Below are 60,948 nucleotides of genomic sequence, written 5' to 3' on the forward strand. Positions count from 1 at the left end.
AATTTTCCTTTCACAGGCAGACAAATAGGGAAACTGAGGCTTGGTGCACCTGCCTTGCCGTGGCCTGATGCAGGCGGGGGCTGCCCCACAACACACCCTTGAGCTTCTCTTGGTTAAGCTAAACAGATGGAGCTCCGTGAGTCTATCACAACAAGGCAGGTTTCTATCCTTTCATCTTTCCTGTGGCTCTTCTCTGAGCCCTCTCCAATTTATCCACATCCTTCCTGAATTGCAGGCTCAGAACTAGACGCAGCGTTACAGCAGCGGTCGCACCCGTGCCAGATACAGAGGTAAGATCACCTCTCTGCTCCTACCCGAGAGTCCCCTGTTCGTGCAGCCCAGGATCCCATTATCCCTTTGACCTCAGCATCGCACGGGCAGCTCCTGCTCCACTGATTACCCACCACAACCCCAAATCTTTTTCAGAGTTGCTGCTTCCCAGGAGAGAGTCCCCCGTCCTGTAAGTCCAGCCTGCGGTCTTTGTTCCTAGACGTACACCTCTATGCTTGGCCCTATTAAAACGCACACAGTTTGCTTGTGCTCAGTTTACCAAGTGATTCAGATCGCTCTGTGTTGGTGATGTGTCCTCTGCATTATTTACCACTCCCCCGATCTTTGTGTTTGCAGGTATGATTTTTGTTTTCTTCCATAAAAATGTCAAATAGAGCCCAGAACCAATCCCTGAGGGCCCCCACTAGAAACACACCTGATGAAGAGTCCCCGTTTTGAGACCTATCAGTTAGCCAATTTTTAATCCATTTAATTTGTACCGTGTTAATTTTGTGTCATTCTAGCTTTTTAATCAAAATGTCGTTGCGGTACCAAGTCAAACGCCATACAGATGTCTACAAATAGCACATCCACACTGTTACCTTTATCAACCAAATGTGTAATCTTGTCTAAAAGAGATACCCAGTTAGTTTGACAGGATCTATTTGCCATAAACCCATGCGGGTTGGCATTCATTGTATTACATTCCTTTAACTCTTTATTGACAGACTCCTCTACCAGCTGGTCCACCACTATGGCCAGGGTTGATCTCAGGCTGACAGGCCTATAATTACCCGGCTCCTCCTCTTTCCCCTTTTTAAAGCTGGGCCCAACAGGAACTGTCTGCCAGTCTCTGGAACTTCCCCGGAGGTTCCAGAGTTATTAAGAATCCACATCAACCATCCAGGAAGCTCCTGGCACAGCTGGGTGTGGGGAGCTTGGGGCCAGGGTAGCAGGGCCACGCGATAGCTCCTGAAGCAAAGCCCCTTCCTCAGTCGCTCATTCTGAGCTTCCCTCTGCGAATGGCGCGGCTGCTTTAGACTAGATCCCATTAATGCCACATGTCCTAGGAATGGCCCCCCAGGGTCCAGGAAGGGGCAGCTAGAAATGAGCGAGCACAGAACAATCCCAGCAGGCTCAGGTACACTTTGAGGGCCTGCTGGTGACTACAAACATCCAGTGCCCCTGAGCTCAAGAGACGGGAATAAGCACAGCTCCTGACCCCAGAGAGACGCAGGACTGAACCCCCGGAGTAAAGACATCCCCTCGGGGAGAAAGAGACTCCATCTTTCTCCTTCACCTCAGCAGACAAGGGAAACCAGCACCTCCTACTTCTGACAGAGACAGTCAGCGGGGCTGGGCAAGGAATAATTGGTGGGAGAAACCATCTTAAACAAGGACTGCACCTGGCTAGAGTCCATTTTAGATTTTCCGATACCTGTTTTCACTTCTCTTTGCTTGTCGCCATCTCTGCCTTCATCTTCACTTGGCATTGCTTAGCCATGTCCTGTTGTTAATCAACTTGTTTTATTTTAGTCTAACGCAGCCCCGTGCTGGGTTTGAACTGAAGTGATTGTTAAATCCAGTTAACATGGCAAGCTGCTGGGTATTGACTCTTTTAAAGGAGCAAACAGACCTTGTTGTGTCTCTGAGAGGTCCAGGAGACTTCAGGACAGATGGTTTGGGGGAAATTCAGGACGGGGGGTGTGCTGAAGTCCCCTGACACAGCTCTGACTAGCTGAATCCAGTCCACATGGAGATCTGTACATGTTCTCCCAGACTCCATCAAGTTCTTCCACCTTCTCACTGGCCCACCGTGGCTGCCACATTGCAGCTGAGAAGGCTATCGGTCTGTGGTCCTTTGATCACATACACTCTGACTGCAAAGCGTTTGTCTCTGTACGTTGTTTCTGTGGGGAACCGGCCCATGCCATTCAGAAGCATCCCCGACAGACACGCACTTCCGGACGTTCTAAGTTACATTGGGGTGCCTGGCCCACGTATCTAAAGGACACTAAAGAAGTGACAAAAGACTACTTCGCAGTGCGTGGGCAATTGAGTCAAATGGACGCATGATTAAAGGGGATTGCTTCGTAATTCCAAATGGAATGAGAGGAGAAATCCTAAACCTCATGCATGAAGGACATCAAGGATCAACGAAATGCCACGAATGGGCCAACCAGTCAGTGTGGGGGCCGGGCGTCAGCAAGGACGTAAAGAATAAAGTATTGAGAGTATTGCAGAACTGACAGACCAACACAACGCAAAGAACCTTTCACAACAGCACCTCAGCCAGCCAGACCTCGGCAGAGACGAGCTGCAGATTTATGTGAATTCAGAGAACATCACGACCTGGTTCTTGTGGACTATTTCCCTAGAAATATTGAAATAATGTACTTGAAAGACACAACATAGTGCAGTGTTACTGAGAAACTGAAGTGCACTTTTGCACACTTTGGTATTCCAGGGCAACGAGTGACGGACGATGGATCTCAATTCACTGCAGCAGAATTTAAGTCATTCCAAATGAAATATGACTTTGATCATATTCCTAACAGCCCACATTACCCAGAAGCGAATGGGGAGGCTGAGAGAGCTGTACAGACAGCCAAGAAAATCCTACAGCAGGAAGACCCATTTCTTGCTCTTCCAGGATACAGATCATCACTAAAACAGCTACTGGATACAGTCCAGCACAGCTCCTTATGAGAAGACAACTCAGAGCGGCTGTTCCGACTTCTACTCTCCAAAGTGGCCAGACATCCCTTAGGGCAGGTCTACACTACAGACTTACATCAGTATAACTACGTCTCCTGGGGGGTGAAAAATCCACCCCGAGTGACTTCGCTGTACCAGCTTCACCCCCCGACCCCCACCCCCCGGCAGTGCTATGTCGGCAGGAGAGCTTCTCCCATCGGCAGGGCTGCTGTCTCTCAGGGAGTTGGGAGAGCTTCTCCCGTCAGTGCAGAGCATCTCCGTTAAAGCGCTAAGTGTAGACCTGCCCTCGGAGAGAGAACATCTGCAGCTTGTTCCTCAGGAAGAACAATCAACGGAGCAAACTCTGCAGGTGGCCGATGCTGGACAAGAAGACGAAGGCGCAAAGATTCCAAACCGACCACAGCAGGTAATGGGCAGCCAGGTGGCCAAGTTGTCACGTGTTTGGGTCGTGTGATTAGAAAACCAGGACGACTCCGAGACACGGAACAGATGGTTACGGGCTGAACTTCGCAGACCGCGTGACGGTGTGAATCCGGTGAACTGGAAGGGGGAGACCTAAGGGAATGTTAAACCGTATTACACAGTTCAGCCCCTAGGTGGCGCCATGCAACCCACATCTTGTCTACACAGCTCTACCTGGCCAGGCACTAGAGGAGCTTGTGGAAACGCACCTGGTGTGTATGTCCCTGGGGAGGGTGCTCTGGAGCCAGCCCATCTCTGGTACAACTTACAAGAGCCTGACGTGCTGGCAGCAGCCCTGCCACCCACCGTGTACAGAGCCAGTCTCGTGCTCTGACTGCTTGGGTTGCGGCCACGCCCGGGTGCCCCCCCCGGAGGGAGGTGCTCGGTGCTGTACCTATGTGGAATGAGAACCAGGCCCTGCCCTGAAGAGACGACAAGGCAAAAGGTGGGGAAAGGCCGGCGTCTTCGTCCCATTTTACAGATGGGGAATTGAGGCTCATCAGAGTGTGATACAGTGACTGTAAGACACCGAGTCCGTCGGGTGTCGGAGATCAGGGGACTGTATGGCACCCGGTCCATCAGGTGTCAGAGACTTAGGGACTGTACGGCACTGGGTCCGTCGGGTGTCGGAGATCAGGCAGACATGGGGACTGCACCACACCCGGTCCATCAGGTGTCAGAGACCTGGGGACTGTATGGCAGCAGGTCCGCTGGGTGTTGGAGATCAGGGGACTGCACCGCACCCGGTCCATCGGGTGTCAGAGACCTGGGGACTGTACGGCACTGGGTCCGTCGGGTGTCGGAGATCAGGCAGACATGGGGACTGCACCACACCCAGTCCATCAGGTGTCAGAGACCTGGGGACTGTATGGCACCCGGTCCATCGGGTGTCAGAGATCTGGGGACTGTACGGCAGCAGGTCCGCTGGGTGTTGGAGATCAGGGAGACGCGGTGACTGCACTACACCCGGTTTGTCGGGTGTCAGAGATCAGGGGACTGTATGGCAGCAGGTCCATCGGGTGTCAGAGATCTGGGGACTGTACGGCAGCAGGTCCATCGGGTGTCAGAGATCTGGGGACTGTACGGCAGCAGGTCCGCTGGGTGTTGGAGATCAGGGAGACGCAGTGACTGCACCACAGCCGGTCCGTCGGGTGTTGGAGGTCAGTGTCCATGTCCCCCTGCATATAACACATTGGGGCCAAACATTTCACGTTTGGTTGCCCACAGTCAGCCCCCTCCGGCTGTCTGTAGGTGCATGGTGAGGGGCCTGCGGGTCAGGGTGCTGATTGCCAGGCTGCCCTGCAGGGGCTCAGGAGCATGAGGACCAACCTCAGGCAGCCTGTTTGGACCCAGGGCACAAAGCCCACGCTGGCCAGGAGTTCTGTACTTCGATTTCACCGTCTCGCCGCCCAGCTGAGCCTGCCTGTGTGACAGATGGTCCCTTACTTACACCAAGAATCACAGCACTAGTCAGATTACTCCCAGTCCCAAATGACCAGTCACTTACCCCAGGTCCGTTGCACCTTAGATCTCATACCAGAGACGACGCTTGTAGACAGTCCTACAATAAACTATCTACAGGTGTATTAACTAGGGAAAGGAAACGAGCGATATTTACAAGGTTAAAGCAGGTAAACATAGATACACAAACACGTTCCCATGCTAAGTTTCAAAAGGTAACAGAAGCTTCTGTGGTGAGCAAGCTCTGCATGTCCTTTAGGGAAAAGCAGCTGGGGTCCCTGGCTCCTGCCCAGACACCTCACCCCCCAGAGCAGCACAGCAATCCCGTTCCTACTGGTGAGGCGTTTTTATTCCCTTCCCTCACCTCCCGTGTGCTCCAAGCTGCAACTCAGCTGACAGAAGGAATCCACTTGGCATGACTCCTCTTCACGGGGGTGGGGGAACGGCAGAGCAGCACATCAAAGTCTTTGTCCTCTTTAATGTCCCACAATAGTCTGTCTGCTGTCGATGGGCCTGCCCTGTTGCGAGGAGTAACGTCTTCTGTTGGAGACCAGAAGTTCACACAGTTACTGTCTCTCTCCTGTCTGGTGATTTACAATGTCAGAGAGGCTCACAGTACAAAGGCTTCAATATTACCTTACAAGATGAGATACAGATGGGATAAGTGAGATTAATGCCTGCAGCAACTCACCAGCATGCCATAAAGTCTGAACGCTAACCACATTCTTATTATCCTCGTACAGTAGAAGCTTTGTTATCCAGTGTGTTGGGGGAATAGGGGGTGCCAGTTAATCAAAAATTCTGGTTAACTAAGAGTTATACTTACCAACGGCATACCAAGTTTCAAAGAATGCGAATACAATAAAATAAATAAAGTATAAAATAGTTTATGGGTCCTCCCCAATCCAGTAGTAGTCCTGCACTGCAGAGTGGCTGGTTTCTTGAAGCACTGAGGTGTATGCAGGTAAAGTTTTCTACACAGTAGGTTACCTAATGACACTACATATCACGCTGGGCAGTGCACCGTACACACGGGCACACCCAGCTCCCTACACTACACTGAACAGAACTGGGTCTTTCTTTGTGATTCAGAACCCTCCAGGGCCTTGCAGGGCCTCGGGATCCACGTCAATTATCATCGCAGATGTAGCAGGTGGAGGAGATTGGGCTGAATCTGTACTGACCCGATGACACACCCTGGGAGCTGCTTTTTTCAATAAATCCCTGATACCAGCTTCCTGACTTGTCTTCCGCCTCTTTGGCGTAAAAGCAGCGTACAGAATGTGCAATTGCACGACCTCCTGGGCAGCGGGCCGGTCCCGGGCACTAGACTGAAGATTTGTATTGGGAGAGGCCAGAAATACCAGGTAATAGAGTTTTCGGGTTGATACCGTGCCGGATAACACAGCTTTTAGTGTACCTAGTTTAACCACCCCAGCACCCAGGGGAGCCAGGCTGCTCCCAGCATGTTGGGCAGTGGGACCTTGGCATGACCTGGCACCCGGCCTGCCAGCGTCATGCTGCTCACCCGCACAATGTGGCCATTTGCCCTTGGGAAAGGCTGGGGGAGGGGGATCTCAGAAAGGCCCCACAGGTTCCATCAAACCCCTATTGTAATGGTGTCAGATCCCCAGGTCCCGTTGTTCTTGATGCTGCGAAAGGTGTGGGTGTGTGCGGGGTGGGGGGGTGATGTACACCCCCCCTTCCCAGGAACGTGCAGATGCCAGCTGGTGCTGTCCACCCCTCTGCAAGCCAAGAGCTCTTGGCCCTGCCCGCCTGGTGCCGGATGCACAGCGGCTCCACTCGGGGCCCCGGCGCGGGGTCAGCACTCTGGCAGGGCGGCTACTGATCCTCTGTCGCCCCTGGACAGACACGGCCACCGATCATAGAATCATAGAATAGCAGGGTTGGAAGGGACCTCAGGAGGTCATCTAGTCCAACCCCCTGCTCAAAGCAGGACCAATCCCCAATCAAATCATCCCAGCCAGGGCATTGTCAAGCTTCACCTTAAAAACTTCTAAGGAAGGAGATTCACCACCTCCCTAGGTAACGCATTCCAGTGTTTCACCACCCTCCTAGTGAAAAAGTTTTCCTAATATCCAACTTAAACCTCCCCCACTGCAACTTGAGACCATTACTCCTCGTTCTGTCATCTGCTACCACTGAGAACAGTCTAGAGCCATCCTCTCTGGAACCCCCTCTCAGGTAGTTGAAAGCAGCTATCAAATCCCCCCTCACTCTTCTCTTCTGCAGACTAAACATCCCTAGTTCCCTCAGCCTCTCCTCATAACTCATGTGTTTCAGTCCCCTAATCATTTTTGTTGCCCTCCGCTGGACTCTCTCCAATTTCTCCACATCCTTCTTGTAGTGTGGGGCCCAAAACTGGACACAGTACTCCAGATGAGGCCTCACCAATGTCGAATAGAGGGGAACGATCACGTCCCTCGATCTGCTGGCAATGCCCCTACTTATACACCCCAAAACGCCATTGGCCTTCTTGGCAACAAGGGCACACTGCTGACTCATATCCAGCTTCTCGTCCACTGTAACCCCTAGGTCCTTTTCTGCAGAACTGCTGCCGAGCCATTCGGTCCCTAGTCTGTAGCAGCGCATGGGATTCTCCCGTCCTAAGTGCAGGACTCTGCACTTGTCCTTGTTGAACCTCATCAGATTTCTTTTGGCCCAATCCTCTAATTTGTCTAGGGCCCTCTGTATCCTATCCCTACCCTCCAGTGTATCTACCTCTCCTCCCAGTTTAGTGTTATCCGCGAACTTGCTGAGGGTGCAATCCACACCATCCTCCAGATCATTTATGAAGATATTGAACAAAACCGGCCCCAGGACCAACCCCTGGGGCACTCCACTTGATACCGGCTGCCAACTAGAAATGGAGCCATTGATCACTACCCGTTGAGCCCGACAAGCTAGCCAGCTTTCTATCCACCTTATAGTCCATTCGTCCAGCCCATATTTCTTTAACTTACTGGCAAGAATACTGTGGGAGACCGTGTCAAAAGCTTTGCTAAAGTCAAGGAACAACATGTCCACTGCTTTCCCCTCATCCACAGAGCCAGTTATCTCGTCATAGAAGGCAATTAGATTAGTCAGGCCTGACTTGCCCTTGGTGAATCCAGGCTGACTGTTCCTGATCACTTTCCTCTCCTCTAAGTGCTTCAGAATTGATTCCCTGGGGACCGATGCGGCTCCGGGGCCTGTGCAGAAGAGAGCTGAAGTGGCGGCGGGTTTGGGCAGGAGCCATGTGGCCATCGGGCTGCCACCGGTGTTTGCCTTGGAAAGGAGCCCGCAGCCTCAGCTGTGCCTTGCGGCTCCACAGCCGTGGGGAACTGGGGCCTGGCCAAAGGAACCAGCAGCCTTGCTCACATGGGTCCTGCAGGGGCTAAGGGGGCCGGGGCCAAGCTGTGGGGCAGCCCCGACAGCCAGGGCAGTGCCAGCATGCCAGGCAGGGGGCCACGACCTGGGTGGTTTAGCGTGAGGCTGGTCTCGGTTCAGTGGCAAAGCAGCCAGCAGATGGGGGTGCTGTGGATGGGAACCCCCGCGCTCCATGGGCCAGAGGGGAGCTCCATACCTGGCGGGGGGGCTGTGCCCTCCACCCCCGCCCCGGAGAGCCCCAAGAAGGGCACAGAGAGTGGCCAAGGGGGGAGGAGCTTGGGGGGCCCTGCTGCTGCTCTGCCGGTGACAGCCCTTAGATATTCCACAGCCTCCCTCCTCTGCCCTGCGCCCCACACATGGGCTGCCCCTCCTGTCCGGGATGGCACCACCTCCTGCCTTCTTCCAAACCAAGGACACTGGCCAAGCCTGATGGGATAACCCCCACCCCCGATCTGAGCGCCGGTGTCCACGGGGCAATCTCCCCTTGCTGCCATTTCCCCACGGACACTGGCCTGTCTCCCTCGGGGGCTGCGAGGGCTCTCTACATGCCAAGGGCTAGAGGAGTACTTTCCAGGGGGCAGCTGCAGCCAGCAGGAATATACAAAGCACTGGCTAGTGGGTATGTGTGTGTATCCCACACAGCTCCTGGGTTACATGTGCACCTCTGGCCAGGATATAATAAGAATTGGTCAGCTGTGTATCAAAGGCCCTATACTGTTAACAGCTGGTGGGGATTCTCCTTTAGCTCAAATGCAGGGCCCTGGGCTTTAGAAGGAAGAATTAGGTGCTGTCCCTGCTGCCGCTGAGAAGTTCATGCCCTGTGGTGCAGCCGAGTGCCGGCTGTGGCATCCGGGGAGGCCAGAGATTAATGGAAGAGCCGCAAGCCACAGCCTGGCTCTCCACACGTCAGGCCTCAGCGTCTTCGCCAGGTTTAATCCAGACCCAGCAAGTTCGGACACAGCAGCCCCTTGGAAGGAGCAACCCCCACGGCAGCGTCCTGGAACCCAGCGCTGCACCGACGGGGGTTGCTGCCCAGCAGCGGAAGGAACCCCGCCGCTGCTCCTTTAAGGACAATTCCCTGCCCTGCTGGCTGCGGGAAGGGGCGCGGGAAGTGGCTCAAGCTGCACAGATACGGCCTGAGCTTGAATCTCTTCCCAGCGCTTTGGGGTGATGAATAAAAGCTCTGGCCGTGCTGAGTCAGGATCAGCCAAACCACCGGAGCCCCAGAGCCGCGTGCGCTGGCCTCGGACGCTGCCCTAGGGAGCCACGGCCTGAGCCAACAGCCCCCACCAGCCCTGACTCCAGCTTGGCTCCACCAACAGCCAAGAGCCCTCGAGCTCCCCCACTCCTCTGCTCCAGGGTGAACAGTGGCTGGAGCGAGGCTAGCCAGCAAAGCCACGCCAATCCCCTGGCCTGACCTCATCCACCTTAGCCTTGTTCTCACCCGCTGGGAAACTGCCCCTGCCGTTCCTGGCACGCCAGGAGAGCCCAGGCTGAGCCGTGAGGATTAGCAAACCAGAGAGAACAAAATCTGCTATCAGCCGGGAAGTTAAAGGGACACCTTCAAAGGCTCCTTTGCCAGCCCTCTCCAGTCTACAAACTCGGCCAGCCATCTCCCAAGACTGAGCACTTGCTCAGGATTTCTAGCCTCCCTTGTGCCAACCGGAGTGGTGATAACCACCAGACTTTGGCCTCTGGTTGGGGGAGTTTCCCCTGGAGTCCTCTAGATGTTGCTAGAGCTGACTGGCTGGTGTTTCTGTGCCCCACTGCCCTCTACTGGGTGGAAAGGGGGCTGCCCAACTGTGTGGCCTAGCACCCATACTGTAATCATTAGAGATTCTCCCTATCCCAGGCAGTTGGGGCAAGCAAAGCAGGATGCCCTGAATGCTGCTGCTGGTATTTTCAGTAGCCAACCTGAGTCATCTTGGGGCATGTCTGAAAGGCTCCCTCCGGGCTGGGCTGCTCCACAGACTCCTGCCCCTGGGGAGACGCCCCCCAGGGACTGAGCACACGCACCCTGCACAGCTCGCGGGGAGGAGCTGCCCAAGCCCGGCTCCCCCGCCTGGGCGAGCGGCTCTCCCAGCTCCACAGTGGGAACGGCGCCCAGGGCGAGAGAGGAGGTACGCTCAGTACTCTCTGCCTCCCGTCTCCCTGAGCCGTGCAGGACCTCCCTGCCACATTGGCACAGACCCTCCTCTGCTCTCCTGGGTTCTGGGCTCAGCCTCTCTGGAGAGGGGCAGAGACACTCAGCCCAAAAGACCCCTCCCTCCTCCCTGAGTCCAGGCGTAAGCCCCAGCTCTGGGTACCTGGGTACCTCCCTGAAACAGCTCCGGGGAGAGAACTCCTATAACTGAGAGGGCGAGGGCTAGTGTGTGCATGTGTGTGTGTATGTACGTCATCACCATCAGCTGGAGGGAATCAGAACTGTTTGGCTGTGTGTCATGAACCCCATACTGCTAACCTTGGACGGAGATTCTCCTGTAGCTCAGTCTCTGGGGCCTGTGCTTTCGCAGCAGGAGCAAGTGCGCTCTGCCCCTGCCAAGCTCCCAGTGCCTGTGGGCTTCAGCCAGCGCCCGGGCAGTATGTCAGTCACGTGGCAGCCAGTGAAGGACAGGCACCTGCGCTGGCCAGTAGGATTGTGTCTGACAATGCGAGCGTGTGACACCCGCACACCCAGGGGATAATGCTGTCTAGGGGGAGGGGGCGTGCTGCTGTGGGCCCCCACCCATGCCGTTGATGTGTACGTGGTTGGGGCCAGCCGGGGCTCTGCAGGGTAGAACTGGAAAGTGAGGGCTCTGTGAGACCCCTTGCATAGGCTGGAAGGCCAGAAAGGGCATTGGATCATCTGTCTGACCTCCCGCATGACTGGCCAGAGAATCCAACCAGCTACCCCTGCGTGGAGCCTAGGAACTCACGTCTGCCTAGGGCAAACTGTCTGGAGCCGGGGGGGGTTCAGGGTCTCAGCCATGTCAGCCCCAGCTGGTTGTGACCCTTCTCCACCCTGTGGGCCCTGCTGGGAATAAAGGGAGTGCTCAGAGTGGCTCCCACTGCTCTCGTGAGGCGCAGGCGAGCCCCCGGGGCTGGTAAATGCAGCCCTGTCTCCTGCGTGTCAATTCCAGCTTGCAAGGGTCTCGCGTGGCCTGGGGCGGTGCACGGCCTGAGGGCGCCTGCTCCACTCAGGTGTCTGGAGCCTCTCAGGCTTTGGCCTGGAGCTGTTCTGCCTGCCCCAGGGCTGCTCTCATCCCCCAGAACTGAGGGCTGGAATACAGAGCCCTGCGGGCCTCAGCCCCCCACGCCCACGATTTGCCAAACCTTTGAGCTCGGGGCTGTATCGTGCATTAAAATGCAGGCAAAGGGCTGGTTAAAAGCTGCTGTCCCTGCTGGACCCAGCTGCCCCGGCTCAGGAGCAGGGCTTGCATTTCCTGTCCCCTCTGCTTTGCTCTCTAACGGAGAGCCTCGTGGCTGGCTGGGGCTGGGTCACTTATGTGTGCAGCGCCCAGCACCAAAGGCCCCGCCCCTGCCATGTCAATCAAGACTAACAACACGGGAATGACGTTCAATCACTAACCGCTCAGGCGGGATTCAAACCCGTGACCCAGCCATGAACAGCTTCATCCCCCACCAGGGAACTTTGAACGGGTCCTACTTGCACACCCTGGGAGTCCCGCTTCCTTCTAACAGGGTGTCCGAGAGCACTGCTTCGGCAGCTGGTGCCACGCTGCGCACGCCGCAGATGCTGCTCCTTGCTTACATCCGTGCTCTCAGATCCTCTCCTTTCCGGGAAATAGAGCGCCATATGCACGGAGCCACCTTGGACTTCAGGGTCCGGCCGTCCTCGCTGTGCGTGCTCAGAACGCCACAGTACAAAGGGGCTCAGCTACAGCTCGGATCCTTCTCTTCCAAAAGCACAGGACCTTACTAACTGAGGGAATCTTCATTAATGATTAGCCATACAGAGCATATGACACACAGATTAGCAGTTCTGATTCTGACCAACAGAGGGAAACAGAGTGTCACACATATATGCTAGCAAGTTCCCATTCTGGATGGCTTTCCCCCAGCCTCTTGGCCCTCATTGTCTGTGCAGGGACTAGGAAACACCTAACAAAAACGAAATCATTGAAATAAAATGAAAATTGAACTCGCAAGGGCCTATTGCGGGGGCGGGGGTGGGGGTGCTGAGGTCATCCTAGGCTAGTCGGAGCTCCAGGAACAGAATTGCTAGGATATTTCTGAGGCGCTCTGCTGGGGTTCAGTATTTCAAGTGACAAAGCCAGTGTTCAAGGAGCCAAAGGCAGTCTCCATTGCCATCCCGTGGAAAGGGAAAACCAGAGCAATTCTGGAGGGGTTAAGGCACGTGCAAGAGGTGGGAAATCTGGAGCGCAGTTACATAAGGAGTGTGTGTGTTTTTGCTGCAAAGGGGAGGAAAGAAAACAGGAAAAGCCCATGGAGAGAAATTCCTGCGTTTCTTATCCAGTCATTGGCTTGGGGAGATGGATCTGTAACACCTTCCTGCCCAAACATATCGCGCCTGCCTTCAGACAAGGGCTCGAAGAACTTTCCCGGTGTGAATGAGGCTGTTAGCCGATGGCCAGGGATGTTTGGTGAGGTGGCAGCTATGCCCGTTTTATACCATCCGTGACTTAAACTGCTAGAGCTCAGAGCTCCTTCGCAGCGGGCAGTCAGGATTGACTGACAGGTGCCCCAAGAGTTTGCCCCGTGGAGGCGGCACAACTCAACGCTAGGCTCTTAGTACTCTCACCTAATGGCCAGGCTTTATAGCCAAAACGGCTGAGGTTCTTTAATTGTGTTGGCTGCTTTACAGTAAACCAGAGAAACAAGTCAGGCTTATGCACAAATGGTTACCAAAATTTATTAAACTAGATTCTAATCATGTGGTTACAAAATTGCTAGTGCCTACTTATTTAAATGTAGAGATGTTACACACACAAACAAGTTACAAAACTGAAGCCACAATCCCAAAGAAAGAAAACAAAGTATAGAGCTCTATTTCAAAATATGTGTACACTAAAGATAGGAGATCAGGTGTGGGTGCTTCTTACCCTCCTTGCATCTCTCGATTCCGGCGGTGCCAAGCCAGGATCGGTCACTCAATTCCGCGGAAAGACGAATAAGGGACAAGGTTTAGGGACCCTCTTTGCTGCAGAAGCCTTGGGAGGCTGTCATTTATCTGACCAGCAGATAGATAGTGAAAAGCACTCAAAAATCATGGTGCTGTAGGTCCCCTACTTATACCTCTGTACTCCTTTATTCTTTCTCCTTTCTATGCCAAATTGGGGCTGGTCTGTCAGGGTGACGCCAGCTCTCGCAAGAGTAGTTCACACTTGCAAGGGAGAAACAATAAGTTTCGACTACTGGACACTTCTTTTATCAGGGTAAATATTTTCCCATCTAGGATGTTGGTGTGTGTGCATCATGCTGTTTTAGTAGGGGCTAAGAGCCATGTCTGTCACAGCTTCTCTGTCTGCTGTGAGCCTAATCGTTGTATATGTTCCCAGAGGCACATTGTCACAGCACACCTGTGCTTCTCACAGCTTCAAAGGCTGTGCTGGAATTTATGTTGAGTGCCCTGTTGTTTTGGCTCCCGTGTGTTCCCAGCAATGCTGGTCTGAGGGGGGGGGTGGGGGGGGGCTGGCTGTCTGGCTACATTCCACCCCCTGATGCACCACACTACATCCCAGATTGCAAGGTGGCGGTGATGCCAGCACCTCTTGCCCTCCTTGGGGAAATCTAGAAATACCCAACAACCAAATTAGAGGATGAGGGTTCGCGGAATTGGTTAGGATCCCTTTTTAGCTCTAGGTATCTGATTTGTGTGGAGGAAAGAGCAGTTTGAATCAAACGCTTCATAATACATAAAGTTACACAAAAAACAATTACAATAATTAAAATGGTTAAAACAGTATTTACAACTGAATGTAAAAACGGGGAGAGGGAAAATCCCAAGTGTATCCCATTACATATTCCACAGGCCGTCCCCAAACAGTGCGATGCCATTGTCCCACCCCCCCCGAGTCAATGCGAGGGTTGGTGGTGTACCATGCTGGTGGTCCCCACCGAAAGATGTCGCTTTTGTTCCACCAATCATTTAGGCTGAGTGGTACAAATTCAATTCCCAGTCCATTGGTTGAATTTAGCAAGGTGCACATCCAGCAATTTGTAGCACCAGCAGCTGAGGCGATGGTTTGGATTGCTCCCCGAAGAGGATGTTCTGGTATTGCCAAGGTAACTGGAGCCAACAGAAGGATCATGAGGGCTTGCAGGAACATATCTCTGGTGGGTCGTGTTCTAGCTAAAAAAACTTATTTTAAAACCAAAAGCAAAAATTACACCTGCTATTATAAGTAATGGCAAATATATCAACAGTCCATAGTAGTCTCTAGTGATCAAACAGATCTGCTGCATGGTCCATTTTGCTGACAGGTTAGCTGGCAGGTTGCTCGGAACCATGGGACCATTCCTGCAATAAATCACATGGTCAGCCGGTCTTGGATGCGATCCAAGCCTCTGTAATGGTTATTAGCCTTTTATCAGCATTTAAGGCACTCCATACACCTTTCTCTTTATAGGCGTGCAAAACGCAGGTAAAGGTTCCCAGGGCTGGGTGTTTAATCACAATAGTGTCTCCGGGAGCATACTTGGAACTGTGCAGTGGTGTTCTGGCAGGGGAGATAGCTTTCCCTGTAGGGAAGAATCCCCTGCTGATTGGACTTCCTGTAGGAGTCTGTCTGTTGTTTAATCTCAGCACCACTTCGTCCAGTCTGTCTCCCCATGTGCCATCAGTAGGCTTCAAGTGATTCTTTAGCAACCCATTCCAGCGCTCGACCATGCCATTAGATTGAGGTCGATATGGAAGGTGGAAGGTCCATTGGACTCCATGGTTAAGGGTCCATTCCCTTATAAGTTTATTCTTAAAATGCGAACCATTATCTGATTGGATTTCTTGAGGCATTGGGACAATTGCTGTTAAGCGGTTTAGTCCCATAATTGTGGACAACCCTGTTGCCAATCGGGTTGGATATGCAAAACCAATCCCTGAAACAATTTCTACCCCAGTCAAGATGTATTTCCACCTCTGCCTTGTAGTGGGCAGTGGTCCGACATAATCGACCTGCCAGGTTGCCCATAGTGTTTTTCCATCTCTTAGCCTGGCAAACCTTTGTCCTTCTGCTATATGTTTTCTAGTCTCAGCACAAATAGCGCAGGCTTGCACCAGGTCTCTAGCCTGTCTGTGGGTGATAGGCCACCCCCTGATATGAGCTTGCCGCACTAACTCATCACTTCCTGTGTGTCCTAAATTATCATGTAACCACGAATATAAGCGTTCCCATTCTACTTGGGTGGTAAAGAGCTGGGCAGCTGCATCGGCTAAATTGTTTAACTGTGCAGCTGGGGTATTATTCCTCTGATGAGCTGAGACATGTCCTATAGACAGGGGTTGTTGCAGGGCATGCTGATATAACCACTTCCAGTATTCCAGTCCCCATACTGGTTTACCTCCTATTTCCCAGTGGTTATTTTTCCAGTTAGTGATCCACTGAGTGGCACCTGCCCATACCGCATAGGAGTCCGTCTATACTGCGGTGGCTCCTGCTTCACAGGCCAGTTTAATTGCAGCCAATTCTGCAAGTTGTGCTGACCCATCAATTTCAGCAGTTAGGGGTGCTGCAGAGGTGTCTGCAGGCACTGCTGCAGCTTTTCCCTTCCATTTTTCCTTTAACCAGCCTGGCACTGCCATCAGTGAACCATACTCCCTCAGGCTTAGAAGGGTCAAATGGGGCAGCATCCTTAATGGGAGATTGCTGTGGAGGTAGGCTGTATTCATCAGGCATTCCTACTTTCCATAGGGATTCCTGAATCATAGTGGGGTTTTGTGCAGTGTCTGCACTACCTACCCTGTGGTGTATGTAAAGTGCCCATCTTTGGACAGTCATTTTTTGTGCTACACCAGGTGGTAACTCTTTCCCTTCCAATATAGGTTTAATGATTGGAAGAGGAGTGTGAATTGTGATGTCCTTATCCTGAGTTAATTCCTCAGTTTCTCTCAAGGCTGTGTAAGCTGCCAGAAGCACCTTCTCATGAGGCGTGTAGTTAGCCTGTGACCCTTGCCATGACTTGGAACCAAACTGAATTGGTCGTCTGGGAGCAGTGTCACTTTCTTGCCAGAGAGCATAAGACATTCCAGTGGCTCCCACAGTTAGGTACAAATGGAATGGGGCTTCAGGATGTATGGGACCCAGAGCCTGATAGGTGTGTATCTCCCCTATCAGTTGCCTGAGGGCTTCCTCATGGGCAGGAGCCCATTCCCAGGCAGCACTTTTCTTTAACAAATTGTACAATGGTCTGGCTATAATGGCAAAGCCAGGTACATGTTTTCTCCAAAACCCCAGGGTTCCCAAAATCTGTCTCAACTGATCTTTACTTTCAGGGGAGGGTGCCTGATTTAGCTCTTGCACAGTGTCATTAGGCACAGACCTCCTACCTCCCATCCACACAGTACCTAAGAATTTTATCTCTTGGGAGGGACCTTGGCATTTCTCAGCTGGTAACTCTAAATTAAGGGCTTCTAGTGCTTCTTTGATTTGATTCATAGCCTCCTGTACCTCTTCTGAGGTTTTCCCACCTATTAAGATGTCATCAATGTATTGCACAGTTTGTATATTGGGTGGCAGTATAAGGTCATCTAGGACCTTTGCCAGTGCCCCATGGCAAATAGTGGGTGAGTGTTTAAACCCTTGTGGCATTCGGGTAAAAGTGTATTGTACACCTTTCCAAGTAAAAGCAAATCTTTCCTGGTCAGCTGGTTGCAAAGGGACCATGAAGAACATGTCCTTTACATCTAATACTGCTAGCCAGGGTTTATCCCAGGTTTGTATGGTGTTTACAATATCTGTTATGCTAGGGACTGCTGCAGTTAATGGTCCAGTGTTACTGTTTAGCTTCCTATAGTCTATAGTGAGTCTCCATTTGCCATTTGGTTTCTTGATGGGCCACACAGGAGAATTAAAGTGAGAGTGGGTACAAATTAAAATTCCTCGCTGTTCCAAATCTTTGATCAGGTCAGTAACAGGGCTTATGGCCTCAGCTGGGACATTATACTGCTTTATGTTTGTTACTGTTGAGGGCGGGAGAGCAGGCGCGCTGCTAAGTAAGTTTACAGAATAGTGGGGAGGGCTTTCCTCTTCCAGGTGGGTGGCATGAGGAACAGAACTGACTCCAAAAGCCCATCTTTCCCCATTAATCCTTCCCTTCTTTCCTCTTAAAACGTCCATGCCCAGTATGTTGGCATTGCCCAAAATCACCTCATATTTTCGGGGCTGATGGTGGGGTTGCAATGGGATATCCAGTTTTATCTTAACTAATGGGTAAGTTATGGTACTGCCATTTTCTCCTGTAACAAGTACCTGCTTTCGGCCAGTAGGTGGCGAGCCCTGAAAACTTTCTCGCTTAATCATGGACATTTGAGCCCCTGTGTCCATTAAGAAAGGAACAATGTGTTTGTCATTTACAGTTACATGTATCCGGGGGTCTTTTGCTGTTGTTTTCTCCTCTTTGGATTTAAGCTGGTTTATTAGGAGAGGAGATTGACCCCCGCAAGCTAGTTTCCCTGCTCTGGTAACTCTTGCCGTTGCTGCAGCAATGGAGTATACCGGGTGTCTGCAGCTGGGGAAGGAGGAGAGAGCTGCAGAGGTGCACTGGGAGTAGCATTAGTTGTCTCCCAGTCAGCTCCTTTAAAGGTGGTGAATAATTTTAGCCGCTCTGTGGGCAGTCCATTTATCACATCTCTGGGATACCCTAAAGCCAGACATTGTCTCCACAACTTGGCTCTAAGCTCCTTTTCCTCCTGGGTTGGCTCTCGCTTGTTTTTATGTCCTTTAGATGGTGCCCCCTTGTTTCCCTGAAAGGAACGCATCTTAGCTTTGCCTGTCAGTGCTCTGATGTCTCCGAATTCTCTAAAGTATGACACCAGAAGGTTTAGCAGTGCCCGAAAGGCACTGTTATGTGCTGCAGCTTCTGATCTAAAAGACAGTGCCACAGCCCTATGGTTACTCGGAGCTCCCGTAAGCAGGGGTCTGAGATCATCTACCTTTACCTGACCCTCCCATGGACTTTCATAGGCTAACTCTTGAGGGTTTTGGCCAAGCATGCTAATGACAGCCACAGTTAATAGAACTGCTTTTACCTCATCTATGTTGGTCCAGTGCATTACTGTGGGTTCATCTCGGTCTGCTGGGTAAATTCCTCTTGCCCATCGACAAGCCAGAGACCAGAGTGTTTTAGGGGTGTTCCCCTCTGAGTGTTCCAGGAATATTCCTGCACCTAAGTTAAGGCGCTCAGTTTCTTGGGCTGTCAGGCGTATATATCCACCCCCAGTGTCCCAGAGGCGGACCAGCCACTCTATTATACCTTCCTCAGGCTTTTTAGCAAAATCTCCCTGGATTGTTTTTAATTCCATGGGAGTATATTGGCGGGTGGTAATTTTGGTAAAGTGTGTTGGAGCTTTACTCCCTTTTCCCTTTTTACCTCCCTTCTTTGTTTTTGAAGAGGTGGATGGATCATTGTCATCCCCTTCTTCATCCAGCTCTGCCCCATTCAAATTTCCCTCATGTTCTTCTGATTTGTGATGTGTGATAGCTGGTCTTAATTTTACAGAGGGACCTTCCTCCTCAGAGGAGGGGGACTCATCTGCTGAATCCCAAATGTCTCCATCCCATTCCTCAGGGTCTAGCCAGAGAGCAGTCTCAACTTTAGCCCGGTTGATTCTGCGTGTTTTAGTCTCCAGCTTTTCCCTTCGTTCTATCCCTTCTTTCTCAATTAAGGGAAGTAATCTTTTCTGAAGATGTTCCATATCCCTATTCAGTGTTCTTACTCTGGTATCTAAATTCTGGCATTCCTTGCGCCGTGTGTCCCTTTCCTGTTGTAGCCTATTAAATTCTATTGCCAGACTATGATAATCTTTACAGGCAGCTTGCCAAATGTTAGTAAGCAGCCATATACAAGCACCTTTTCCTTTCCCTTTCTTCATCTTGCAGGCAGTTCTCCAGTTACAGAAATGCTGCCAGATCTCTGCTGGTTTTCCCCAATATTTCTCCAGCAGTTCTTTGCTCCACAGAGGATTTTCCCATCCCTCTTGGGTCAAACTTTTCTCTAGCTCAGGGAATTCTGTGGTGTTTATCATGACTGGTTTCATTGTGTTACTGTAGTGCAGCCTATATCACAATCCTGTTCGTGACGCCAAATCTGTTAGCCGATGGCCAGGGATGTTTGGTGAGGTGGCAGCTATGCCCGTTTTATACCATCCGTGACTTAAACTGCTAGAGCTCAGAGCTCCTTCGCAGCGGGCAGTCAGGATTGACTGACAGGTGCCCCAAGAGTTTGCCCCGTGGAGGCGGCACAACTCAACGCTAGGCTCTTAGTACTCTCACCTAATGGCCAGGCTTTATAGCCAAAACGGCTGAGGTTCTTTAATTGTGTTGGCTGCTTTACAGTAAACCAGAGAAACAAGTCAGGCTTATGCACAAATGGTTACCAAAATTTATTAAACTAGATTCTAATCATGTGGTTACAAAATTGCTAGTGCCTACTTATTTAAATGTAGAGATGTTACACACACAAACAAGTTACAAAACTGAAGCCACAATCCCAAAGAAAGAAAACAAAGTATAGAGCTCTATTTCAAAATATGTGTACACTAAAGATAGGAGATCAGGTGTGGGTGCTTCTTACCCTCCTTGCATCTCTCGATTCCGGCGGTGCCAAGCCAGGATCGGTCACTCAATTCCGCGGAAAGACGAATAAGGGACAAGGCTTAGGGACCCTCTTTGCTGCAGAAGCCTTGGGAGGCTGTCACTTATCTGACCAGCAGATAGATAGTGAAAAGCACTCAAAAATCATGGTGCTGTAGGTCCCCTACTTATACCTCTGTACTCCTTTATTCTTTCTCCTTTCTATGCCAAATTGGGGCTGGTCTGTCAGGGTGACGCCAGCTCTCGCAAGAGTAGTTCACACTTGCAAGGGAGAAACAATAAGTTTCGACTACTGGACACTTCTTTTATCAGGGTAAATATTTTCCCATCTAGGATGTTGGTGTGTGTGCATCATGCTGTTTTAGTAGGGGCTAAGAGCCATGTCTGTCACAGCTTCTCTGTCTGCTGTGAGCCTAATCGTTGTATATGTTCCCAGAGGCACATTGTCACAGCACACCTGTGCTTCTCACAGCTTCAAAGGCTGTGCTGGAATTTATGTTGAGTGCCCTGTTGTTTTGGCTCCCGTGTGTTCCCAGCAATGCTGGTCTGAGGGGGGGGGGTGGGGGGGGCTGGCTGTCTGGCTACAGAGGCCTCTTGGCTTCGCTGCCTGAGGCACAGGCCTTGCTAGCTTCGCTTGCTAGCCCTGCGAGCTCAACCGCCGCACGCTCAGAGGTGCTGAGCACCCCTGGCGCCAGCTGGAGTTCTGGGTGCTCAGCAGGTTGAAATACAGAGGGAGAGGAGGGGTTGAGGTGAAGGGACCGGGGGGGACCTGGACATCTGCCTTCAATCCCTCTGTACCGCCGACCCTCTGTGCCTTAGCTCCCCGCCTGTACAATGGGTGCAACGACCATCCGGGGCCATCGCTTTAGACCGTGAGGTCTCTGGGGCAGGGGCTGCCCTCAGTGTGCATGCCTGCAGGGCCCTGCCCGTGAATCGTGACTCCCACCAGCCGGGAGGGGCAGGGCTGGATTCACAGCTCTTGGGTCTAGTGTCCTTAAGGCGTTCTGGACGCTGGCAAGGAGGGAGTGGGCTGAGCTCTGGGACTGCTGGGGGTTCTGGGTAGGTGGATCCAGGCTTTTGGAGAGACCTTCCCGAACGTGCGCGATCGTTTCAGGGCGGTCGGATGATCGCTCTGCACAGCACTTGGTGCTCGGTGCTGATGCAGGTTGTAGACACGCAGGATTGAAGAAGGGTTCACCACCCTGGCTAGCTCCTCGGGGCAGGACACGTCCACTTCAGTGGAGGCTGCTAGGCAGGTTCTCTTGGCCTGTAATCCAGCCTCAGCGTAGGCTTGGCAGCATCCATTAGGTTTCATCCTGTGTTTAGCAGTCGTCATTTTCTGCCATCGGCGCTCGAGTTTCTAGCCCCTTTCTCCATCTGGCTCTGGGAGTTGGGAACCTCGGAGATGTGGGCGATGGGGAGGGAGGGGCTGTTGGGGCCAGCGTGCACACAGGAGAAGCTAGCGTGCAGTGATGGTGATTCACCAAATTCTCGACTCCTCGTCCTGTGGTGAGGGGAGGTGCTGTCCCACGGTCTCTCGTTGCAGCTGGGAGAGCTCCAGCCATGCCTTAGTGAGGGGATGGTGAGCACAGGGCAGTGGCTGGGCAGTGATGTCCTCAACACTGACAGCTGGACCGCAGAGCAGGGCCCAGGTGTGACTGGCTGGGTGGGCTGGACCAGAGACGACCTGCAAGAGTCCACAGGAGGGGAGCGAGGAGACGAGTTCTGGGGCTGAGTGTTGAAATCTCCGAGGATGGCCAGTCTGGGGTGTTTCCCAGCCATCCCTTCTATCCCTTCCCCTCCAGCCTGTCCCTGCCCTGCCTATTCCCCAGCCCAGGCTCCTCATCCCAGTCCCAGTCTCCCCTCCTGGGGTGTCTTTTGGGGTCCTATGATCCTGTCTGGCCCAGGAGTGTCGTGAGGTTATTCCCATCTCCCAGCCACTGCCGCGTTGTCAGTCATAGATACGAGCGCTTTGGGGGAGACCACCACGGACGTGTCTGCTCCGCTCTTCTCTGAACCCGCCCCAGTTTATCAACATCCTTCTTGATCACACCAGGGCCAAATACAGCAGGAAAATCACCTCTCGACTCCTACTCGAGATTCTTCCAGGTCATTGATAAACATGTTAAATAGCCTAGGGTCAAGAACCGATTCCTGGGGGACCCCACTGGAAATATAACACCGCCACACCATCACAATTCCCCATTTACTGTTACATTTTGAGACCTATCATAGAATCATAGAATATCAGAGTTGGAAGGGCCCTCGGTCAGCCAGCTTTTAGTCCATTTCATGTGTGCCATGGTAATTTTATATTGGTCTCGGTTTTTACTCAAAATGCCGTATGGTACCAAGTCAAACGCCTTACAACAGTCTAAGTGTATTACGCCAGTGCTGTTACCTTTATCAGCCAAACTCGGTACCTTTTTTTGATGCGATTACAAGTTAGTTTGACAGCATCTATTTTTCATAAACCCATGTTGACTGGCATTAACTCCATTACCCTCCTTTAATTCTTTATTAATCAAGTCCCATATCAGCTGCTCCATTATTTTGCCCAGAATCATTGTCAGGCTGACAGGCCTATAATTACTCTGGTCATCCCTTGTACGCTTTTTAAAAATTGGCATAACATTAGCTTTCATCCAGTCTTCTGAAACTTCCCCAGTGCTCCAAGACTTGATGAAAAGCAACATTAATGGTCCAGCAAGGTCCTCAGCCAGCTCTTTTAAAACTCTTGGACTTGTTGGTTTAACATGTCAGAATTTAGCAGCTGCTGTTTAATGTCCTCCAGAGATACTAGTGGAATAGAAAGAGTATTAACACCATATGATGAGACTGCCTCATCTGTTTTTTCCCCAAATACAGAACAGAAATATTTCTTGAGTACTTCTCCCTTTTCTGCATTAATGTTGATAGTTCTGCCATTTCCATCTAGTAATAGACCAATACCATTGTCAGGATTCTTTTTGTTCTTAATATATTTAAAGAACTTATTGTCCTTAACTCTGCTGGTCACAGATTTCTCCTTGTGTCCCTTGGCTTCCCTTATCAATGTTCTTCAGTTCCTAACTTCTGATTTATATTCATTACTATCAACTTTCCCTTTCTTCCACTAGTTTTATATATATATATTGCACTTCCCCTCTAAACCAGGCTGGCTTTTTAACCAGTTTTGATTTTGGCTTTTGGGGCATCCAGTAAGGTGTTCTTAAAAGATTGCCAATTTTCATTCACATTTTTCTGGAACCGAGACAGAGCCTGCCAGGCTGATTTCTGTCCTCAGTCACACTGGTGCAGGCTCCACTGAAGGTCCCATATTAATAGTGATACTTCACTGTCAGTGTTGCACAGCCTCAGAGGTGTGCCTGGGGCTTTGAGACACGTGCACCCCGTGGGGTTGAGGGCATATTGAGAGCCAGCAGGGTCCCCTCCCGCAGGACTTTCGTTCCAACACTGGTTTAGCACCTTCCATCCCAGAAGCCGAAAGCGCCTCCCAAGCACTAGCTGATTAACCCCCTCCTAGGACTAGGAGGCAGAGGAGGAAGGTTGCCCAGGGGCTTGGGCACAGGCCTGGGTGTCCCTGGTTCCTCTGCTACCGCCCCCTGGCGCGGCCTTGGGCAAGTCACATAGACTCAGGTCCTTAGGAGTATTGAGGGGCGTAAAGCCCATTGATCCAAAGTCTGTCTGGCCTCCGTTCCCGTCTGTCCAGTGCGGATAACAGCCCTGCCCTGCTGCCAGGCTCTGAGGAGGAGAAACGCTTTAATGAGTCGCTGTGGCAAGAGGGATCTTTGCGGAGGGGGAAGCCCCATTTTACAGACGAGGAAACTGAGGCTCAGAGCTGTGAAATGACTGGCCCAAAGCCATGGCGGGGGGCGGGGGCTGGCAGGGCCAGGTGGCAGGACTAGAAGGCAGGTCCCCTGGCATCTTTTCAGGGGGGGCAGCAAAGGCCCGTAGACTCCTGGCCAGAGCCAGCGCCTGATGCCAGTGGCCTAGGAATGGCTGTGGGGCCGGTCTCTGGCCTGTGCCATCCAGGGGGTCAGCCGCCGCCCCCGCCCCTCTCCAGCCGGGAGCCAGGCGCTTTTGGCGGGCCCCGCTACTCCGCGCAATGCGGTAGCTGTGTGGCGCCCGCCCGGGGGGCCGGGGGAGGGACCAGCCGCGGGGCGGGCAGAGCGCACGGAGCCGGAGCAGCGCGCCCCGCGCCCCTGTCCGCTGCGCCCCGCCTGGCCCCTGCGCCCCTCGCCATGCTGGCGCTGCCCCTGCTGCTCCTCCTGGCCCTCGCCCCCGCAGCCCGCCTGCCCGGCGCGCTCGGGGCCCCTGGCCCCGCCACCCTCCGGCCGGGCGGCGAGCGGGAGGTGACGGCGGCCCCCGCAGCGCCGAGCACCCCGGGGCAGCTGGAGGAGCCCGTCTCCAAGGGCGAGGGCAAGAGGCTGCGGCTGGCAGAGGAGAAGGCAGCGGGTGGTGAAGGTAGGGGCTGCAGCCCCCTGGCGCCGGGGGCTGGGCGCTTGGGGGAGGGGGATCAGAGGTGGGTCGGGTCCTTTCTGGTGTTTCCTCTTCCACGCTCCAGCCTTCTGCTGGGTGTGGTTGTGTCTCCCGTGGCCGTGTGGGGTCCGTGCACTGTGCGGTGCCCGTTCTCTGCTCTGGGGGTGGTGCGGGGGTCTGCGCTGCTGCGGTGCTTTGGGGGTCCTTGGCAGAGGTGCGCTCCGCTTGGCGTGGCTTCCCCGAGGGGCTCTCGGTGGCCGTGTTGGGGCATGGTGCGCCCTGGGGGCTCTGCTCGGTCCTGGCTTGCAGTGTGTTTTCTTTTCCCCGGGCGGGCGTCCTGTCCTGGGGGGTGCCAGGCATTCCTGATCGCAGAGCCTTCTGCCTGCCGCTTGCTTTCCTGTGGGCTTGCGGGCTGTGTTCTGTGGCCTGGCGGGTGCGCTCTGTCGGGTGTGTTGTGTGCGCTCTGTCGGGTGTGGTGTGTGGTGTTGGCCTGTGGTGTGTGCGCTCTGTCGGGTGTGGTGTGTGTGCTCTGTCGGGTGTGTTGTGTGGTGCCAGCTTGTTGTGTGTGCTCTGTGGGGTGTGGGGTGGGGCTGGTGTGTTGTGTGCTGGTTGTGTGGTGCTGGGGGCGGGAGATCTCTCACTGCACAGCATCCCCCAGGGGTGGCCAGCTTGGCACACCGGATGCTTCCCTCGCACGTCTTTGCAGTAACACACAAGCTGTGTGAAGTTGCTGAGTTGCAAACAGGCTGCTCCGAGCTGTGTCGGGGCTGGGGGCTCGCTCAGCTGCTGGGAACTGCGGGGGGGGCGGGGGATCCTTCCCCTGAGTCTCCCAGATCCCCTCACAGTATTTCTTCCCTTCGCTTTGCCTGCCGAGGGGACCGGTGGGCCGGGCTGCTCTCCCCTTGGCTCTCCCCCAAACGGCTCGCTGGGTGCCAGCTGGCCTGTTCCACGCTTCGCCAGCAGCTTTCTGCTGAGCAGTCGAAGCGGGAGGCCGTGACCGGCAGATCTTGGCCCTGGGTGACGGACAGGACGCCCCTGAGCCTGGTTGCTCCCAGGTCCCACCACCCGCAGCAAAGCCAGGCCCCTCGACTCCAGCGGGAGCTGGCTTTGGCTCAGGGGGTGGAGGAGCGACCATGGGCTCTCTGAGCCGGGGGCCCAGGGAGAGGAGTCGGGGAATGGAACAGTCTAGACCCATCCATGCACGCTAGCCCCAGCCCTCCCCTCCACTGCCAGGCTCCTCCGTGCCAGGCGGGGGGAACTACCAAGCTGGCTTTGAAGTCTGGGACCAGGGGAACCCCCAGGATCCAACAGCCCTGGCTGCCTCCCTGCTCTGCCACAAACTTACTGACAAACTCACTAGGGCGCCCGGGCACCAGCCGCCTTCATGAGACGGGGCCAAGCAGCTCCAGTCAGTGTCCCAGGCCCGGCACTGGTGGCCCCTCGTGGGCTCCTCTAGCTGCAGCTGCTGGAGCCGGAGCCACATTCTGGCCCGGCTGCAGCTGTGGGCTCCCAGCAGCCAGGACGTGCAGCACAGAGACGGCAGAGGAACTGCTTGGGGCACTGTCGGAGTCCCAGCGGACGGGACCCGCAGGGAGCGACCTCAGGGCCGCTCCCGCACAGCTGGGCCGCTTGCTCTCTGGGGTGGTGCTGGGGCTGAGCTCTGGGGCAGCAGGAAACACTGGTCCCCAGTTGTTCACGGCGGAGCCTCGATCTCTCGGGTTAGAGGGAGCAGCACAATCCTCACGGCCACCCTCCTCCACGGCAGGCCTGGCAGGCGGCAGTGCCCTGAATCGCAGCCCCCGTGTCCCCCGGCCCGGCTGCTCGGTCTGGAGCTCGCTGCTGCGCTGCCCGCTCCGGGCGCCCCCTCCCCGAAGAGGAGCGGGGTGACCATGTGTCTGGTTTGTCTTTCTCCAGCCAGGGGCACCGCAAAAAAATCTGTGCGGGTTAAAGTAGTAAAGAAAAAAGTCTTGAAGAAGAAACCCAAGGCTTCGGCCCAGGGAGCAGCCACCGAGCAGCAGCCACGTACGTACTTCCCCCGTCTCTGGTCACTGACCCGCAGCCCGGGTAACCCCCTCCGAGCCCCATGCCGCGCTCCCAGGCTGCAGAAAGCAATCCCGGCCGCTCCACACGGTTCCACTTGGCCAGCACCGCTCTCTTCTCCGGCTCCCGCGTGGCCATACGCACACACAGTCGAGGGCCTGCGTCCTATGCGGCACGTCGGTCCTACGCAGCAGAGACCCCGGAGTCCTGCGGCTCTGCCTGCCCCCGCCCCACCACTGCCGGCCTGTCCAAGGGAACCCTGGTGGGGTTGGGGCTGATACCAAATTCCATTGACTATCTGCTGCCCCCTGCCCCCGGTACATTGCCAGCACCCTGCCCCAGAGCCCGACGCTTACCTGCCTTGCAGAGATGGGCAGGGCCAGCGGGGGCTTGGAAGTGGTGTTGCCCCCTGCTCAGGTTTTCCCGGGAGTGTCCCTTGTCCTGGGAAGTCTGTCGGGGGGCTGCGTACACACGGCCGGCTGTCTCGGGAGCCGCCCGGATGGCCTAGTGGTTTTGTACCCTAACCCTAACGTTGTCTGGCTTGGGAGGCAGAAGACACTGCGATCGGTGTCAGCTCCTTCCTTCTCCCTGTGGGGCAGAGGTGACTTTCCATTGTGGGGGAGCGGGGCTGGATTCTTAATCCCCCCCACACCCCAGCAAACCTTGTCAGCAGCCCTGGGCATCCCCACGGGGACTGCCACGGGCTCACATACACGTGGAAACGTACCCACCCCCCTGCCCCGTGCACTGACAAACATCCTCATGCACGTGCCCCCCCATGTATCCCCCACTCACACACTGGCATGCGCACACGCCCCCACATGCCCACTCCCCCACAAGCTCCCGCATGCACATACAGCTACCCCCTGGGTGCCCCCGGGGCAGAGCCTCGGAACCTTTCCACAGAAGGAGCCAGCCTTCCCAGGGCCAGCCCGGGCTCCCGCGGGTTATTCTTGGAAAGCTGGTGCTGTTGTTTTTCCTCAGGCTTTTGAGGTTTCAGGCAGCACTGAGGAGCGTTTCCTGCCCAGCTGCAGTGCAGCTGGGTGGAGCGTTGGCAGGAGCCCGCTGCTCACTGGGACGGCCTCGTGAGGCAGGGCGCCCGCTCTCGCTAGCCCCTCAGGGGCTGTACTGGGGAGATTTCCAGGGAACGTCTAGTGTAGGGAGCAAAGCCTGGCCAGGAGCCTTTGGCAGCATCCCAGCAGGAGACGCCGCGTCTGGGGCCGGGCACGTCTGTGAGTGGCACAGAGCAAGAACTGCGTGGTTTCCTGCATCACCGCGGGAGCTGATCGCTAGCATGGGGCTGGAGGACATTCCTCCGCAGGGTGCGGTGGGGAGCCAGTGTCCCTGGGCTGTGGGGATTGTGCTTCCCTGGGAACCAGCCAGAGAGATGGGCAGGTTTGGGAGGAGAGTGGGGCACTGGAGGAGACAAGGGGTCTCTGGGCTGTTCTGCCTGGCAGGAAGGGGGTACTGGGGGTTGCCAGGTTTTCGACTTGAATGCGCGGTCGAAAAGAGATGCTGGCAGCTCCGATCAGCACCGCTGACCAGACCGTTAAAAGTCCAGTAGGTGGCACAGCGGGGCTAAGGCAGGTTCCCTGACTGCCCTGGCTCCGTGTGGCTCCCGGAAGCAGCGGCATGGCCCCTCTCCGACTCCTAGATGTAGGGGCAGCCAGGGAGCTCCGCACACTGCTCCCACCCCAAGTGCTAGCTCTGCAGCTCCCATTGGCCAGGAAACGCAGCCAATGAGAGCTGTGGGGGTGGCGCCCGCAAATGGGACAGCATGCAGAGCCTCCTGGCCATGTCTCTGCGTAGGAGCCAGACGGAGGACATGCTGCTGCTTCCGGGAGCTGCTTGAGGTAAGCACTGCCCAGAGCCTGCACCCCAAACCCTCTCCCGAACCCCAACCCTCTGCCCCAGCCCTGATCCCCCTCCCACCTCTGAACCCCTCGGTCCCAGCCCGGAGCCCCCTCCTGCACCCTAAACCCCTCATCCCCGGCCCTACCCCAGAGCCCACACCCCCAGCTGATGCTCTCACCCCCTCCCGCACCCCTGCCCCAGCCCAGTGAAAATGAGCGAGTGAGTGAGGGTGGGGGAGAGCGAGCGACAGAGGGAGGGGGGATGGAGTGAGTGGGGGCAGAGCCATGGGGAGGCGCTGCCACCCCCTCCCTGCCCTAGGCTGCCCAGAGACGCCAGGGCGCTGGTGGGTGCCCCTGGGCTGGGTGCTGAGGGCAGGAGCTCCTGGCATCCATGTGGCCTAGTGGCCGTTACTGACCTCGCTCGTATCCAAAATGATGGGCTCAGCCAGGTGCTGTCCCTGCCTTGGCGGCTCCAAAGCCTTGGTCCGGAGGACGCGGGGGGGCTGCTTCCAAGCAGCAGGAGTCGCACTGGGAGCGGCGTGACTGGTCCCCAGGGGGGTTTCAGCTCCACGAAAGCACTCGGGGGCCGGGCAGAGCCGAGCCACGTCCCTGGGCCCTGCCGCTCTCGAAGCTCAGGGAGGGTCCGTGGGTATGAGGCAGGGAACCAGCCTGCGTCCCTGGCAGGGGAGCTGAACCGCAGGGCGGGCTCGCTCTGTAGGTGTGCGAGCGTGGCCGGGGAGCAGAGAAGATGAGATTGTGGCCCCTGCGGAGAGGGGGCCATGGCTGGGAGGAAGAGGAAGCCGAAGGCTTGGCCACAGGCTGCTGGGACTCCAGCTCGGGCATTCCCGGGAGAAGGGGGGCTCGGGGGCCGGGGCGGGTTGCAGAGGCTGGAGGGAGGCTGCCCGCCCCGCAGCGGGTCGGAGAAGCTCAGTTCCCTGGGCTCACCCCTGCGTCTCCACACGTGCCCAGGGCGGCAGGGTGCTGGGCCTGGGCAGGGCAGCCCCAGGGGGGCATTGGCCCTGCCACAGCTGCGGGGGAGGGAGGGTGTATGACCCCGCTGGGCAAAGACCTCGTGAGAGCCACTCGCAGCCTGTGGCTGGCCCGGCGCGGCTCTCCCATTGCGGGGCCTGCTGGCTCCCCTGCTTGGGCTGCAGCGCTAGTGGGAAGGTGGAGGGGTTTGTGTCCGAGTCACCCTGCGGGATCCCCTCTCTTCCCAGCATCTCCAAGGCACCCTCAGTGAGTCTGGGTGCCAGGGGAGTTCCCAGGACTTCACCTTTTGCCCCCCTGCCCCCTGACCAGAGGGGGCGCCGCAGAGCAGTTACCTGCCTTCCCCGCAGGGCCAAGCCCAGCCTGCAGCGTGAGGTTCCACAGGGGAACAGCTGCGACCGGCCTGGCCCCATCCCCCGCACAGACCCCCTGGGATCGCGCCAGCCGTGGCGGGATGTGATGCGTCTTTGACTCATGCTCACAGGCTGTGGTTGTGGTTTCAGCAGCCCCTGTCGTTCTCTGGTATCCGCTGGCCTGATCTCCGGCAGCACTGGTGCCTCCAGCCGCGTGTTCGGGCTCCAGGCTGGAGCTGAGCGCGCTGCCTGGGGGAGGGAGCGGGGAAGTGTGCAGAGCTAGACACCACCGGGAGCTGGCTCTGGGTCCTCGCCGGGGGAGAACTGAAACAGGCTGGCCTGGCGGCTGTGTGCAGCCCCCCGTATGCAGGGGATCCCCTCGGACTTTGTGCACGGTGTAACGATAAATAGTCCCCGTTCCTAGCCTAACACGCTGCTCTGGGTGCTGCAAACAGCTGTGCCCGCACTCCACCCAGCCGTGAAGTGCTGCAGCCACCTCTGGGGCGGGGGAGCACAGCCGCGGTTTAATAGGCAGAGTAACCCTGCAGCAATGCAGGCCAGGCAGCAAGGAGGAATGCCGGATGCGGTTTAAACTGCTGGGGGAATCTCAGGAGAGCTGAATGTAACCGGCCAGGCTGGAATTGGCTGGAACGCTGGTGTTAGCCCTGAATCGCTGGCGACAGCCCGTGATCCGGGCGTTTCAGTGTGTCCCTGCGAGGCCGGCTCCGGTTCTGAAGCCGCTCTTCTCTGGCTCTGGGGGTAGATGCGTGAGACCCTGGGCTGCTGCTGATGTTGGCACTGTCTATGCTGCCTGCAGCCTCTGGCTCAGCCAAGACGTGAGGTCTCCAAGCGAGCAGTCCAGCGCCCCGTAGCAGCAGGCTGGGCCCTGGGCTCTGTATCGGCCCAGAGGAAGAGCTCATCAAACACGCAGAAACCGAGTAAAGGGAAATAGGAGGAAATACTTCACTCTCTCAGGCTGCGGGGTGACCCCCATCACTTAGCACTTACCCCGAGACCCACGACGGCACTGGAGAATAGGCCGCAGGGGATACCCTTACCACCCGGGTCTAGGGGCCAGCACAAGGACAGGGAGCTAGGAGTCCGGAGCTCTGCCCGGCAGCCATGTCTGGGGGAGTTTTCAGTCAGTGCCGGGTGTGGGCTCTGGAGATTAAAGGCTCTGAGCAGCGTTCACTGAGGCCCGGGTGCTGCGAAGTGCAGAGGCGGCAGGGTCCAGCCAGATTTGGTACTGGCTGTCACCCAGACCATGGCACCCTGGACATCACATCCCACTCGGCATCAGCCAATGAGAGAAGGAGAGAGATCGTCCCCGACACCCCAGGGTGCCCAGCTTGCTGGTCTGCCCCCAGGTGGGATCTCCCCATTGTTCAGGGGATGGGATTCCAGAGGGGAGCAGCTCCTGGCCCGGACTCCCTCTCCTCCTTGGAGTTGCACCAAGGATGCCTTTGGCCCCTCTGGCTTTTCTTTAACCTGACTTTGTCTTTCCTTTACCCCTTCGGCCTCCCACCAGAATGTCCCCCCCTGGGGCTGGAGTCTCTGAGGGTGTCGGACTTCCAGCTACGAGCCTCCAGCATCAAACGCTATGGACTGGGTGCCCACCGGGGACGCCTCAATATACAGGTGTGCTGTGCCGTGCGCTGGGGGGGACCTTTCATTCAGAGCGAGGCCTCTCCCAGCCCACATGGCAGTTACCTGGCCACCAGCTGGGCTTCGTCTCCCTCCAGGGGCTCTGGGGTGCCATCCTGACAGCTCCAAAGGGGACGGCTCCTGGCTGACAGGCTGCAGCCCCAGCCTCCTCACCTAACGCCCCCACAGCAGGGTCACCCCATCCGGCCCCCGCACTAACCTCTTCACTACGCCGTCTTCCATTGGAGGGCGAGACACCTCCTGCAGCAGCTGGTTAAAGAGGGTCCTACCGAGCATTGCCCCCCCCAGTAGGGGGCGCTGCCATAAGGTACCCGAAATGTACATAACGACACGGCAGCCCACGGCGCCTTTCCATTCCGTTTTTGCGGCGGGGGGGCGTTATCTGTTCACAGTGGCGCTCGCTATCTGTCAGGCGCTCTCCAAACACTCGGGAGGGACAGTCCCTGCCGCAAGGCGTCCAGCTCCCTGGGGTGCTGGCACGGGTACTCCCAGCACACATCTTCGGGTACTCCCACCGCTCTCTCTGTCCCTCCCCTCCCTGCCACAGTCCGGGATTCACGACGGTGACTTCTACGACGGAGGCTGGTGTGCTGGCCACGAGGACCGGGACCAGTGGCTGGAGATCGATGCCCGGCGGCCGACCCGCTTCACCGGCGTCATCACGCAGGGGCTGAACTCCATCTGGACGTAAGCGAGTGCAGGGGAGGAGAGAGCGCAGGGTGATGGATCCGTGGCCCCAGCCACTGGCTGGGTCAGCGAGCCCATTATCGTGGTATCTAGGCTCTGGGATGGCTCTTGTGGGGCTATTGGGGAAGGGGGCCAGGGTCCCTCTAAACCCCTCAGTGCTGGTGACTCTGATCCTACTGCTCATTTTCTCTCTCCCCACGTAGGTACGACTGGGTGACCTCCTACAAAGTCCAGTTCAGTAACGACACGCACGCCTGGCAGCCAAGCCGGAACGGGACGGAGGAGGCGGTGAGTGGGAGCGCTGGCGCCGAACCCTGCATGGGGTGGCCCAGCCCTGGGGCATCGCGGGGACGGGAGGCTGGTGGGTCAGGCGGCCAGGGCGACGGGCCAGCACCGAGGCGGATGGGCTCTTTTACAGCCGGTGGTTGTGGGTGGCAGGGCCTGCCTGGGCCTCGAGGACTTAGGGACAGAGGTGCGGGGTCAGATCCTCCAGATTTCGCTGAGCGATGCGCAGCCCCCCACGGCAGGGGCTGGGCACTGGGCGCTTTAAGGCACCTTTGCTGCCCTGGAGCCTGGGGTCAGGCTGTGCCAGCCCAGACCCCCAGCCTGAGGGCGCCTCTCGCTCACGTCAGGGGCCTTTCCCCCAGCAGCAGGAGCCACGACAGCCCCCGAATGGGACCAGACCCCTCCCTGCTCCCCGCAGCCCTCTCCCGGTGCCAGCCAGTCCGTGGAGGGTTAATAGAGCTGTGTGGGCTGGACTGGCTTTGTAGCACATCCTCTGCCGGGGGGGCCCCCCCCACCCCCGCGCCCCAGCATCAGCTGGGCTCCATCCTCCCCCCAAAGAGCTTCTGTATGCGTGGGGGGATGGCCAGAGCCCCAGGCAGCTCAGCTTCCCCTGGCCGCCCCCAGCCAGCGGGCAAAATCCCGGTGCTGGAGGGGGGTGTGTGCGTCCACATGTGTAAATAAATTAGTGCAGTGCGTGTGTGTGTGTGTGTGTGTGTGTAAATAAGTGCAGTGTGTGTGTAAATAAATTAGTGCAGAGTGTGTGGGTGAATACATGCTGTGTGCATGTGTAAATAAGTGCGGCGTGTACGAATGCGTGCTCTGTGTGTGTATTTGTGTAAATCAGTGCAGTGTGTGTGTAGATAAATCAGTGCAGTGTGTGTGTGTGTCCGCGCTATAGAATTAGCTCTGCTCTGACCTCTCCCTGCCCCTCCTGCCGACTCTTTTGGGAAAGAAATGAGTTCATAAACAGGCAGAAAGCGATCAGCCTGAGGGGGGAGGGGAGGAACCGGCAGCTCCCAGCCCCCTCGGCACCGGGGGAGAGGCGGGTCCAGCCTGGCTCCTCCGGACAGGGAGCCTGGGCCCGCTGGGGAGGGCAGGGGGGGTGGGCTAGTGGCCGGGCGGTGGGTGGGTCTCTGTGGAGGGAGTCCCACACGGCACTCTGCGTCTCTCTCCCTGGGGAGCTCTGAGCTGGCACGGGCCCCAGCGGGCGCCTAGAGTCCCGTTGTCCCGGGGCAGAGCAGCTGTTGGTTTCCCTGGGGTTTGGCACGTCCCTGTGGCACAAGCCTGGGTCTGGGAGCCTTCCTCCCTGGTGCCAGGTTCCAGCCTCACGCGGGCAGCTCAGGTCTGTTTCCCATCACGGGTTGAATGGGAGCCAGGGGGACCAGGCGGGGGCTGGGTCGGACGTAACCCTTTGGGTTCTGATCCCGGGCCCGCTGAGCTGCCAACTGGGCAATGCGGACACTGGACCCAGCCGCTGCTTCTCCAGTGCCAGGAGACACGGGGCGGCTCTCGCTGCCTGGCAATCCAAAAGCCCCAGCTCCCAGAGTCCCGGGAGCCTGGGAGAATCTCGGCTTGTGTTTGAAGGAGGACTCACCATCCCCGCCCCGGGCGGAGGGCTGGGCGTGTGGCCTGAAAAGCGCCCTGGGCAATGGTGGCAGTAGGCCGCAAGGCTGCTCTGCTCAGAGCTGGGACGCGGGTGGGAGGTCAGTGTCTCCAAGGGCAGGGGGCAGCATGGGGGAGCCCTGCTCCTGCTGCTGGGGGCGTGCAGGGCTGCAGGCCCCGGGCCTGGCACGCCAGCCCCGTCACCTCCCCCAGAAGGACGAGTATTTATAGCAGGGATAAGAATGAGCCTCGCAAGCAACCGAAGGCCGGTGCCGTGTCCGTCTGTCTGTCTCTAGGTGTTCCTGGGGAACAAGGACCCCGAGACGCCCGTGCTCAATGCACTCCCCACCCCGGTGGTGGCACGCTACATCCGCATCAACCCCCAGACCTGGTTTGAGAACGGCACCATCTGCCTGAGGGCGGAGATCCTGGGCTGCCCCTTGCCAGGTAGGACGCGCTGCTGGCATGGGCTTGTCCCTGCGCTCCCCCTCCGAGGGGCCGTCTGGCCAGGCCTGGCCGTCTTCCCCTTCGTTCTCGTGTGGCATCGAGCCGGGGCCCTTCGCTCTCAGTCCCTCCTGCCTGTCTCCTCCGCAGCCCTCTGTCGTGCTAGCAGCCCCAGGTCCCCGGGCGGGGCTGGGACTGCGAGCACAAGCCCCGAATGGTCTGGGACTTGGCTGTCCGAGAAATGCCTCTCACGCAACAGCCCTGCCTGGTCGTGCACAGCAACACAGGAACTGCTGGGCCAGATGAGACCCGCCGTCCTTTTAACCCAGGCTCTGGTAGTGGCCTGTACCAGCTGCTTGAGAGAGTCCCTGAGTGATGGGATAACCTGCCGATGGCAACGTTCCCTCCTGACCACACAGGAGCTATCGGCCAGGCCAAGCCCTGAAGCATGAACATTTCTGTCCCTGCCGGGGGGCTTGGGTATTTTTTAAGTATTCACTGGTATAATTCTGGGTCGTCTTGTTCTCCTGGAGGTGCTGGCCATGCCCTGTAGTTCAGGGCGAGCTTTGCACTCAAAGCAGGGATATAGCCTCTCTGTTATGTAGGGGAAGGACTGTGTATCCCCCACGCCGGGCAGCCCAGGCCCTGAGCCCAGCACGCACGGCCTGAGGTGTTACACATGGATCCGTGAATTCAGGTGTGAACAAAAATTAATTCTGCAAATGGGCCCTTTAAGAAACGCAGCCCACGGCATCAGACAAGTTTTGTCCTGTTGACATCAGCTCAGGTATTGGCTGTTTACACACAGAGCGGCTGAGAGGTGGATCTGGAGCAAGGGATCGATTCGTACCCAACTTCTTAGGCTGACTGGTCATTTTTTGCCGTTATTCGCCGTATGGGGGAGTTTCTCCGTCAGCAGCGGCTGCAGAATCTTCGTTAGCAATGCTCGGGGAGAACTGCCCTCTTTCCCAAACGGCGGCCGCCTCCCCTCGTTCTAAACGGGCCACAAGCCGACCTCAGCGAAGGGCCTTCTCAGGCCGGAAAGAGGCCGTGGGCTGCCCTTGGCCAAGGTGGCTGCTGCGTTCATCCAGCTGCTGAGGGCAGCCTCGCCTGGCCCCGGCTGGGGAGAATGGGGGCCGGCAGCCTGCGAGCGAACCCGGGAGCGCTTGGTGCCAAGGCCTGGCGCTGGCCCCGAATTTCACGCCCATCTCTCCCTGCAGACCCCAACAACATCTACTCCTGGGAGAACGACCCGGTGCCGACCGACAAGCTGGACTTCAGGCACCACAACTACAAGGAGATGAGAAAGGTACGTTCCCTTCGCTCCCGGCCTCCCGTCCCTCGCGGTTTCCGCCCCGGCAGGGAAGGCAGGCACGCGTCCGACAGCTGCCTCCCGCCAGCCCCTGGCAGGAGAAGCTAGCCGTGCCCCTTGCCCTTCACAGCTGATGAAGAAGGTGAACGAGGAGTGCCCCAACATCACCCGGGTCTACAGCATCGGCAAGAGCTACCTGGGCCTGAAGATGTACGTGATGGAGATCTCGGACAACCCCGGGCAGCACGAGCTGGGTGAGTCCCCACAGCACGGGGCAGAGAGGGGAGACGCCGCCGGCACCACTTCCCGGGCGCACCCCTGGCGCTGGCAGACGGAGAGCGGGAGCTCGGTTTGCTGCCCCTCGTGCCACGCGCAGAGAGTCCCATTTTGGTCGGGGGGACGTCCATCTACACCTCTGCTCTGCTGCCCCCACGAGGCTGCCTGGCTGAACTCCACCCTGAGCCGGGGCGCCCCTCTGAGTCTGCCCCCAGGCGCCACCCCCCCAGAGCCAGGGTGCCCGCTGGGTCTGCCCCCAGACGCCCCCCAGAGCCTCAGGCGCAGACAGCCCTGGTCCCCAGCTGGCCCAGCACGGGGCTGTTCCTGGGGCCAGTCTCTGCTTCGCTTCCCCCGGGAGCCTGGCACGCGGGGGCATTTCCCCGGGGAGTGGGCGGGGGTTGGCCGCGCTCTCAGCCTGTTGCCCGGCGGGCGGGCGGGCAGCGGGCTCCGTGGGCAGCTGGCTGCGTGTCGCCGGCAGGGGAGCCGGAGTTCCGCTACGTGGCGGGGATGCACGGGAACGAGGTGCTGGGCCGCGAGCTCCTGCTCAATCTGATGCAGTACCTGTGCGGCGAGTTCACCCGGGGCAACCCCCGCGTCGTCCGGCTGGTGAGCGAGACCCGCATCCACCTGCTGCCCTCCATGAACCCCGACGGCTACGAGACCGCCTACAAGCTGGTAGGGCCCGCGCCGCGGGGAGGGTAGCTGCGGGCCGGGCGTCGCCGCGGCTGGGCCCGGGGGGACCCATGGGCATCGCCTCACCGCCACTCAGAGACCCCTGCGGACGCGGGGCGGCCCCACTGACGGGCTCAGGGGAACCGGCAAGGTGCGACAGCCGCACCGGGCACCGGCCGGGTTGGCTCCGAGAGGGGTGACCTGGGAATCCCGGCCTGGCGGAGCGGCTGGGTCCCTCTCTGCACCCCGCTGATGCAGGGCCGGGAGGGTGCTGAATGCCCGCACCCTCCGCTCCCGTGAAGCCAGCAGGAGGCGCTCTCAGCGCGCCCGGACGGCAGTGTTCAGTGCTGCTGGCAGGTGCTGGTACGGCAGAGGCCTGGCCCAGGCGGGAACGCGGCAGGCTCTCGGGAGGTCTCCCGGAGCGAGGCAGCTGAGCTGCATGTGCCTGCAGGGGCCCGGCGGGGAGCAGGGAGTGGGCCTGGGGCTGGCACCGGGGGCCCAGGCCAGAGGGCCCTGGCGGGCTCTAGGGGGACGGCCACACGAACGGTGCTAGGGGCTGGCCGTGGAGAGCCTCGGCTGCGGGCAGGGAGGGCGATGGGGATCCCGGGGCATTGGCCTCGTCGCGCGCTCTCCCAACGCAGACGCACAGGGAGGACGGGATGGGGGGCAGACGATGAGGAGTGAGGAGGCCGGAAGGGGGTGCGAGGGCCCCTCTGGCCGGTGTGGGCTGGGCTGTCCGGGAGGGAGGGAGGCAGACGGGTGGGGGGGAAGGGCCATGGGAGGCCAGGGGATGTCACGGTGGCCCAGCCATTATTGGGGGTCTCTGATCTGTGGGGGGCTCTGAGCCCCACCTGCTCTGAATGCGCCCTGGAGAGTGGGAGCCCTGTGCTCCTGCCGTCCCTCCCTCCACGCAGGGCTCGGAGCTGGCGGGCTGGGCCATGGGCCGCTGGACCTACGAAGGCATCGACCTCAACCACAACTTCGCCGACCTCAACACGGCCCTGTGGGACGCCGAAGACAATGAGCTGGTTCCTCACAAGTTCCCCAACCACTATCTCCCCATCCCGGAGTACTACACCTTCGCCAACGCCACGGTGAGCCCCGCCGGCCCCACGGTGCGGGACGGGGCCACGGGGGGAACGGGGAACCAGCGTGGGGGTGGGGGTGGTGCGGGGGACATGGGGGGTGCTGTAGCGGGCAGGGGGTGCTGTAGGGGGCAGGGGACGCTGTGGGTGCTGTGGGTTGCGGGGACAGGGTGATGTGGGAACGGGGGAGCTGTGGGACATGGCGGTGCTGTGGGGTGCAGGGGGTGCTGTGGGGTGCGGGGACATGGGGGCGCTGTGGGGTGCAGGGGGTGCTGTGGGGTGCGGGGACAGGGCGCTGTGGGACATGGGGGCGCTGTGGGGTACAGGGAGCGCTGTGGGGTGCGGAGATTGGGTGGTGCGGGGACAAGGGGAGGTGTGGGACATACGGGATGCTCTGGGGTGCGGGAGGCAGGGGGTGCTTTGGGGTGTGGGGGACGTAGGGGAGATGTGGGGTGCAGGGGTGGATGGGGCGGGGAGATCTGGGGATTCTCCTTGGTGTAAGGCAAAGAGTGGGGGGCGGGGGCTGGGGTGACCGATGGGAACCAGGGTCTTCTGGGCCTGCTGCCCAGCGGGTCTCACATGCAAGCAGTGGGAGTGGGACAATGCAGGCCCCGAGGGGGAGCCAGGGGTTCATGCCAGGGGCCTGCAGACACCATGGCCACCCTGCATTGCCCTTCCCCTCCTGCAGCCCTTCACCCCAGGGCGAAGCGGGTGCGAGATGCTGCCCGGGCGGAACGGCAGCACCTCGCACGGGAGCCAGTCCTAGCCGAGGGCCTGCGAGCCAGGCCGCATGCTTCACGCTCCATCCCTGACCTCAGCGCCCGGGGGCACTTGTCCCCACGCTGCCCGCAGCGCTCTGAGGCCGAGGCCCGTCCCTGCCCAGGTGGCCCCGGAGACCCGTGCCGTCATCGACTGGATGCAGAAGTACCCCTTCGTGCTGAGCGCCAACCTGCACGGGGGCGAGCTGGTGGTGACCTACCCCTACGACATGACCCGCACCTACTGGAAGGCCCAGGAGCTGACGCCCACGCCCGACGACGCCGTCTTCCGCTGGCTCGCCACCGTCTATGCCTCCACCAACCTGGCCATGGTGGACGACGAGCGCCGCCCCTGCCACTACGAGGACTTCGCCAGGGAGGGCAACATCATCAACGGCGCCAACTGGCACACGGTGCCGGGAAGTAGGTGGCCCCGCTCCAGGGCCCGAGCGGGAAGGGCTGTTCGACCCCCTGGGGCAGGGAGGTCCTGGCAGCCCACGTGCCCTGCGCTGGACAGGGCGTGGGGTCTCTGTGTTGGAGCCCCGTCATGTCCCGAGGCCCCCGTGCTGGGAGTGATCCCGGCTGTGCCCGTTCCTAAACGTGGGCGCTGCCCGGGGCACCGGCGGGCGCTAGGGAGTGGGGAGGGCCTCCCTGTGTTTGGGAACGGAGCTCCTTGGCTCAGGATGCAGACAGGCCTTGCCCAACGGCCCTCCGGCCAGACCGGGCTGAAAGCTTCTGCCCCTGCGTCCATCGCTCAGGAGTGACCCTGCAGCAGGGCCTGTCGCTGCCCCGGGACCCTACAATAACAAACCAGCGCCCAGGGCCTGTCGCTGCCCCGGGACCCTACAATAACAAACCAGCGCCCAGGGCCTGTCGCTGCCCCGTGACCCTACAATAACAAACCAGCGCCCAGGGCCTGTCGCTGCCGCGTGACCCTACAATAACAAACCAGCGCCCAGGGCCTGTCGCTGACGAGTGACCCTACAATAACAAACCAGCGCCCAGGGCCTGTCGCTGCCCCGTGACCCTACAATAACAAACCAGCGCCCAGGGCCTGTCGCTGCCGCGTGACCCTACAATAACAAACCAGCGCCCAGAGCCTGTCGCTGACGAGTGACCCTACAATAACAAACCAGCGCGCAGGGCCTGTCGCTGCCCTGTGACCCTACAATAACAAACCAGCGCGCAGGGCCTGTCGCTGCCCTGTGACCCTACAATAACAAACCAGCGCGCAGGGCCTGTCGCTGCCCTGTGACCCTACAATAACAAACCAGCGCGCAGGGCCTGTCGCTGCCCTGTGACCCTACAATAACAAACCAGCGCGCAGGGCCTGTCGCTGCCCTGTGACCCTAAAATAACAAACCAGCGCCCAGGGCCTGTCGCTGCCCCATGGCCCTACAATAACAAACCAGCGCCCAGGGCCTGTCGCTGACGAGTGACCCTACAATAACAAACCAGCGCCCAGGGCCTGTCGCTGCCCCGTGACCCTACAATAACAAACCAGCGCCCAGGGCCTGTCGCTGCCCCGTGACCCTACAATAACAAACCAGCGCCCAGAGCCTGTCGCTGCCGCGTGACCCTACAATAACAAACCAGCGGGCAGGGCCCAACCTCCTGCTGTGTTTACCATTCCAAGTGCAGGCTGCCGTAAGGAGATCAGCTCCCGTCTCTGGCGTGGCACCAGATCGCCCCCCTGTGCTTGTCTCCCTGTGCAGGTATGAACGACTTCAGCTACCTGCACACGAACTGCTTTGAGGTCACTGTAGAGCTGTCCTGCGACAAATTCCCGCACGAGTCCGAGCTGCCCAGGGAGTGGGAGAACAACAAGGAGTCCCTGCTGGTCTTCATGGAGCAGGTGCGTGTCCAGGCCTAAGGGCGGCGCTCCGGGGCCAGGGCAGACCCGGAGCCTTGCCTGGCTCTTGGACGTGGGTATCTAGGGCAGCGCCTCCTGGAGCTTCTCCGCAGAGGTCACGTGGCCCTGTGGGAGCTGGGCAAGGCCTCAGGAGCGGCTGCTCCTGCCAAGGCAGGTTCTGGCTGGTGTTGGTACCGGCGCTGAACCCGTCACGGCGCCAAGGCTGGAGAGAGACAGCACAGGACTTAGCCACCTGGGAGGGAGGGAGACACAGTGGTTAGAGCATGGAACTGGGTGTCACTCAGGACAAAACCCAATCCCCTACCCCTTGAGCTAAAGGGGAATCACCATTAGCTGATAGCAGTGTAGGGGCAATGACACACAGAGTAATTCTGAATCCAGGCAGTAGAGCACACAGTGCCCAGGGCTTGATAACAGTTTTTTAAAGGCTAGTCAGAAGATCATGGAAGATAAAGATGTGAGAGACGTTAGCAATTAGCTCCCAGAGTCCCCAGACGCAGGGCACAGCAGATATTAATGACATCACAGGGCTATACACGGGGGTCCATCCCTTCCAGAGGCGGGGCAGCCCCAGAAGCATGGCGGTTCGGTTTGTAGCTGAAATGCACTCTGGACAGAGCTACAAAAATACCATCCCGGGCCCTGCCACCAGCAGCTCTGGGTTCCTGCGGCAGATGTGATCAGAGTAACGAGGAACGGCATAAAGCAGCTGGGACGGGCAAGCCCCCTCCCGACCATGCCAAACAGCCTTGGCAGTGCCTTCAGGGGAGCATGAAGAGACAGTGGGCAGAGCACCCGGCCATGCCAAGCACTGCGCGGCAGGGGCTGCTGGGAGGACAGAGCTAAGAAGGGAAGAATGGGGTTGGGTTAAAGGCCAAGACCCCTGGGCTGTATTCCCTGCCGTGCTGCAGCCTTGGGGTCTGCTCTCCTACCCCCTTGCACCTGGTATAGCACCCGCACCTGGGCAACGCAGGAGAACAGACATCCGTGGTACCTCCTGCTTTATTTATAACACACACAAAAATCCCAAATTCTGCAAATGGTCGTAACTGATCTACAGGGCCATTTGTCTCCATTGCATCGCCCCGCCTGCCGGGCTCTGGCAAACAGCTCCTCTCTCCAGCCCAGAGTCCTGCTTTCAGGATAGAAATTAAGTCTCTAGCCACTACAGTGGTGCGAAAAGGTCTTATCCGTTTGCCGCCTGTCAATTACATTGAGGCCAGGGGGCTCCCAAACAATAAATAGTGATATCTGGCTTCTGGGGAGTCAGCGGGGGGAGCGACGCCTTCCTAAGGGAGTTTCGACCTTGTCTACACTGGGACTTTCACCCCCCGCCCATGCAGCAGCCTGCGTGCACTGCCGAGTGTAGACGCTATTGTACTGGTGCAGTGTGATTTGCACCTGTGCAGTGTAGCCTCGTTCAAACTACACCAGTGGCTCAAATCCCAGGGTAGACGAGGCCTGACACCTTCCCCGCGTCCCCAGATTCACGGAGCACACGTTGGACGTACACACGCCCAGTAAACCAGCAGCTGCTGGTGGCTGCGGAGGTCACCGTGGTGCAATGATCCCCGCGGGGGCTAGCGGGTAATTGGGGCTAGCTCTCCGTGCCAGCTCGGGCCCTTGAGCAGCGTGTGCCAGGCAGGCAGGGGTCCCAGCCTTGGCTCTTCTCTCCCAAGTGTGGGCAGCCCACACATTTCACACCCTTCTCCTACAGGGGCTTGTACAGGCCATGTAACGAGGCGGCTTGTTAATCTCTGGGCTCTCAGCAGCTGATGCCCCCGGGGCTCAGCGCTGGGCACCTCCGAGAACGGCAAAGGGTAGGGAGTCCTAGGGCAGCGAGGGTGGCCAGCAGCTGAAGGCACCGTTCTCTGGGGAGAGACTGCAAACTCGCCTGTCTAGCTGGGCTCCACGCACACGGACAGGAGAGCCGCTGGGTGACGACTGAAACAGCCACCGTAGCTGTTACGAGAGGCTGTGTGGAGCTGTGGGGTGAGCTCAGGATGCCTGGGTTCTAACCCTGTCTCTGCCACTGGGTCACGGCATGGCCTTGGGCGAACTGCACCTCCTCCGGAACCGGGGGATGCTGACGCTGAGCTATCTCCCCGGGGTTCGTCCGTGAGAGCGGTGTGACTGGATGAGGGGGAAACCCCTGGGAGGAGGGGAGGTGTTGGGGCCTCCTGGGGCGATGAGCAGCGATGGAGCAAAGGGAGATCCAGGATCCCTGCCAGGGCATTCGGCTGCGGGACAGCCGCCGGAGCCCAGGGGCACAAACCCCAGCACTCTGGATGTTTAACCCAGGACAGGACAAACTGCAGGGAGCCGCCCAGCAGATGGCATGTGGACGGTGATGCCCCATAACCCCGGGCTGGGGGGCAGGCTCGCGCTCCCCGCTGTACCGAGGGGGCCCAGGGAGGGGCAGTGCCTTGTGGACCGTGTGCTCTGTTGGCCCCGGGAGCCCCCTCTGAAGTGTGCTCTGTCCTGTGTTTGCCCAGGTCCGCCGGGGCATTAAAGGGGTCGTTCGGGACAAGGACACCGAGCAGGGCATTGCGGACGCCATCGTTTCTGTGGACGGCATCAACCACGACGTCAGAACAGGTATTGCAGGCACCACAGGACGATCGCCCCGGCCTGTTAGTCCCAGTGACGCCCCTCGCGCTGCGGCCGGCGCAGAATACGGCGCCTGGCCTGCCAGGGCTGCGGGGGCAGAGGGACATGGGGCGGTGGGGCGCTGCCACCCCAGCTGTATGTCACTGGGAGACCAGTGAGCCGGGCAGTGCTAGCCTCTACTGGACAGCTGTGGGGAGACATTCGGGGAGCAGGTCCGGGGAGGTGGGTCCATGGGGGGGGGGGGGCGGGTCCATAGCCTGCATTAGGGGAGCAGCCCCGGCGGGGTCTGGGTCCATAGCCCGCATTAAGGGAGCGGCCCCGGGAGCAGGCGTCTGCATAACCTGCGCTCGCACAAGGTGGCACTCTAGCCCGTCTAGTGGCCGGACCAGCCAGCGGTCTGCGGGTGAAGTCCTCACTCCATGGAATCAGTGGCAAAGCTCCCCTGACTTCAGTGGGGCCAGGGATTCCTGCTCCGAGTGTGCTGCTGGCTTTGAGCTGGCGGAGCTGGGTCGAGGCTCATGCCTTCAGAGACGAGGTCCTGGGGTCAGTCCCACTGATGACCCACCCAGGGATGTCCCTGTGATGGGTTCGGTCTCAGAGACCCTCTTGGGACTGTCACCTGACGTGCTGGAATAATCTCTGAGCCAGTTTTCCCTGCCAGCTTGGGACTCCAGAACCCTGCCTTGTTGAGCCAGACGCACTAGCCTGCTGCAACCCAGACCCAGCTCTGGTCCACGCCCCCAAAGCTGCAGACTTTAACCAAAAACTGCTCAGCAGGTCACCTGTCTCCAGGACCCAGACACCCAGTTCCCAGTGGGATCCAAACCCCAAATACATCCATTTTATAAAGCTTATACGTGGTAAACTCATAAATTGTCCACCCTCTAACACTGATAGAGAGATATACACAGCTGTTTGCTCCCCCAGGTATTAATCACTTACTCTGGGTTCATTAGTAAACAAAAGTGATTTTATTAAGTATAAAAAGTGGGATTTATGTGGTTTCAAGTAATAACCGACAGAACAAAGTAAATTACCAAGCAAAATAAATCAAAACACGCAAGTCTAAGCCTAATACATTTAAGAAACTGAATACAGGTAAATCTCACCCACAGAGATGTTCCAATCAGCTTCTTTCACAGGCTAAAAGAAAAGGAGGACTTGTGGCAGCTTAGAGACTAACATGAGCATGAGCTCAAATAAATTTGTTAGTCTCTAAGGTGCCACAAGTCCTCCTTTTCTATTTGCGGATACAGACTAACACGGCTGCTACTCTGAAACCTTTCACAGGCTAGACTCCTTCCTAGTCTGGGCCCAATCCTTTCCCCTGGTACAGCCCTTGTTAGTTCCAGCTCATGTGGTAACTAGGGGATTTCTCGTGACTGTCGCCCCCTTTGTTCTGTTCCACCCCCCTTTTATACTTTGGCATAAGGCAGGAATCCTTTGTCTTTCTCGGGGTTCCCAGCTTTCCTTCTAAATGGAGAACCACCAGGTTTAAGATGGATTCCAGTATCATGTGACATGTTCACATGTCCGTGAGACTTCATTACTCACTGGCTGGCACCCCCCCATATACAGGAAGGCTTACAAGTAAACAGAGCCATTTACAACCAATTGTTCTAGTTAATAGGAGCCATCAAGATCCTAAGCCACCATTAATGGCCCACACTTTGCATAATTACAATAGGACTTCAGAGTAATACTTCATATTTCTAGCTTCAGATACAAGAATGATACATACCTACAAATAGGATGACCACACTTAGTAGATTATAAGCTTTGTAATAGGTTTCAGTGTGGTAGCCATGTTAGTCTGTATCAGCAAAAACGTGGAGTCCTTGTGGCACCTTACAGACGAACAAATTTATTTGGGCAGAAGAGACTTTTTGTATGAAGCATGTTCCAGTTACATCATATTTACACTTACAAACATATTTCCATAAAACCTATGGAGTGCAGTGTCACAGTCCCGATGAACTAAATCGGTGTGGGGAGCTCAGCCCAGGGGGAATGGGGGATGGCCATGGCCAGTGTCGGACGGACCTAGAGCCCCAGGGTGGGAAGAAGCTGGGGGGGTGGGCTCTGGGTGGATATAAATAGCGGGAATGGGGTGAAATCAGGGAAAGGGAGATGGATGCTGACAATCATGGACCGGCCCCAGCAGTGGGAGCTGCGCCATGGGACCAGTCACCCCAGCCCCCTCTGCAGCCCCGGACAGCACTCGGGGGAGCAGCGCGGCGTTGGCCCTGGGGAGGGCAGGGCCAAGGCCTTGTCTACACAGGGCTGCTAGTCGCTGAGATGGCCCCTCTGCAGGCTAGGGCTCAGCAGAGACAGGCCCTAGCAGACCCAGCCCTGACCCGGCTGACCCCCAGCCCTCCCCCGGCCTTATTGTCACCCCCTGCAGCTTTCGACGGCGATTACTGGCGCCTGCTGAACCCGGGCGAGTATGAAGTCACCGCCGCTGCCGAAGGCTACCACCCCGTCACCAGGACGTGCCGCGTCTCCTACGAGGACAACCCCACCCTCTGCGACTTCCAGCTCACCAAGACGCCCAAGCAGCGGCTGCGCGAGATCCTGGCCAGGGGGGGCAAGATCCCCAAGGACCTGATCCTGCGGCTCCGGCAGCTGCGGCTCCGCAAGCTGAGGGCCCAGCGGCAGGCCCAGTGAACGGGGGGGGGATGAGGGGACTGTGTGGGGGCGCAGAAGAGGGATGTGCTCTGTTCGGCTCGCGCTCCCTCCCCCACGCTCTCTAGTCTAGCGGCTTCTTGCTCCTCTGTGTTGTTTCGCTTCTGAGCTCTGGGTCTGACTCATGCACGTGACTCTGTAGCGGGGTGTGACTGCCGGCCCAGGGAGAACGTGGTCCTGGGGGAACCAAACGCCCACCTTCCTGCCGCCGCGCTGGCTTTGACGGGGAAAGGCGGGCACGTCACTTAGCAGTGTCCTCGTGGGGCCTGCCCCTTCGCACCCCCTGCCCTGCCCTGCCCGCAGCGCTTGGCTCTGTTTCTTGGCATTCCAGCCCAAGACCCTGCTGCTGAGCACCCGGCTGCTCTCAGTTCAGGGGGAGGGGTGCCTGGGCGGGGTAAGAAGGCAGCGGAAATCAGTGGCACAAACAAAGCTGCAGGCGTGTTCCCTCGGGCAAAGGCAGAGGACAGACACCCTGGACGGGATTTGCCAGCAGAAGAGGACTTTGTAACACCTCAAAGAGCAGCTTTCCCCCAGGATGGTCTCAGCACGGCTGCTGTCATCTTAGCCAGACCAGGGAGACCCCTGTTTAGTGGGTCGAGCCGTTGCCTAAGGATCATGCAGGTCCCGGTCCAGCCACCCAATAGAGGCATCTGCCGACTGGTTCGGTTCCGCTCTGCCTGGCCACCGCTTGGCAAATCCCCCAGGAGGAACCCTCCGGTGACGGCTACCTGGAGGCAGCAGTAACCACAAGGCATTTGGACAGCAGGCCCCGGGGCGTGCAGAAGGAAGGGGAAGGAATGTGAGCTAGTCCTGTGAGCTGGGTTGAGGCTGAGGGCCATGGCTCTCCTCTCCCGACTGCCAGGGGCAAGGAAGGGTCTTGTCCTCTCTCAGCCTGCATGTGGTGAGGTCAGAAGAGGGGGAAATCACCCGAGGGAGTTCAATCAGCTGTACTGGCTTAATTTAAACCAGTTAATCCGTTTCTTTGGGGGATTACTGACACCTGGGTGGCAGTTGCTGGGCTAACAAAGCAAGTGGCTCGGTAGTTGAGGGGATAGACGGCTGCGTGGATATATACGCTGTTAGCCGACAAAGCGTTCTGTTATGCAGTGTAAGGGAGGAATAACACACGTAGTGAAAGGGGAATGGACTGGGGTGTGTTTGTGGTCGAGATCAAGAAACAGGCCAGGCAGTGCGGCATACTGGGTAGCAAGGGAGGCTCCCTGTGACGATCCCCAAGAGCAGCGTTTGGCCCCTGAAATGCCCGAAGTGGTGTCTATGCGAGTCTCCCGGAGCGTGAGCAGGCAGCTGCCACGGATTCCTCGAAACATGCAGAGAGTCTGCATCTGAGACTACAGGGCGGGCCCTAAAAATAGCTCCTGGCACACAATGGGCATGACACAAGCAGGACTTCGATTGCCTGGCACAGGCTCTGGCTGGGCAGGAATCCAGGGCAAACATACATCAGTCAGTCAGTACCAACCATGGCAAGGTGTGCGCTGGCTGGACTCCCAGATCCCTTGGGTGCAGTCCGGGATAACCTTGTTCCTCCCCATTGGTAATGACAGCACAGTTCCCAAGGACTCTCGAGACTGTTTTCTTCCCTGTAGATAGCCAGCACCTGCTAGTTTGGCGTGCCATCGTCTGACTTCACCGGACCACGGGAGACATCTGGGGGAGCCAATTCCTGGCCAGAGGGGTGGCAGCCTCATTGAAACCACCGCCTTTGGCATCAATTGTCCCCCCGTTGGCAGTCTCCTCAGGGCCAACACAAGAGATACCAGCAGCCTTCTCAGCTGCGAGGCCCCCCTCCAGGGCAGGGCAGAAGCACGTTAAGGGGACACAGGTCAGGATTTCGTATTCGCTCCAGTTTTCCCCGGGCATTACAATTAAAAGGCTGATACTAAAGGGCTAGCTGGCACCTCGTACGAGCCACGAACCAGATCCTAGGCAGAGATGATTCCACTTGGTGCAGCAAATGGTTCCTGTAGCTTCCTTTCCCCTCGGCCTCCGTTGTCAGGGGAATGCGGTTCCGCCCCACGGCGACTCCAGGGATGACTTCGGCCTCAGATCTTTGTTCTCCTAGAACCCCAGGTGAAGTCACACTCCTCTGCATGAGATGTCACAATTGTTTCCTTGGCAATGGCGTGTGAGGTCACAGCCAGCGGCTGTGACTGTGCCAAACAGACGGGCTCCCAGCGTCCGCCGCATCCGCCAGGAGCTATGGGTGGGTCTCAGCCCCACTCTGGGTCAGGGCCCCAGCGAACAGAGGAGAGTGTCCAGGGACAGCCGCTGCCGAGGGCGTGCAAGCGTTATTCAGAGCTTCCAGCTCATCTGCGTCTTTTCAGACAGCCCAAGGGAGGCTGCAACATCCCTGTGTGCGAGCCCAGGGCTAGTGGGTGCTTCGTTCTGCAGGCGGGACCTGGCTGGAACCTGGCGTGTAAATAGCATTGGAGCAATGGCTCGCGGCTCCGACCTAACAGGGGCGGCGAGAAAGGGACCACTGCTCGGGTTTGCACTCAGACTGGGCATGAGCAGCTGATGAGTTACAGAGACAGTGCTGGCATTCGGTGTCCTTGCGAGGCAAGTGACATCCTCAGGAGCAATAAACCTTTGCTGTTTTACCTTCCAGAGCGAGTGGGCAGTGGGTTATTTTCTCTTCATTTATTACATTATTAATTCAGCGGGGGGCAGAGCCTGGGTGTGTGCAAAGCCCCTTGCATGGGCCGCTCACGGCAGGGCGGGGGCCTGGAACAGGGGCACGGGGCAGCCCTGTGGGGCGGGGAACGGGCAGGGGTGGGTGTGATGAAGCGGGACTGTTCTTAATGTTTCCTCTGAATAGTGTGGGGGTGCCTCAGTTTCCCCTATGCAGTTCTTAAGGATCTAGGTGGTGGGGTAAGGGTGTATGATCATTGCAGAGCCCTAGAGGGCAGGTGTGTGCAGGAGTCTGGACACAGAGAATGGCCGACACCCTGTTTCCTGGCACCTGATGGCCTGGGCCCTTCCCCCCTGCAAGGTGAGAGCTAAAGGGTTGGAGAACAAAGGAATCCGGTGACCTCCTGGCCCGGGACAGGGACAAAGGCCAGAGGAGGAGGGGCTGGAGAGAGTTTCAGTTTTGGGGCTGGCTGGGACATGGAGTGAAGGGCAGACGGGGTTGTCTGGCTCACTGCCCCCCAAAATGGACCCAGCTGAGGGGTCCTGTTCTCTGCACCTACAAGCTCTGGTTTAGACCATGTTCCTGTCGTCTAATAAACCTTCTGTGTTACTGGCTGGCTGAGAGTCCCGTCTGACTGCGGAGTTGGGGGGCAGGACCCTCTGGCTTCCCCAGGACCCCGCCTGGGCGGACTGGCTGTGGGAAGCGCAGGGAGGGGCAGAGGAGGCTGGAGGCTCCGAGGTCAGGCCCAGGAAGGTGGAAGCTGTGTGAGCTGTGTGTCCTGCAGACAGGCTGCTCCCCGAGAGGAGCCTGCCCCAGAGTCCGGCCTGGCTCGGCAGGGAGCCGTTCCAGGGCCTCGCCCGGGGACCCGGGACGGGGGTCACCCCACGGGCACCCTCCCTGCCCCCGCCGGGTGACTGACATCTTTGGTGAGTAGGCCACGCCCCTGGTTTTCGGCCCCGCCCACCTGGGGGAGGGGTTAGCCAGGGGATTATGCTCCACCCCCTGGGGATCAGAGCCCATCCCCCTTTCCCAGCGTGAGGCCATGTGACAGTAGGCCCCGCCCCTCCGCGTAAGGCCCCGCCCCTCCGCCGCGTGTCCTGACCCCTCGGGCAAGGCCACGCCCCCGCGCCTGCCGCCCCCTCCTCGCCCAGCGCCACGCTAGCCGCCTATTGGCTGGCGACAGTGTGTGGGCGTGTCCCCAGAAGGAGCGCGTCCAATGAACAACGGCTCCGGGCGGCGTCGCGCGGGTGCTCTGGGTGTCCCCGGAAGTGGCGTTGCCAAGCGAAGGAGCGCGGGGCGGACGGTGAGTGGGGCGGGGCCGGGCCGAGGTGTGTGTGTGAGGGGGGGACCGAGGCGTTGGGGGAGGCAGGGGTTGGGGGTGTGCGGGGGGGCTGGAGGGAAGGGTTGTGGGGGGGCCGAGGCACGAGGGGGCGAGGGTTGCGGGTTGCACGGGGGGGGCCGAGGTGCGGGGATTGGGGGTGCATAGGGGGGCTGGGTGGAGGGTTGCCGGGGAGGCGGGGGTTGGGGGTTGCATGGGGGGGCCGGGTGGAGGCGGGGGGTGCTGAGGCATGGGGGGGGCCGAGGCGCGGGGATTGGGGGTGCATAGGGGGGCTGGGTGGAGGGTTGCCGGGGAGGCAGGGGTTGGGGGTTGCATGGGGGGGCCGGGTGGACGCGGGGGGGCTGAGGCACGGGGGGGGCTGGGTGGAGGGGTGCACGGGGGGGCCGAGGCGTTGGGGGAGGCAGGGGTTGGGGGTGTGCGGGGGGGCTGGAGGGAAGGGTTGTGGGGGGAGGGTTGTGGGGGGGCCGAGGCACGGGGGGGCCGGGTGGAGGGGTGCAAGGGGGGGCCGAGGCGTGGGGGAAGGCGGGGTGCAAGGGGGGGTTGGGGGGGGCTGAGGTGCGGGGGGTGCACGGAGGGGGGGCTGGGACCTGGGGGCTCCGGGGCCGGGACTGAGGCTTCCAAACCCACTTGGGGAGAAGAGAAACATCCGCCCCCCCGCCCCGAATCCCCTCGGTCCGGAGCCGCAGTCGGCTCCCCCCAGTCACAGGGGCCCCAGGGCACGTTGCCCGTAGCGCCGCCTGCCCTGCCCACCTCCCCCCGTGCACCCCCCTTCGTGGGCGAGCGGTGCCTGGCAGCGACTGCCCCCTTGGTGCAGCGGGTGCCCTTCAGCCAGCGGCTCACCCCAGCCGGGGTCCTGATCCTGGGACGCTGCAGGCTCCTGTAATGTCCTGTCCTGGGGCTTGAGGTGTCCCGCAGCTCCAGGGGCTTGGCAGGGCCTGCGGGTGCCCAGGTTCCCGTCACGGGGTGTGACCGTACCGCGTTGCTGGGGCGCTGCCATCAGCCAGCCCTGACCCACGCTGGGACCCCGCGTGGAGCCGCCTGTCAGTGTGGGGGCGACTCTCCCAACAGCCGCAAAGGCAGCAGAGTTGCAGGTGGTGGCGCTGCTGCGCGTGTGCGCTCTGTGCCACCGGGGACGGCATTGCCAACTCTGGGCGTGCGTGTTCCCTGCGCTCCTGCCCCTCGGCAGTACAGCGGGCGACAGCCCAGCAGCTAATCACTCCGGGGCTAAATTCATTCTCTCTTCTGTAGCGCACACAAGCATGCCAGGCGCTGCACAGAAAACGGGCAACCGGTTCCTGGGCTGAAGAGCGGCCCAGCTGAGGCGCTGAGCCAGGACTGGGGTCAGCATTGCAGACCCTTGTGGGTCTGACTGAGGTCACTGGACCTCTGCATCGGTTCATGGGTCTGATTGGGGCCTAAATGCTGTGGGATCCTTCCCTTTCAATTGTAACCGCTTCCTTAATATTGCATGAGCAAGGGGGCTGCTTATTTGCATTTAACTGCTTTTTTTTTTAACAAGGTGGGGAAAGAGCAATTAACTGATCCCCGTTAGAATAAGAAGCTCACACTCCACTGAGGTGAGTAAATGAAGTTTCAGGGCAGGCGGGATTGGCACATGGGTGCTGAGCACCCTGCAGATCTTCTGGTCAATTAAATGTACCACACAGGGTGCAGCTCCATACAGATTCTCCCGAGCATGTGGAGATTATTTTGAATCTCCTGTATTTTTGAATCTCAGCCAATTTTTCCCAGCCTGAGTTGTGGCTGTACTCCAGAATGAACCCCTGTTATGTGCCAAGTGTCAGAGTCCAGCTCTTGCTTATCTGGGTGGAAAATCACTGTCGGCTTTGTACAGTGTGAGGGAAGGAATGTGTGTTCAGCCGGAGCAGCGCTGCTGAAACTTTCCAACACTCCCCCTCTTGGCTGAGCTCGGGCGTGGAGACCCCAAGGAAATCACGTGTGAGTGAAATCCAGAGGTAGGGGGTTTCTTACTTGGGGAGGTCTTGCAACCTTAACTGTGATACTTGCAAACTCCCATCGTAAGGACAGGTTTCAGAGTAACAGCCGTGTTAGTCTGTATTCGCAAAAAGAAAAGGAGGACTTGTGGCACCTTTGAGACTAACCAATTTATTTGAGCATAAGCCTTCGTGAGCTACAGCTCACTTCATCGGATGCATACTGTGGAAAGTACAGAAGATCTTTTGTGTAGCTCACGAAAGCTCATGCTCAAATAAATTGGTTAGTCTCTAAGGTGCCACAAGTCCTCCTTTTCTTTTTGCGAATACAGACTAACACGGCTGTTACTCTGAAAGAAGATCTTTTATACACACAAAGCATGAAAAAATGGGTGTTTACCACTACAAAAGGTTTTCTCTCCCCGCACCCCACTCTCCTGCTGGTAATAGCTTATCTAAAGTGATCACCCTCCTTACAATGCGTATGATAATCAAGTTGGGCCGTTTCCAGCACAAATCCAGGTTCTTCCCCCCCGCCCCCGCCCCTTACACAAACCCACTCTCCTGTTGGTAATAGCTTATCTACACAGAGACCTCCCTACCAACACTACAAGAAGAAGGATTCTAGGTGGACTGCTCCTGAAGGTCGAGACAGCAGACTGGACTTCTACATAGAGTGCTTCCGCCGACGTGCACGGGCTGAAATTGTGGAAAAGCAGCATCACTTGCCCCACAACCTCAGCCATGCAGAACACAATGCCATCCACAGCCTCAGAAACAACTCTGACATCATAATCAAAAAGGCTGACAAAGGAGGTGCTGTTGTCATCATGAATAGGTCGGAATATGAACAAGAGGCTGCTCGGCAGCTCTCCAACACCACTTTCTACAAGCCATTACCCTCTGATCCCACTGAGAGTTACCAAAAGCAACTACAGCATTTGCTCAAGAAACTCCCTGAAAAAGCACAAGATCAAATCCGCACAGACACACCCCTGGAACCCCGACCTGGGATATTCTATCTACTACCCAAGATCCATAAACCTGGAAATCCTGGGCACCCCATCATCTCAGGCATTGGCACCCTGACAACAGGATTGTCTGGCTATGTAGACTCCCTCCTCAGGCCCTACACTCCCAGCACTCCCAGCTATCTTCGAGACACCACTGACTTCCTGAGGAAACTACAATCCATCGGTGATCTTCCAGCAAACACCATCCTGGCCACTATGGATGTAGAAGCCCTCTACACCAACATTCCACACAAAGATGGACTACAAGCCGTCAAGAACAGTATCCCCAATAATGTCACGGCTAACCTGGTGGCTGAACTTTGTGACTTTGTCCTCACCCATAACTACTTCACATTTGGGGAGAATGTATACCTTCAAATCAGCGGCACTGCTATGGGTACCCGCATGGCCCCACAGTATGCCAACATTTCTATGGCTGACTTAGAACAACGCTTCCTCAGCTCTCGTCCCCTAACGCCCCTACTCTACTTGCGCTATATTGATGACATCTTCATCATCTGGACCCATGGAAAAGAAGCCCTTGAGGAATTCCACCATGATTTCAACAATTTCCATCCCACCATCAACCTCAGCCTGGTCCAGTCCACACAAGAGATCCACTTCCTGGACACTACAGTGCTAATAAGCGATGGTCACATAAACACCACCCTATACCGGAAACCTACTGACCACTGTTCCTACCTACATGCCTCCAGCTTTCACCCTGACCACACCACACGATCCATCGTCTACAGCCAAGCTCTGCGATACAACCGCATTTGCTCCAACCCCTCAGACAGAGACAGACACCTACAAGATCTCTATCAAGCATTCTTACAACTACAGTACCCACCTGCAGAAGTGAAGAAACAGATTGATAGAGCCAGAAGAGTTCCCAGAAGTCACCTACTACAGGACAGGCCTAACAAAGAAAATAACAGAACGCCACTAGCCGTCACCTTCAGCCCCCAACTAAAACCTCTCCAACGCATTATTAAGGATCTACAACCTATCCTGAAGGATGACCCAACACTCTCAAAAATCTTGGGAGACAGACCAGTCCTTGCCTACAGACAGCCCCCCAACCTGAAGCAAATACTCACCACCAACCACATACCACACAACAGAACCACTAACCCAGGAACCTATCCTTGCAACAAAGCCCGTTGCCAACTGTGCCCACATATCTATTCAGGGGACACCATCACAGGGCCTAATAACATCAGCCACACTATCAGAGGCTTGTTCACCTGCACATCCACCAATGTGATCTATGCCATCATGTGCCAGCAATGCCCCTCTGCCATGTACATTGGTCAAACTGGACAGTCTCTACGTAAAAGAATAAATGGACACAAATCAGATGTCAAGAATTATAACATTTATAAACCAGTCGGAGAACACTTCCATCTCTCTGGTCACGCAATTACAGACATGAAAGTCGCTATTTTACAACAAAAAAACTTCAAATCCAGACTCCAGCGAGAAACTGCTGAATTGGAATTCATTTGCAAATTGGATACAATTAACTTAGGCTTGAATAGAGACTGGGAATGGCTTAGCCATTATGCAAGGTAGCCTATTTCCCCTTGTTTTTTCCTACCTCCCCCCCCCACCCCCCCAAGATGTTCTTGTTAAACCCTGGATTTGTGCTGGAAATGGCCCACCTTGATTATCATACACAATCTAAGGAGAGTGATCACTTTAGATAAGCTATTACCAGCAGGAGAGTGGGGTGGGAGGAGGTATTGTTTCATGGTGTCTGTGTATATAATAATGATATTCTGCAGTTTCCACAGTATGCATCCGATGAAGTGAGCTGTAGCTCACGAAAGCTCATGCTCAGATAAATTGGTTAGTCTCTAAGGTGCCACAAGTTCTCCTTTTCTTTTTGCTATTTCCCCTTGTTTTTTCCTAACCCCCCCCCCCCCCCCCCCCCCCCCCCCCGACGTTCTTGTTAAACCCTGGGTTTGTGCTGGAAATGGCCCACCTTGATTATCATACACAATGTAAGGAGAGCGATCACTTTAGATAAGCTATTACCAGCAGGAGAGTGGGGTGGGGGGAGAGATTGTAGTAAACACCCGTTTTTTTATGCTTTGTGTGTATATAAAAAGATCTTCTATACTTTCCACAGTATGCATCCGAGGAAGTGAGCTGTAGCTCACGAAACCTTATGCTCAAATAAATTGGTTAGTCTCTAAGGTGCCACAAGTCCTCCTTTTCTTTTTCCCATCATAAGAATGCAGGTTTGAGCCTGGCTTATGTTCTGTTTTTAGGCATTAATAGAGCACTGGTCGCTGCCCCACCTAGGCCCCTGCAGTGGGATGGAGCTCTAGCTGATCAGCAATGCCCCTCTGCCATGTACATTGGCCAAACTGGACAGTCTCTACGTAAAAGAATAAATGGACACAAATCAGATGTCAAGAATTACAACATTCATAAACCAGTCGTTGTTTTGCTGTGATGGGAGGGAAGGAGCCTTCTGGAATCTCTCCCTTCCCTTCTCCCCTCCCCAGGCTTTGTTCTCTGGCTCTGTGTTGTGGCTGTACTCTCCCTCTCTCCCAAGGTGACCCAACCTGCTCTGTCCTGAGCCTCTCCCAGAGGGCAGCTGTCACTCGAACCATGGGAGCTGCTAATATAAACCTCATTGCACCTGCAGCACATTCAGCCCTGGGGCAAACCTAGAGAGCAAAGGATGAGCTCAGGTCCTGGAGATTGTGGATCCCCATTGGGATCACACTGCCTGTAGCCCACCTGGGTGTTCTGGATTAGGAAGCTTTAGTCCAGGGGTAGTCAATAGGCAGACCGCTCATTGGCCTATCTTCCCGCCCTCGAGATCACTATCCCCCACTCTGTTCTGTTATGGGGGCAGAGTGAGAGTTTCAGTGTCTTGTCACTTTCAGGGAGTTTCTTTCTGTATCAGGGTCATGCTGTGTCTGTTTTGCCCCCCAGCCCCATGTAAGAGGGGAGGAACTGTAGCTCCAATCCATTGCCTTTCCCAGCTCGGATACAAATCAGGGGCGTAACAGGTAAAACTAAAAGCTATTCGGTTACTGGTAGCACAGAAACCTGCCCTCACTGAGAGCTTCATCTTGCACCAGTGACATCCATGGGAGTTTTTCCATTAACTTTAAAGGGAGACGGATCAGAGTAGGGTGCTGTGAAACGTTCTGTTTTGACAGGACTGTGACCACATCTGAATAAATGGTGGCAGATCAGATTTGATGCAGTTAGCTTAGATGATTTGGATCTTGTGCCTGGAGTTGGGATGAGCCTGGGATTTAATAGATATGTAGCAGATAAAATGTCCTAAAGGAAAATAAAATAGAAATATAATAAATAACAGGGAACAATAAAGGAAAATATTTGAACTGGTAGAAACTTTTTTGAGCAAAGGTTTTTAATTGAAAAGTGGGCTTCTCTGGAAAGTGAAAAAAGTGAAAGTTGATTTTTTTCAACTTTGCGATTTTTTTTTTCAAAATGTTATAAACATTAATAATGGGGTTATGAAAAATGTTTGTTTTAAAATCAAAACACAGCACATTAATATTTTCATGTAATGAAAACTGGGGTTCTCAAACAATCACAAAAATAGCAAGAAATTGTTCAATTTCAGAGCTGGTAAAGTGGAGACAACTTCGATTTTTTTCACCAATTTTGTTTTTAAATTGTCAACCAACTCTTGATCAAATAAAGTAGCAAAAAACCCAAATAAAATAATAATGTGGAAATAATATAATAAAATTACAATAAAAAGAATAATGGAATATAATCATGATACAATAATATCACACAAAGTATATTAAATAAAGGCCTGATCCTGAAGATGCTTATTGCCTCGGGACCCAATCCTGCAAATACTTCTGCACATGCTTAACTTTACTGTCATGAAATCAAGGGGACTTCGTGGTCGTAAAGTTGAGCACAAAAGTGTTTGTAAAATTGGGTGCTAATTTAATAATATTGGCCGTAATCCTGCCAAGACGAAAGCGTATGCTTTGTTTATAGGCTCTGAATAGTCCCATTGCTTCAGTGAAGCTCCCACAGTGTGTACAGTTGATCACACATGTGCATCTTAGCAGCATGAGGGCCATTGTCTATCCCAGCTCCCCTTCCTTCAGAAAGACCTAGCTTCACCGTTCTCTCAACTGCATTTCTCCCCACGCCCCTTCTTCAGCCCTTTGAAGCCTTGTCCTGTGATGGTAGCAGAGGAGCACACCAGTTGGTAGTTGCGATCAGGAGTGTCAATGTCATCAAGAACTGACCGTATCCTGCCGTGTACGGCACCCTACCGGGTTGAATGTATTCCCTCCAGATTGACCAGACAAAATCCCTCACCGTACAGTACCCTGACCCCGACGGGTTGGGTTTTATTTTTCATGTAAGGCTCTAAAACTCCAAGCCATAGCCCCGGGCTGTGTTACACAGCCCTGAATGTGTTTGTTGAACAGGGGCGCTCGCAGTGTGGAACGGGTTTCTCTGGAGTCTGGACCTTGCCTAGACCATGACCAAGAAATGTGGGCCATGACATGCATGAATTGCCGACCCCTGCTGTAGTGTGTGCGAACGTCGGCAGGGACGCGGGCAGCTGGGAGGGCTGAAAAGGAGGCTGCGGACTGGGGTGGAGCCGAGCCGGTGTCCTGCGTCCCTGTCTCTGCTCTCTTGCTGCCTTCTGCCACTGTCTTTCTCTTTGGCCCGTTCACCTCAACTCTGCCTCAGCTTCCCCATCTGTGAGGCGGAGCGATCGTTCCCTGCCTCTCAGGCTGTGGGGCACTCTGGCTCTGTGCTGATGGGTATCAAGGGAAGCCTGGAAGTAGGCAGTACAATGGCACCGGACTGGGAATCGCCCCCGAGGATCTCGTCCTGCTCCTGACTCTGACCTGCAGTGTGACCTTGAACGAATCACTTCCCAGCCTTGGGTCTCTTTCCCCCCTGCCCTGAGTCTGTTTAGACTGTCGGCACTTTGGGACTCTCGTAACGTAGGTCCATGCACAGCGTTTAGCAGTGTGAGGCCCTGATGATCTCAGGTGGGGCTCTAGGAGCTACCAGGGTGCTACCAATAAATAGTTACACCCACTAATGCTCGCAGCCCCTCTGAGGGAGAGGTGAGTACACCAACCTTTCTTCTAGATGGGGAAACTGAGGCATGAGAGAGTGGAAATGACTTGCCTGAGGCCAGAGAGGGAGCTCATGGCTTGCAGACCTGTGCTCATTGCACTGCTACGGCTCTGCTGACCCATGGCCTGTTGCTCCCTGCCTTGTGCTGAGCTTCTCTCCCCTCTCTCTCCAGGGCGCCATGGTGGACTATCGGATCCGCGAGTACAGAGACGAGGACTACGAGGCGGTGCGCGAGATGTTTGCCACTGGGATGAGCGAGTATGTCCCCGCCCTGTGTGTGCACGTGCTAAAGCAGCCCTGGGTGATCCTGGTACTGGCCTGCACCTTCTGTGTCCTGCTCACCAGCTCCAAGTCCCTCCTGCTGCCCATCCTGGCCATCACACTGCTGCTGGCTATGGGGCGGCAGCTGCTCGGCTACTTCTGGACCATGTACATCGAGCACTGCTTAAAGGAGGACCTGCTGGACATCAGGACGACCTACATGGGCAGCAAGGGCTCCTGCTTCTGGGTGGCAGAAGCGGATGAGTGTGTGGTGGGCACCGTGGCTGCCAGGCCGTCTGACCATCAGAAGGGGGAGCTGATGCTGAAGCGGATGTCGGTGCGGAAGGACTACCGGGGGCTGGGCATCGCCAAGGCACTGTGCCAGGCGGTGATCTGCTTCGCCCAGCAGCAGGGCTGCAGCGCCGTGGTGCTGAACACCCTGATGGTGCAGGACGAGGCCCGCCTGATGTACGAGCGCGTGGGCTTTGAGAAGTACCGTGACGACGTGCTGCCAACCGTCTACGGGAGACTGGCCAACGTCACCATCTCCAAGTACAGGTACGGCGTCCCCCAGAGGAGCTGACGTGGTAGCAGACTCCTCCTCTTCCCTTGCCCCGGAGCATACAGGGCGCAGAGGGTGAGATGCAGCTGGCTGGTCACCTTGCGAAGCGCTGGCCTGAACGAAGTGGTGTCTCGCTCTTACTGTCCTATGCTACCGATGTCTGATTGCTCTGTGCAGTGGGGAAGAGCCAACCGGATCCGCTTTGGGCCTGTTGCCTGGCCGCCTTCTTGAGGCTCAGACTGTGTGTTTTCCAGGGAGCTGGCCTGACGGACCCCACTGACATTGTCCCGCTGCCCCCAACCTTGTCTGCGTCAAGGGCTGGGAGCTGGGTGGCTGGAGCTGGGCCAGGTGCATTTGAGGCCTTTTCAGTATATTGCCTTGATGCAGCAGCTCAGACGGTTCCTCAGGTTGAGCGTGGTGGGCTCTGTGTAGTTCTGCGTGCACAGGAAACTCGGTGGGGAGGTTTCCATGCCCATCACAGGGATGGGATGAGACTGCGGGGTGGGTCGTGGTGAGATGCTGGTAAATCAGTGGTTCAAACCCAGGTCACATGCGTGAATTCAATGTCATTCCCACGTGCGTTGCATTCTTTCAGTGGCCTTTGAAGAGAGTGAGTGGTCTCAGGGTGGCGGTGGGATATCTGGCCCCATTACACCTGGATCTAACTGGATGGGGTGTCGTTGTCAGCGTCAGAAGCGCTAGACTGAGTGGACCGTGGGGACTGAAGTCCCCTCCTGTTTGGAGGAACCTCTTTGTAAGCAAAACCTGTCTCCATCCCTGTCCATCCAGCCCTTCTTCCCAGCATCTAGAAATCTGAACAGGCACTTGTGTCGTTCTCCCCAGCAGGCTGCCTGCGGGCTGGTGTCCCTCCGTCCGTCACTCAGCTGAGCATGCTGCTCTGGGAGCCCCAGCTCTGGGCCAGTGCTGCATTGCGGTGCTGTTGGTGTTGTGGAACTTTGGTGAATAAAGAAATTGCTAGATCGCTTTCTGATGCAAGCGTCTTTCTTCTGTGCCCTGGTACCAGTGCCTTCTCCGCCTTGGGTAAAGCGTACGAAGAGCCCAGAGAGTGGAAACGACTTGTGTCGGGTTGTGTGTGCGAGGTGTAACACCACAATGAGTGGCAACAGGGTGAATAGCACATCCCCTTCTTGTAGGACATAAACAAGAGAACAGCCACTGTCATGGAAAGGCAACACAGTTATATCTCCTTGGGAAAGTATTTCCTCTTAGTGTGCCGTTAGCCTGTGGAACTCATTGCCACTAGATACATGCAGGTGGTCAGACTGAATGGTCAGAACGGTCCCTTCTGGCCTTGGAGTCTCCCTAGGAAGCTCCGAGTATCATTGAGGCCACAGGCTCATCAGGGATCAAAAAGGGATTGGCCCCTTAGGGATAAGGAGAACAGCCAGTGTGACATTATATATCACTAGCTGCTGGGACTGAGGGAAACTTCCCCATTACTGCTACAGCAGGAAACCCCAGATGCAGCGGGTTTGGAGTTGCCTGAGATGCAACTTGTGCATGTTTCACGCAGCCCCAAAGTCCCCTCCCCACAACCAGCTATGGGCACGGCCAATCCCACTGGTCCTGCCAGGCTTTCAGCCCCTGGTGCAAGACGCTCCCCCAACTCACGTGACCCATGTGCTGGGAATTTCTCTGTCTAGCTCTTCTGTTTTTTTTTCCCCCCCTGATCTTTCCCTCTTCTCTGGCACTGGCGTTTTCTGCCCTTGTGTTACCCAGGGGGCAGACATTTCTCCTGTCCCTCCCAAGAGGAGCGCACCCAGCTCTGTAGTGCAGGGCTGTCCTTCATCATTCCTGCTGCGCCTCTCCTCCTGTCACCCTCTGTCTTTATTTTCGAGGTGAAGGTGGCTTGACTTTACAAGTTTCAGAGTAAGATCCCAGATTGCCACCCTGCAGAGGAATGTCTGCTCCAACCAGCTCTCTGGAGAGGGCAGCCTCTGCTCGACAGAAGCAGTGAGCTAGATTTCAATAGCCAGTGGGGCAGGAAGCAGGAGAGTTACGCCAGCCCTGCAAATCTGGGCATGAGACGCTAAGGTGCAGCTCGGTTGCTTGAGTAGAGCAGTAGCATTTTCACGCAGCTGGGTGGCTACATCCTTGGGTGCGATGATGCAAATACCAAAGGGAAGCGATCCAGCTAGCTCATGGCGGCGTGTGGGATTGCAGTCCCAACTTGCTCCTCACAGAGCTGCCTCTTTCTGATACCAGGATGAAGTTAAGGGGCAGAGCTCTCACCTCCGGCGGGGGGAAGTATCCGCTCCCTGCGCCTGCTAGGGGCTGCGCTCTAG

General features: G+C 56.9%; 2 protein-coding genes across 13 annotated transcripts; both read left to right on the forward strand.

Moving 5' to 3' along the window:
- Positions 1–24,247: 24,247 nt before the first annotated feature.
- CPXM1 (carboxypeptidase X, M14 family member 1) lies at positions 24,248–48,366 on the forward strand. Its single transcript, XM_037898467.2, has 14 exons — positions 24,248–24,536; positions 26,466–26,573; positions 31,313–31,422; positions 31,997–32,136; positions 32,340–32,424; positions 34,320–34,470; positions 35,688–35,776; positions 35,910–36,033; positions 36,534–36,730; positions 37,642–37,821; positions 38,696–38,993; positions 40,286–40,425; positions 42,939–43,041; positions 45,458–48,366. Exons 1-14 carry the CDS (start codon positions 24,314–24,316, stop codon positions 45,718–45,720), a joined length of 2,211 nt encoding a protein of 736 aa, XP_037754395.1. The 5' UTR covers positions 24,248–24,313; the 3' UTR covers positions 45,721–48,366.
- Positions 48,367–49,586: 1,220 nt separating this feature from the next.
- Positions 49,587–59,626, forward strand: LOC102930433 (probable N-acetyltransferase camello). Of its 12 annotated transcripts, none has more exons than XM_043544999.1 (4): positions 49,650–49,694; positions 50,979–51,089; positions 51,250–51,307; positions 57,992–59,626. In XM_043544999.1, exon 4 carries the CDS (start codon positions 57,998–58,000, stop codon positions 58,661–58,663), a length of 666 nt encoding a protein of 221 aa, XP_043400934.1. In that variant the 5' UTR covers positions 49,650–49,694; positions 50,979–51,089; positions 51,250–51,307; positions 57,992–57,997; the 3' UTR covers positions 58,664–59,626. The 12 variants fall into 12 exon arrangements, 11 of the variants coding, with proteins under 11 accessions (XP_037754396.1, XP_037754397.1, XP_043400937.1 ...); XM_043545001.1 differs by having other exon boundaries at positions 49,652–49,694; positions 50,979–51,104; XR_006290294.1 differs by lacking the exons at positions 49,650–49,694; positions 57,992–59,626 and adding exons at positions 51,530–51,706; positions 54,978–55,717 and having other exon boundaries at positions 50,313–51,089.
- Positions 59,627–60,948: the final 1,322 nt, after the last annotated feature.

Source organism: Chelonia mydas, chromosome 4, assembly GCF_015237465.2.
Source record: "Chelonia mydas isolate rCheMyd1 chromosome 4, rCheMyd1.pri.v2, whole genome shotgun sequence".
In the NCBI taxonomy this organism is placed as follows: domain Eukaryota; kingdom Metazoa; phylum Chordata; order Testudines; family Cheloniidae; genus Chelonia; species Chelonia mydas.

Bases quoted from the DNA above. Each gene is read 5' to 3' on its own strand.
- LOC102930433 (XM_037898468.2), top strand. From the start codon at position 49,608: ATGAACAACGGCTCCGGGCGGCGTCGCGCGGGTGCTCTGGGTGTCCCC. The intron at 49,695-57,991 runs GTGAGTGGGGCG...CTCTCTCTCCAG, and splicing joins GAAGGAGCGCGGGGCGGACG to GGCGCCATGGTGGACTATCG.
- CPXM1 (XM_037898467.2), top strand. From the start codon at position 24,314: ATGCTGGCGCTGCCCCTGCTGCTCCTCCTGGCCCTCGCCCCCGCAGCC. The intron at 24,537-26,465 runs GTAGGGGCTGCA...GTCTTTCTCCAG, and splicing joins GAAGGCAGCGGGTGGTGAAG to CCAGGGGCACCGCAAAAAAA. The intron at 32,425-34,319 runs GTGAGTGGGAGC...GTCTGTCTCTAG, and splicing joins GGAACGGGACGGAGGAGGCG to GTGTTCCTGGGGAACAAGGA.